Source organism: Salmo salar, chromosome ssa06 (assembly GCF_905237065.1).
Source record: "Salmo salar chromosome ssa06, Ssal_v3.1, whole genome shotgun sequence".
NCBI lineage: Eukaryota > Metazoa > Chordata > Actinopteri > Salmoniformes > Salmonidae > Salmo > Salmo salar.
In genome coordinates, this window is record NC_059447.1 from 44,461,737 (window position 1) to 44,533,825 (window position 72,089).

Genomic DNA, 72,089 nt, shown 5'->3' on the forward strand with positions numbered 1-72,089 from the left:
GAGCAGCACCGATGTACCATGGAGGTTTCCTAGTGCCAGAGAGCAGTGCTGCCTAATTGCTTTAGAGGTCTGCCACCAGCAAGACAGCACGAGTGAAGTTACTGCCATGGCAGAGTGCCAGCCCTGTGTTTGATGGCAGAGAGCCCAGCAGTGCCCAGTGATGTCATGTACAATGCTGGCGGATGCCCTCTGCTGGGTAATGTGGGTACTACATCAGGTGACATGCTATTTGATTGTCTTTATTGTTTTAAGGAAATATTTGACCCAAATGCCTCGTCTGGCATCAGTAGTAGATTATAAAGAGAGACTATCACAGTTTTTCTTTGAGATGTCACATAGCTTTTTTGGGGGAGGTGGGGGGCGGGGGGGCAAGGTGATGGAATCCTTGCATGTCTCTTCTGTCATTGGGTGTATGTGCATTTCTAGTCTCTGTCCACAAGGAGGTGCTATTGTAAAAACCACTTCAACTCAATAAACAATTTATACCCACTGGCTGATTACTGGCAGACAACACCTAACAGCACAATACATGCATAACCAACAACATATCAAAATCAAAACACTACAGACACTCACACACACAAAACGACAAGAATGACATCTGGGTAAAGCACACACACAAAACGACAAGAATGACATCTGGGTAAAACACAGTGCATTTTGTATTGACATGCCTTTACAGTACGATGTGACAGTGACAGTTTCTCTAGTCGATTGGCAGGTAGATTATACTGTACGTAGAATCAGTTTGACAGGAAAGAATCTTCTATTTGTCTCGTGGCATGGGTTTCCTTTATCTGCGAGCCAGTTGTGATTGATGCCGGGACGTATTTGCTTATCTACGTCGCTACAGTTCTGTACGGGGTGTCTGCTTTGAATGAGCGTTTCATTGCGTGGGCACTTTACTATATTTTCACATAGATTTGATAATCCAGTCTCAGCAAACAGTCATGTCAAATTGCCATCGATGTAAAAGTAACATTACTGTTGATTACAAATGATATTTAATCAGATCTTCTCTCAAGTGAATGATGTTGTGTCTACTTTTTTGTTGCTATCCACCAAGTCAACCAAATCAATATAATTAACTATTCAACCTGGCTCTTCTCCTGACATCAGTCATTTCAGTCGTGGTACAGCCCCACTAAAAAATTAAATAAAAAGTAACACAATAAAAAGGCAATAGTGTGGCTATATACAGAGGTAATTTGTACATGTAGGTAGGGGGAAAGTGACTATGCAGAGATAATCATTCTTCTCATCTCTGCCCCTCTCTATCACATACGAACACACACATGGTCCCTTTGGCCCTTTCTCCTTCTCCACACCTATGTGTTTGAAGTACTGAAACACTCATTTGGGGTCAGAGGTCAGAAGGAACAGTATGTGTAGAACCATGTGAACTCTTGTGCAGTGCTGGTAAAAGACAGCGTTGTTGGGTGTTGGATGGTTTGTCCCTTCTCAATTGTGTTTGTTCTCCAGGCATCTGCCAGGCATCTGCCAATACACACTCATGCTGAGACACACATTCACGCCCAGCCTGTCCCAGGAAGGGGGGGGGGATAGAGAGAGATGAGATCAGACAAAGGGAGGGAGGGAGGGAAGGGTGCATGTTGCTGTGCTGATAAAAATGGTCTGAGCCTTTTAAATAAGGTTTATAAGCCGCCCTGAACTGTAATGCTTTTTCACTGTACTGTGCTGTCAAGCTTGCCCATAGGTCTCACTATACAGCAGTGGCTCTTATTCCAACTCAGAGCTCATCACCAGATCAAATCTCACATGACCGCTTCTGCCCAGAACACACAAACTGATATGAAGCTGAGATGTGCTTGAGATCTGAGGATGGCATTGTTGGAAGTTTTGCATGATGTGCCGTGGCAGAGATTGATAGGACAGGGGCGCTGCTCAGGCAATTTCCTCCCTCTTCAATCTGATCTTTTAAATGGCTCACAGCGCTATATAAAATGCATGTATTATTATCATTATTATAGAGTTAAGATAGTCATAACATGATATTAGGATATAGGACAATGGGTTCATATCTGTGTTAGCTCAAGTTGCAGCCAACACAATGTAGGTAGTCAGAAAAACGGTACGTGCCCACTGTCGCATGTTGCTTCAGGGAAAGTCACCGGCAGAACATGTGTATGAAACAACGCTTTCACCCAAAAGGCACGCCTTGATTGTGTTAATTGTCCGTATCGCCCTTCTAGAGACGCTTATCACATGCTCATAGGTTTATGGGCCTTAGCAAACAGACGGTTGACTACTTGGAGCTGGACACGAGGAACCACGCTATCTAGACTTGTGGGGACAGGACCAATCTACAGGGAGAGGTGAGCTAGGTTATATAGGCCTCTTTGGTTTTATGGCAGCCATTTTGGGTCTTAAGGATGTTTTCAACTGACACGTGATCGGTCAGTTTCAAGCCTTATCACAAGCTGTCTTGGAGATTTTTTTTTAATCGGGTAGTTGACGTTTGTGTCTGCGTAGGTTTCGCTTTCCCTGAACCTGGATATTGGCAGTGGGTTGAAGAGGGTTGTACGAGACTTCTGCTGTCTTACCCTTTGAATAAATATACGGAATATCTTTTTTTGCCCCGTCATTGTAGGTGTTTGTGTGTGTCTGAATCTGTGTTATTGTATATTCAGGAGTGTAATATTGGTACACGTGTGGTTTATGTATCCAAGAGCTTCTAAACGACACGCTGACACCCAACAATGATGTCAATTAAAACCGAAGCCACGGAGATGGACTTCCTTCATGCATCCCAGGGCTTAGCCGTTTGGTTACATACTAACCAACGTTCTACTTCTGAGGGAGCCATTCAAAACCATAACGCCAGGCATGATGAAAATCAACATGAATACAACATGATATCTAATGGCACGCAGATCTATAACCATAAAGTCATGTTCGTCCTCTCTGACCTCTACAAGGCTTTACATAGTTGGTATTAACAAGCCTCCTGTCTGACTGAACCAACAGTGCATTTGCATTGCAGACACGGCGAAAGTGTTGTCAGAGTGCTTTGGCAGAACATGTAATAAGTCGAGCGGATCTATTGAGCGTCGATCTACGCTCTTCCCTCATCTCGCTGTCGCCCTGGTTGTGTTTGCCCAAGTCCCAGTGGGCGGAGTCTGTAGTGTTCCACTCAGCTGAGTGTGTATCTGTGTGACAAGAGGAGGGACGAAGGTTGCACCTGTAGCTCTACACCTGACTGTCAGAGAGAGGGAGACAGAGAGAGAGAGAGAATAGACTGTACAGGGGAGGACGAAGAAGACGAAGGGAAGGATAGCAGTAAAAGGATAAGAGTGGAAGAAGATTTTGGAGTGGATATTGGAGTGGCAATGATCTGATATTTGAGTCGATAAATTTGGCTTTCCTAGCAGGGTTTCTCCCATAAACTATTAAACTTTGGGAGGAAGGCCGTCTCCAGATCTCGACATATATACAGGTGAGGTTATTGCATACACACACACACACACACACACACACACACACACTGTCTTGTGCAACTAACCTTGTGGGGACACACAATTCAGTCCCATTCAAAATCCTGTTTTCCCTAAGCCTTAACCTAACGCTAACCGTACCATTACCGTAACCCTAACCCTAAACCTAGCCCTAGCTCCTAACCCTAACCCTAAAACTAAACCTAGCTCCTAATCCTAATCCTAACCCTAAACCTAACTCTAACTTTAACCCAGCATTTAGGCTTGTGGGGACCAACACAATGTCCCCAGTTGGTCAAATTTTTGTTTGTTTACTATTCTTGTGGACACGGACACACACACACACACTCTCTCTCTCTCACACACACACACACACACACACACACACACACACCCTAAACTGTGCCTTGACAATGTACAATTAACAACATTTTGCCAGATAGCAAGATTGTAATGATGAAATATTGACGATCAAAATGTAAGAGCTAGTTGTATCTTTCTCCACAACATGAAATATCGTGCTTACTACCCTCTTCCCGTAACATACCTAATTCAGATGAATACCTCTTAAACTGCCCGAAAGTGGACTTCAGACAGAACGGGCTTCCTTGGGCCCCTCGTACCAGTTAGCAATAAGGACCTTTGAACACTGAGCCTTTTGACCACACACACACACTGGGTAAACACTAAGCTGTTAGTACACACTGCACCTAACTGATTGCACTGTGCCTTGGTGACCGTGTGTCAATGTGTCTACATTTGTATGGATTCAATTCAATGCTCTCGCTAGCTACGTCAGCTGTAAAATACCAACGTGACGCCATCATTTGTGTAACTCGCCTTGACATCCTACTCTTCGCTAACAATTATCAGCTGTATGATCTTATAGTCACGGCACCAATTTAACGTATACCGAAACACGTATAGTATATCCTTCGAGGGAATGACCACAGCCCTAATGGCCAGCATATTGGCCACTATTGAGTCAAAGTCTGCTTAACGCAATAAGTTTGACAGATGCATGAGAAGTTAGGTCGTAATTTGAAGGGACTTTCTACCTCATATTTGACCGGGCTCCACATTTCGTAAAAATATTTGATGTGTGAATTCCCAGAGAAGAGTCTGAGAATGGAGCCATCGGCTTTAATGCAGGCAGTTATCACCGAAGGTGACTCGCCCGTCAGTGGCGTTAACCCTAGTCTGCACGCACAGGTGGATGTTTACCGTAGCGTAGACTTTCCACATGACTGGAAGGGTTGCTACAGAGTGCACGGTGATATGGTCTCACTAGACATCTGGGCTCTAAGCGCAAGTTGACTACCTGTGACTTACCGGTGATATAGTTTCTTTCAGAAAGAATAATAACGTGGTGATTTTGTTTGTTTGATTGTTTTTCTGGATGAGCAACATGGAAGGGATTGCCTTTTGGCCGTTCCAAATAGTCACGCAACACAGCCCCAGCCATAAAATGAATGATTCTCTAAAATTGAGATTTCATGTTTCCTTATGGAATTCCTCATGACATCATGGAAACTAACTCAGCACTTGGAGCTTTACTGTAAGTTACCTTGTCTGCTGACCTGGACAACTGGCTGTGCCAACGACTAGTCCAGGACATGGTCCAGCTACTTGACAGATGTTCTGCTCTGAAGGAGGGTGTGAAATGGTAAATCTAGGTTACTGATGGCTAAAGGACAAGAGGTGGACGGAATGACAGAGAGACAGACAGAGTTGATGACCTGAGAATGAGCTATGTTGAATGTCACTGACTGACTGGCATTCCAATGGGCAATAGAACGGGCAATAGAACTAATAAGTAAAACCGCGTTAGAAGGGTCATAAAATGGGTTGCACTTTGACTGCAAGATAACCAACCACAAATAGGGCAGTATTACAAAGTCAGGTGACTGACACATGTATTAGTAAACCCAGATAAACGATTTAGCATTACAAATATGTTAGGTTGAATAACAATTGACAGGTAAAAAAATCAACTGTAACCAAGAAATGATCACACATAAAGCCAGATATAAGACCAGGCATATCTTAGACAGACTATTATTATTATTATTATTTATTACCTTTACCTCCCTTATCTCACCTCATTTGCTCACATTGTATATAGACTCATTTTTCTACTGTATTATTGACTGTATGTTTGTTTTTACTCCATGTGTAACTCTGTGTTGTTGTATGTTGTCGAACTGCTTTGCTTTATCTTGGCCAGGTCGCAGTTGTAAATGAGAACTTGTTCTCAACTTGCCAACCTGGTTAAATAAAGGTGAAATAAATAAAATAATAATAATAATAATAATTATGCCTGAGGCAGATAAAAAGATGCCCAGACTAGCTTTGCCTCTGAAAGTTTCACCCTGGCAGCAAACCAGTTAAAGGAACTCAAACATGAACATGTTGGCCAAGTGTATCCGCTGTTTTGTCATGAGAGAAAGAAAAAAAGCAGTCTTGGCTTCTGTTCGCTCATCTACAAACCAAAACCCAACCCTCAGCTATCAGGCCAAAAGTCACCAGCACCCAAACAGATCACCAAAAGCACATTAGCATATTCTATGGAAATTTCCACAGCGTTGCTAGGCGACCGGTGGGTAATGGCCTATTCCCTTCTTCTGGGGGGAGAGTGGCACAAAGCCGAGGCTTTCTCTGTGTGCAGCGAGGGCAGAGCAGCGTGTGTGCGTGTTCGTGTGTCTATTTTTACATTTGCTACATGTGTTTGCTATATGTGTGTTCCCTCCGCCTGCATGCCTGTGTTCGCCTTTGTCTGCGCATGACATAGTTAGTCTGGTCTTTATGTTCTAGATGTCAATTTTGTATTGCTATAGTATGTGTGCTGGTAAATCAGTACATGTTTGCTTATGTGGGAAGATTTACTTGTGTAGAAACCCACAGGACAGACAATACAACCTGCTCTGCCTGTATTACACAATGAACAGCCAAACTCTCCCACGACTGTTACAGTCTGAGCAGGAGCACTTAACCTGCACCAACACACTACAGAACACATGATTTTTGGAAGTCCCTTTAATATTTGTTTGCAGAACGGTGTACCTGGAATTTAAAAAGCTTTTCACAAGGGTACTTCTCTCTCTAGTCCTGACAGGGAAACTGCCATTGAAGTGAAACACTAAACAGAAACTCCCGGTTGAATGAATTACTCTGACGGGTGGTTCGTTTTCAACCCAGGCCAGGGGAATTTCAGATGGAAAAATAAGTAAATGAATTCCCAGAAATGACTGCATCCGAATGGAACTAACCTCATACTCGGGTTTGCGTTAGCAGTAGTCGTTGTTGTAGTAGTGGTAGTCATATTTACTGTGATGGTGGTGGCAACAATGGTAGAGGGATTGGTAATGGCAGTAGTAGCGCCAGAAGTAGTGACAATTGTAGCACGGCACTTGCGATTCAAAGAGCAGCACCTCGGTACGAGAGATTGGGCAACCCGTGAGTGTTATCTCATCCTAGAAAGGGTTTGGCTGAAATATGAGGCGCTATTAGCAGCCAACACGTTTAGCTTGGCCAACACACACTAGGGGTAACCCAATCACCAGCGGTGCCCTGTCATCCCTCCACCATATGGTGCCTATTGAGTTCCCCTGAAATATTCAGGAGGGCTCAGTACGTTCCCCCTGACACATTATCTATCTGACACAGATCGATCTGAGCTGGGCAGTGGTTGGAGTCAGGTTACTGTGGTTAGGGCGTAGGGTAAGAGGTGTGGCAGGAGTTTGAATGGGGAATGGGAAGGGAGTAGTAGGGGGATTTACGTAACTCTCCCTCCCTCCCTCCCTCTCTCACTCTTCTCTCTGAGAGGTCATGACTCATGTCTGATCCATCTTCACTGTAAACATTGTGGAGCTATAAAGCTACAGTTATTAACTGACGTATTACTAAACTTCTCTCGCTCTTTCTCTCCCTACTTCAACCCAAGGGCCCTCCATTCTTCCATCCCGCTCTCCCTCCTCTCTGTGTGTGTGTGTGTGTGTGTGGTCATGGCTGACCCATCGCCTGGATGGTGGAAGCTGACCTTCCTACGTAAGAAGAAGTCGGAGCCCAAGGTTCTGTACGAGATCCCAGCGGAGTACGGCAGCAACACCACACCCCACGGTGGAGCCCCCGGGCCAGTGGAGGGCGCCACAGAGGACAGCCAATTGAACGCCCGTCTGGAGAGGATCGTAGATAAGACGGCCACCAAGGGACGCCATGTCAAAGTGTCCCACTCAGGACGTTTTAAAGAGAAGAAGAAGATCAGGGCCACGTTAGCAGAAACGCCCGATCTGTTCCCTGGTCACGAGCCTAGCGACAAGAACCTCTGAGCTGGGAAATGAGTTCACATACACACATGGAAACACACCAAAAATCCACGTCTTTCTCTATCAAACTAATTCGTGCACACTCAAACACAGAAGACTTTCTCTGCCTCTCCCTCAAACACATACGTTGGTCTCACCATTTCACACGGTCCCTCTATCACACTCAGTAACACGCACAGAGATGAAAGGCAGTGCACCCCATTGGGCCATGACATTTTGTGTCAATCCAGTCAGAGATCTCTGTTCTTTATTCCCCAGAGATCTGGGACTGGACTGAGAGTCTTTGTATGCATCTTAGTATCACACTCTCTCTGTCTCTCCCATCTATAATCAGTGGAGCAGTGGAAGAATGGGACACCTGATTCTCCCTGTCTGTCTGCTTCCTACCTAGGCCATGTATACCTAAACAGACTACCTTTAATAAGGTGCTATTAAGTATTCAACAGATCATAGGGACAGGGGAGTTTCAGGTCATGCATATTACACTGTACAGTCATTGTACTGTACAGAATGTGTACTTTACTTGTGCTGCTAAGTTTCGCGTCTGTTCAAAAGCAAATAGGTAACGTATGAAACAGACGTTGTTGTTTGCATAACAGCTTTATGACCTAGAGGGCATGGTTACTGACTGTTGGAGGTTGACTGGTTTCCATAGCAAAATACTATGTCACGTGTCATTCATAGACATGTCACCTCAAATATCAGTTGTTCTAAAATCAATTGTTCTAAAACTAACCTGAGTTTTAAAACCTGAGTATATTTTGTCCTGTTTTTTCTTTTAAATGTTAAGCTTTTTTAAAAATACCGGTAGGCCTCTATCTTTTCAGAATCTAACCTCAAACTAGACAAACTTTTCAGTTTTTCTTCTAGTTGCTTTTTCTAATGTAAAAGTGAAGGACTGCTTCATAAATAGACAGCCACGCTCCAACATCACTTCTATGCATTTCTCCAGTGTTGCTTTAGTGTTTGCAACAGTCTTTTGAAGATATTGGCAGACACTGAAGCCAAACTAAAACCAGAGATGGAAGAGGAAGCGAGGCACCCCACTTGCTGTTTTTTTTTTTCTGGTTTAATGAAAGTCAATGAAGTAAGTAGACCAGACCCAGCTGCTATTGCATTGGTGGCTATGGTAGACACACCCAGTTAAGCAGACTGGAACTGACTATTTATTTTCGATGGTAAATGGCCTGAGTGAACTATCTTCATTTATCCACCATCTTCGCTAAAACTACTCAGGAGATCCCTCCTCTACAAAGACTGAAAAAGTACAATTCATTTCATTTTCACCTTCTACACTTAATGACAGAAATCCCTTTCATTGAAATTATGCTGTACATTTGGAATCATTTTGTAAAATAAATACAGACTTGTTTTATAATTAAAACATATGTCAGATTTTATTGAAATGAAATGTTCTTTCTTGTGTTACTGTGGACTCATTCTATTGCCTCCTATAGGATGATGCCCTCTAGTGGGAACAAGCCCAATGATGATCGCAAAGTTGGCACATTCGATCTAGGCAGCAGGGTTGGGGTCAATTCCATTTGAATTCCAGTCAATTCAGAAAGTAAACCAAATTCCAATTCCAATTCGACATTTTCCTAATTGAAAAGCATTGAAGAGATTTGGAATTTGAATTTCAGTGTACTTCCTGAATTGACTGGAGTCGAAATGGAATTCATCCCAACCCTGCTAGGTCTATTATGGCAGTGGATCCCAAACGGTTTATTCCCATGACCCCTTCATGAACGTGAAACAATACACAAAGCGTATACTATATATTAGTTATAAAATAATAATACATGCCATTTTGATGCTCCTTTGGACCTGCATACCCGGGCTTATCAGGTGTGCAGATAGTCCTACTATGATCAAAATTGTATTTGTAAATTATATTAGGGATTATAAGGGATGAAATATCCCGTATATTAAAATAGCATGTCATAAATTGAATGCACTTACTTGGCTATGATCCAACATTTGACAAGTCTGCTATGGCAATCGACTACCACCAGAGGGCAGTGACAAGGCAGAGAAATCAAAGCCAGACGTAAAACTCCTTTGACATTGAGAGAAAGACAGAGACAGAGAGATAAAGAGAGAGAGAAGGAAAGAAAGAGAGAGAAACAGACAGAGATAAGGGCAGAAGTTCATTCGAGGAGCAACAAGGGATGAAAAAATAGACAGAATGACACTGAAGAGGCACATTGACAAGAAGGAAAACGAACGTGTACCTATGTGAAAGAGGCTATGATAGAGTAGCAGAGGCACACGAGGTCTTATCTGATGACGTGGAGTCTGAGCTTGATAAACATATCAAGAATCTTGTGCACAGTTTCATGGGCTTAGTAGCCTCAAATGCAGAGAACTTGCTTACCAATTGGCACATCGAAACAACAGTCAAGGAATGGAAGGGTAAAGTAATATTGAACAGAGATCTACAGTATACTGAACAAAAATATAAACGCAACATGCAACAATTTCAAAGATTTTACTGAGTTACAGTTCATATAAGGAAATCAGTCAATTTAAAAAAATTATTTAGGCCTTAAATCTATGGATTTCACATGAATGGGAATACAGATATGCATCTGTTGGTCACAGATACCTTAAAAAAAAGGTTGGGGCGTGGATCAGAAAACCAGTCAGTATCTGGTGTGACCACCACTTGCTTCATGCAGCGTGACACATCTCCTTCGCATAGAGTTGATCAGGCTGTCGATTGTGGCCTGTGGAATATTGTCCCACACCTCTTTAATGGCTGTACGAAGTTGCTGGATATTGGTGGGAACTGGAACACGCTGTCGTACACGTTGATCCAGGGCATCCCAAACATGCTCAATGGGTGAGTATGCAGGCCATGGAAAAACTGGGACATTTTCAGTTTCCAGGAATTGTGTTCAGATCCTTGTTGCATGGGGCCGTGCATTATCATGTTGAAACATTATGTGATGGCGGCGGATGAATGGCACGAGAATGGGCCTCAGGATTTCATCACGGTATCTCTGTGTATTCAAATTGCCATCGAGAAAACACAGTTGTGTTCGTTTTCCATAGCTTATGCCTGCCCATACCATAACCCCACCGCCACCATGGGGCAAACTGTTTACAAATCAGCAAATCGCTCGCCCAAACGCCCCTTGGACACGTAGTCTGTGGTTGTGAAGCCGGTTGGACATACCACCAAAATTCTCTAAAACAACACTGGCACGACAATGGGTTTCTTATGGTAGAGAAATTAACATTCAGGTCTCTGGCAACAGCTCTAGTGGACATTCATGCAGTCAGCATGACAATTGCACGCTCCCTCAAAACTGTGGCATTGTTTTTTTTACAAAACTGCACATTTTAGAGTGGCCTTTTATGGTCCCCAGCACAAGGTGCACCTGTGTAATGATCATGCTGTTTAATCAGCTTCTTGATATGCCACACCTGTCAGGTGGATGCATTATCTTGGCAAATCAGAAATGCTCAGTAACAGGGATGTAAACAAATTTGTGCACAAAATTTTAAAGAAATAAGCTTTCCTTGATTTAAACTTTGACCTACCATCATTATCACCCACTGTCACAGGACACCATCACCCACTTACCCAAAGGCTCAACTTACCCTGTCCCTAAGCTCAATTTACTCCATACCGGGGGAAGTTGTGCCAAGAGACCACTTTATTTGGACAAGCTATATTTTCAAAACTATTCTGTTTAAATGAATTCTGATTATTTCCAAGGATACACAACATCCTGAAATATATGTAGATATATGTGTTAGAAAGAATACTATATTTTCCTTGATGTAGTGATGCTGAATGTTAAAAAAGGCTGAACTTACCCAACTCTCCCCTATACAATCAGGCGGGTGGCACAGGTACACTCTGTTATCAAAAGGAAACTTCCACCCCAAAAAATATTTGACTTAAAACCTTTTGCTCTTTGGGGAGCATAGGTCCTTCACAAACTTCCTGCAAATATGGTACGTGGTAAATAGTCCCACTTTGCACCATTCACATTGTGCTGTTTAAAACATCAAGCTGTAGAGATACCACATTAATTGAGTCAGGACTACAGTTTACTGTAAGCAAACTCTTCCGGTGGACAATTTACATCAAATGACTGACCCAACTACCTGTTATTTTATCTTCAGTTGAGGTGTAGAAAAATGCTGTCAGTTGACAGAGATGTAAGACACGTTGACAGCTGAACTCTACAGACATGTGTATGAGGCGTTGTGCTTCTTCAGTAACTATAACTAACTAGCTATTCATCAGTGATCGGCCTTAAGGTGATACCAACACTTGTGAAGCATCTCACCTTCTCCTTCCACTAACAAGTTATGGTATGGAGGTTACCGAATGGATGTGTTGTCACGTTTATGTATAAAGTACTTGACGTGCGTGTGTGTGTATAAGTTGGACGTTCAAGAGTTTTTAGGTCAGGATATAGAACATGCATGCTGTAGGTCAAGTAGTTATCTGTAAGGCCACTTACTCATGGTCAGGTCACAGGTGAGTGGATGGGTTGACCCCTGTTACCTTATCGGTATGGGTTACCTTATCGGTATCCCACTGGTCACAGACGTCAATTCAATGTCTATTCCACGTTGTGCCTTTCTTGTGAAGCTGGAAACGGAAAATAACATGTTTTTGTTGCATCTTATCTTTGTCTTTTATTCCCATGCTCCACCCTTGATGTTTAAGAACCTGATTTGCCTTAGAATGGTTTAGTTGTATTTAGTTATTCACCAGAGGATCTCACGTCTTTACACCAGGTGTCCTTGTCTGGCTACAGGAATTCCACGTCGGTGGAAACAACGTTTATTCAACCAGTGTGTGCCCAGTGGGGTCTTAAAGACAGACTTCAACCGTCAGCAATAACAGATTTCTCTCACGACGAAACATTACTGTAAATACGTTTAATACATGTACACAACTTCTGATATCACCTATTCAGAAATGTTTAACTCAGGTGGACTTTTATCTCACCTGCATTGTTAGACTGGCTACTGTACTCACGCGTGGGAATTTCTGCGAACGTGCTCCGAGTGTTTGTTTCCGCATAATCGGTGTATGGCAAGTTGTACATCTGTGTGTATTTTTCACACGAGTGTGTAAAGCCTGTGTGTAGTCCCGTGTGGCGAGCATGGCGCAAGCGCCAGGGTTGTGGGTTTGTTTCTCACGGGGGACAAGTGTGAATGAAAATGCATCACTATTACAAGTCGCTCTGGATAAGAGTGTCTGCTCAATGACTCAAATGTAGCCAACACATGTGACCACATACTCAGCAGCATGACATACATGTTTGTGCCTGAGTTGAGATGCACATCCTCTAGATTTTCTCAAAGCAGCAGAGCCTGATCCTAAATGTCGATACTCCTGTCAACAGCCGAGAGAGAGAGAATACCTCACATTCTTTCACATTGGCAGGGCAACTCTCATTGGCCCATTCTAGGCCCTGCGCTTGGTGGCAGTGACATGGCCTATGATTGAGGTGTCGGTCATACCAATTTAGCAAGGCACAGGCATCCTATTAACAGTGCGTCTTGTGTGTAGCTATCACTAGATTTCTCCTGCCCACCACATAAGCTGGTTCACAACCCTGGAACACTTGGGGAGGTGAGAGAGAGAGAGGGAGGGAGGTGGCGGGTTATGTTGGTGAAGAGTCACTGCCTATCTTGCATGTAGATACGGATGTGATTGATGATGTAATGAAACGTCAATGATAATACCACATTGGAATGTCTTTTTGTTTATGAGGAAAAGTTAGGTGGTTTATTTTCCCCAAAAAACAACACCAAACAAATGCTAACTTCTTAGAAAAGTTTAAAAAAAATAACTGTGTGACTTCATTTTGTAAACATGTGGTTTATTAGGCCTATTCTGGTAAACAATTTTAATTTAAAACACATTACTAGTGAATATTTGTAATTTATTTTTATTTCGCCTTTATTTAACCAGTTAGGCCAGTTGAGAACAAGTTCCCATTTACAACTGCGACCTGGCCAAGATAAAGCAAAGCAGTGCGACAAAAACAACAACACAGAGTTACACATAAACAAACGTACAGTCAATAACACAATAGAAAAGAAAAATAGAAAAATCTCTATAACCTACAATAAAATCTAATATAACCTACAATGCATAAAATGAATAAGCCAAAAGCCTAATAATTTGCAAATCGTACTGACTAATCAATGCAAAGTCAATCAAATAATGTGTGCACAACATTGAGGTAAAAATGACCTATTCATTTCATGTTATCTTTCTCTGATGTGTCAGGAGTTTGAAGAGGTAAGGGTTGATAGCTGGTGCGTGTTCGGCAACTGGGAAGTCGGGAAAAAAACGAGTTCAAATCAAGACCAGGGTCGGAGCTATAGAAAAATGCCCGAGTTTCCGTTTTGGAATTCTGAGTTGGATGACCCTTCAAAATATTTTCCAAGTCGGAGCTCATTTTTTCCGAGTCTCAGTTGTCTTGAACGTACTGAAGTAGCACATTTCCGAGTTCACAGTTGTTTTGAACGCGGCATATGGATCGGGCACACCTTTCTCACCTGAGACACTCGGATTTCGACGATTGAGTGACGTAGTTCTACGATTTGACAAATGGGAGGAAGCAAATTTACTTGAGATTTCGGGATGTGAAAGTCAGTCTCCTTTCACGCTGGCCACCTACTCGGATTATCCACGGTTGTCAGGTGAGTTTTTCGTTCTTATTTTATTGACAATCGGGAATAAATGAACATGATGCAAGTAAATTCAATTGGTTGAAACGAATGTTTTTTTTGCTTCCATTGACATTGAGTTTGATATTGCGGTACGCAATGTTTGATCAATTACGGATCGAATTTCTAGTGTTTTTGTTTCCTTTGCTTTACATTGCTTAGGTCTATGTTTTAAAGTAAAACAAAACTCATATTTTGTGGGAGATTGGACACCTGGAACTTCAAATGTGCCACCATAGGATATTTATCTAATAGAAATGACTGCTGCCTGCTGCAATTAGCTATCACAGTCCCACATCAGAATTAGACGTTCATCCATGTTTCTTAAACATCCAATTTCGAAGTTGTTGCAAACGTCATGGTTAAGTTTAGGCACTAACTCCTAATGGTTAAGGTTTGGGATAGGCTTAAAACAAAAATCTCGAACAACTTTCCATTGCTCGGTTCGAACTTGCAACGTTTGGAATCAGAGGCAGATGCCCATCCGCCAACTCCATCCACAACGCTCACTGTTGCCCCTATTGGACGGTTTCCACGTCATCTCCCGACGTCCTCAGACATGGGTGGACGTCGAATACTGACTTGTATCACAGGTAATCTGGCTGGCCTTTCAGCTTTCTGAACATTTGGTGCCAAGCTTTTCCGAAGGCACAAAAGTCACAACAGTACTGTAATTGGCCTCCTGTTCGTGACATTATTAGCCATCCATGGCTTTGAAGTGTTTGTGTGTTGACACAAATGTGCTCAAATCCAGGGACCAAACTAGTTTTTAATTAACGAGTGGGAGACGGTGAGGATCTTGTTATAAAGTGTTTATTGTTCTTGCTATACGTTGTTGCTTATTCTCAGAGGTGGAAAAAGTAGTCAATTGTCATACTTGAGTAAAAGTACAAAGTTAAAGTTAATGCTAGACATAAAATTCCTTATTTAGCAAACCAGATGGCACAATTTTCCTTTTTTTTTGTATTCCTTTTTTTTATAGCCATGCGCACACCGCAACACTCAGACATCATTTACAAAGGAAGCATTTATGTTTAGTGAGTCCACCAGATCAGAGGCAGTAGGGATGACCAGGGACGTTCTCTTGATAAGTCTGAATTGGACCTTTTTCCTTTACTGCTAAGCATTCAAATTGTAACTACACTGTGTGCACAAATATTAGGCAAGTCAGTATTTTGACCATATCATCATTATGCATATTTCCCAACTCCAAGCTGTATAAACTGGAATGTTTATTGGATTTAAGCATATCAAGTGATGTGTATTTGTGTAATGAGGGAGGGTGTGGCCTAAGGAGATCAACACCCTATATTCAAGGTGTGTATAATTATTAGGAAGCTTCTTTTCCTCAGACAAAATGGGCCAAAAAAATAGATTTTAACTGACTCTGAAAAGTCAAAAATTGTAAAAAGTATTTCAGAGGAATGCAGCACTCTTGAAATTGCTAAGATATTGGGTCGCGTGATCACAGAGCCATCAAAGTTTTGTTGCAAATAGTCAACATGGTCGCAAGAACCGTGTTGAGAAAAAAAGACGCAAATGAACTGCCAAAGATTTGAGAAGAATCAAACGTGAAGCTACCAGGAACCCATTATCCTCCAGTGCTGTCATATTCCAGAACTGCAACCTACCTGGAGTGCCCAGAAGTACAAGGTGTTCAGTGCTCAGAGACATGGCCAAGGTAAGGAAGGCTGAAACCCGACCACCACTGAACAAGACACGTAAGTTGAAACGTCAAGACTGGGCCAAGAAATATCTGAAGACAGATTTTTTTCAAAGGTTTTATGGACGGATGAGATGAGAGTGACTCTTGACGGACCAGATGGATGGGCCCGTGGCTGGATCAGTAACGGGCACGGAGCTCCACTTCGACTCAGACGCCAGCAAGGTGGAGGTGGGGTACTGGTATGGGGTGGTATTATTAAAGATAAGCTAGTTGGACCTTTTCGGGTTGAAGATGGACTCAAACTCAACTCCCAAACCTACTGCCAGTTTTTAGAAGACACTTTCTTCAAGCAGTGGTACAGGAAAAAGTCTGCATCTTTCAAGAAGACCATGATTTTTATGCAGGACAATGCTCCATCGCATGCATCGAAGTACTCCACTGCGTGGCTAGCCAGTAAAGGCCTTAAAGATGAAAGAATAATGACATGGCCCCCTTCCTCACCTGACCTAAACCCTATTGAGAACTTGTGGTCCCTTCTTAAACGGACGATTTACGGTGAAGGAAAACAGTACACCTCTCCGACCAGTGTCTGGGAGGCTGTGGTTGCTGCTGCACAAAACGTTGATTGTCAACAGATCAAGAAACTGACAGACTCCATGGATGGAAGGCTTATGACTGTTATTGAAAAGAAGGGTGGCTATATTGGTCACTGATTTTTTATTTTTATTTTTTTCTTTAAATGTCAAATGTTTTTTTTTATACATTTTGAGTTGTTTGTTTATTATTCTCACTTTAACAGATTAAAATAAACAAGTGAGATGGGGAACTTTTAGTTTTTCATTCAGTTGCATAATAATTCTGCACACACAGTTGCCCAATAATTGTGCACACACAGATATTCTCCAAAGAAAGCCAACACCTCACCTTTACTTTCTTAATAATTCAGGTTTGAGGTTTATTAACATTTTGGATTGACCGAGAGCGCTGTAGTTGTTCAATAATAAAATGAGTCCTCAAACATACAACTTGCCTAATAATTGTGCACACAGTGTAGTACTTTAGGTTGTCAGGGAAAATGTATGGTGTAAAAAGTACATCATTTTCTTTAGGAATGTAGTGAAGTGAAAGACAAAAACATAAAGTACAGATACTCAAAAAAATGACTTTAGTACTTTAAAGTATATTTTACTTAAGTACTTTACATCACTGCTTATTCTCATGAAGACTTCTGAACATATGACTTCTGAACACACATCAGTACATATGATATGGGTGATGATCAGTGTCTAAGGTTTACATAATGGTTTACAGATGGCCAGCCAGGATGAGCATTTAGGAGTGTTGTATCCCAGCCTTACTGAAGTTTAAAAGCTTAGGCTGTGCCATGTGTCTACCCCTGATTCTGGTTATGATAAACCCAAGTTGTTGAAATGGGAGTGAATATGGTGTGCATATGGGCCCATAAAATGTTATTCAACCAATGCTACCAGTATGTCCCACAGCCATAGTCCTGCAGAATGTCAGCCATGATGGAATTATCTTGGATCAGGCTTGGAACTTGCAGTGCCAACATAGCTTACATTGGAAATCTCCCCTCCCCCAAACCATCCCTCACACCAGGACACTTTCATTGTATGCCTCATGGGGGATTTCTAAACCTTGAACTCAGTTGGCCTATATATCCATGGCACTGGAACTGCCTAGTCTAGAAGGTGGAACATCCCGGCTGTCCTAGTAGCAGTAGCAGTGTCATTATGGCCGTAAGGGGCCCTGCCTGGCACCTGTGTGGTGATGCAGCTCAGGCACATTCCTGTCAGAGCACAGGAACCTGTCCGTTCACCCTACGCCTCCGGCACCCGATGCGATCTTTCTCTCTCTTAATTTTCTTTACCTCTTCTGGCAGTTTCTCCTAGGTGTTCTAATAATTTCCTTCAGACATCATTCTAATATTAGGCCTTCGTCTTCCAACCAAGACTCTGATGTTGTGACTGCCACTCTGGCCTGCATCAGGAGTAAGCTACAGCGGCTGGATTGTGTTTGTAGTTGTTTTAGGCTTAGTGGTTAGGAGTTCCTCGGCAGTTACTATGGTTGTTATAGAGCACACAGAGCTGTTCAGAACATTTGATCCTAATCCAAATGAATCAAACATCCAGAACAAGCCCATGTTTTGTTGGTGTCGCATATGTGTCAGTAGCTACAAATTCTCTAAATCAAACCGTAATATTATGCAGATGTCACGAGATCTTTATCAATGTCGGCCGGAAGCTCCAGTTTTTCCAAACGTCACATTTTCAGTTCTACTATTTTTTGAAGGCCTGAGAAACATAGTTGACATCTTATTCAAAATAAGTAACTTTGTCTCCTTGTTTTCTGGTTGAACGACATATTCCACATGGTTATTGTATGTGTCAGTCCCTGTAACATTCTTCATCTTCCAGCCTAGTTATGACTTAGCATAAAGCTGACCAAGTCATTTGGTCTGAGAGATTCAGGAATGCCGTTGTTTTGATGGGTGTATTTCAGTATACTTTAAAATGATTTCAACGCCACCCAGGAGGGCGTGAGTGCAGTTTCAGTTGACTCACTGTAAACTACAGTATGTGCTACATTTTTCATGCTATAATTTGTAAATAGTATTGTAAATAATCAGCAACAGCAACTCTTATTACTCCCTATAGAATGACAAAATACAGTCAGTTACCTGGAATGTTGGTGTGCGCCACCAATTGATGGAGCTACTGTAATCACAATGGCCGCGTCAGCTAAATCTAATCTGAGGGATATTGGAGTTTTTCCGTTTTTTTGTACTCGATGACACCACCTCAGTCAATTTTTGTCAACAGTAACTACCATGAATGATACTCGTCAACAACCTATTTTTTTCCTGACAAACTATTGATGAGAATAAATTAAAAAATCACATTTTCATTTTAGTTGACAAATGTAACGAAATGAGAATTCCACATGGAATTAATGGACCTTCAATTTGACATGAAGCTCCTTTTCATCTGTTTTGCCCAAACATCAGCATGCATGGTTTATCAGAATATTTAATGCGATCCTCTCATTACCTCTTTGCCTGTAACGTCTTGCTGTTGCGTTGGCTGCTTGACAAAAGCTGGCTCTCCAACGCGCACAGTTCCTGGGAGGTCACCTCACTCCTCTCTCCTTTTGAACGGTTATTATGGGGAGAAAATCAGAGCTGTAAATTATTTAACCTTTAGCCAAGGCTTTATAGCATATATGGTAATTGTAACCAATGCAAGTCATCTGCCACAATGGCAATGTTGCCAGCTAAGGTATAAGAGGGGACAATAGGCCTAGTCGGGCAAGGCATTCTGAATGTGCACATGATGGAAGTTAGAGGTAAATATACATTTTTGTTGAATTTTTTTTTTTATTTTTAAAGATGCCCTGACTGTGACCTAAAATGAATGACAAAAAATGTCTAGTTTTTTGACTGATAACTAAAACTAACTAGGGATTAAATTACTAATGTGACTAAGACTAAAATGTATTTTAAGAATAAAACTAATACTAAATCTAATATAGCTGCCAAAATGAAGTCAGTGACTAACAGGATCTTATCCTAGGTTCTATTGATAGGACAATCTACATTATCACCAGGCTAGGCAATAAAGGATATTTTGCCTGTAGGCCTACTGTAACTAGGATGAGGTCCCAGCCAGGTGTTGTTGAATACAAAGCATTCAGGGAATGTCTTCAATTGTTTGTCATCTGAACTTCAGAGGACTACTCCTAAACAAGGAAATCCTTTCTAAGAACTGATCTGTTTATTGGAGGTATGGCTTCAATGTTAGTCATTTTACTTTCATGTGAAAATTGTCCTTAAACATGCTGTCATCATCTGCATTACCCAAACAGCTTGAAGCGATCACTTGTTACAGTTGACAGTTTCATTATTGATGTCCAGCCTGAATCTAGGCATCTCATTTGGTTGTCACTCAAAATAACAGCAACATCACAATGACGCATGGTTGCTGGGGCTGTCCTGTATGTATGGTATTGGGGTGTGTAACCTACTTTCCGTCTTGGCTCCACCCAATCACCCTTCCCTCTTTGATATGCAACATAACCCTGCTTGGTAACCAGTTAATAGTTCCTTCATACCATCCAACACAAGTATCCAAGAGAACAGTAACGGACCTATTTAGCGATATATTATATAATTTAAGTTTTTAATTGATTAAATACGTAAGCGAGAAAATATGTATGTAGACAAAGAGGAGAAACTCCGACCCCTAATATAATTTGGTATGCTTTTAAGGCATACATTAGGGGAATGATAATCTCATACTCAGAAATAGTTAAATCTGAGTTAGAAATTCAAATTAAAGAAAAATAAATCACTATCTTAGAAAAAGCCCATAAATCTTTACAAGGTAAAGAAGAAAATATAATTTCCGAATTTAACAGGAATATGATATTTAACTTTTGAAGAGAGCCATCAACTACAGATTAAACTCAAATAAAGCCTACTATTAATGGTAAATAAACCTGGTAAACACCTCGCAGCTCTCACAAAATGAATACACGCCAAACCAGTTATAATTTTAAAAGCGAAGGATACAAATGCTTTAATTGGTAACAAAGCTGTACATAACCATTTTGAAAGCTACTATGAAATTCTATATCGATCAGAATTAAATAAGTTGGACTGATTCTACAGCCTTCTTGGACTCAATAACCCTGAAGCAACTATCAGCAGATAAAAAATAAATAAAAAAACACAAAAAATTGAAAGTTTTACTCAAATGACAACACCAGTCACTCGATTCAGTGCTTCCGAGTTCCGTGTATCAAACCAGTTATTTCAGTTATATTAAAACCAGGAAAATCTGACGAGTCCCTTGCAGACTACAGACCCATACACTTCATATATTGCAACAAAATAATAATAAAACCCATAAGCAACAGAATGGCACAAGTCTTACCAGACCTGAAACATTTATATTTATTATGGATCCCCATTATCTGCTGCCAAGGCCGCAGCTACTCTTCCCGGGGTCCAGCAAAATTAAGGCAGTTATATACAATTAATAACAAGACATTTCAAAACACATTAAGTGTGCACCCACAGGCCACTACTCTACTACCACATATCTACAACACAAAGTGTGTGTGTGTGGTGCAGGGTTTCCCAATCTCTGTCCTCAGGAGCCCAAGTTGTTCATGTTTTTTTATTTTTTTTGCCCTACAGCTGATTTTTAAAATAATAAACTAATCATCAAGCTGCGATCATTTGAATCAGCTGTGTAGTGTTGGGGCGAAAACCAATACGGGCACCCCTAGGGGTCCCGAGGACCGAGTTTGGGAATTGCTGGTATAGTACGTATGTTATCGTGTGCATGTGTCTGTGCCTCTTCAGTCCCTGCTGTTCCGTAAGGAGGATTTTTATGGGTTTTTTGCAAATCTGATTTTACTGCTTGCACGAGTTACTTGATGTGGAATAGAGTTCAGTGTAGTCCTGTGCACCTCCCATAGTCTGTCCTGTATTGAGGGACTGTGATGAGACCTCTGTTAGGCATGTCTTATGGTGTATGCATGGGTGTCTGAACTGTGTGCTAGTAGTTTAAACTGACAGCTCGGTGCATTCAACATGTCAATACTTCTCACAAATGCAACTTTGAGCCAGGAGAGATTTGACATGCGTATTATACATTTTTGCTCTCCGTGGGCCAGCCGTGCTGCCCTGTTCTGGGCCAAGTGTAAGTTCTTAAGTCCCTCTTTGTGGCACCTGACCACAAGACTGGACAGTAGTCCAGGTGCAAAAAAACGAGGTGTTGTAAGACCTGCCTTGTTGATAGCATTGTTAAGGAGGCAGAGCTAGGCTTTATTATGAACAGAACCTTTGCTTTGACCATTTATATTTTAGAATCCAGGGTTACTCCAAGCAGTTTAGTGTCCTCAACTTGCTAAATTTCCACATTATTCATTACAAGATTTAGTTGAGGTTTAGTGAACAATTTGTCCCAAATACAATGCTTTTAGTTTTCAAAATATGTAGGACTAACTTATTTCTTTCCACCCATTTTGAAACTGATGACAGCTCTTTAAGTGTTGCAGTGATTTCACTTGTTGTGGTAGCTGATGTGTATAGTATTGAGTCATTAGCATACATAGACACGCCGAGCCAGTCACAAGTCATTAGTAAAGATTGAAAAAAGTAAGGGACCTAGACAGCTGCCCTGGGGAATGCCTGACTCTACCTGAAGTATTTTGGAGAGGCTTCCATTGTGTTCATTAGTGATATCAAAAGCTGCACAAAAGTCTAACAAAACAGCTCCTACAATCTTTATATACATTTCTCTCAGCCAATCAGTCATTTGTGTAAGTGCCATACATGTTGAATGCCCTTCCCTATAAGCGTTCTGAAAATCTGTTAATTTGTTTACTGTGAAACAGCATTGTATCTATCTGGTCAAACAACATTTTTTCCAAAAGTTTATTTAGGGTTGGTAACAGGCTGGTTGGTTGGCTATTTGATGGAAGGACTTTTGCTTCCCTCCAAAGGCCTGAGGGCGTATGCTTTCCTGTAGGCTTAGATTGCAGAAATAGGAGTGGCAATATCATCCGCTATCATCCTCGGTCATTTTCCATCCAAGTTGTCAGACTTGGGTTGCTTGTCATTGTTGATAGACAACAATAATTATTTCTCATCTTGCGCACTCACTTTACAGAATAAAAAATGACAATACTTTTCTTTCATATTTTGGTCGGTTATGCATGGATGTGTAGATTCAAAATCTCATGCCTGCATTTGCTGACATATTAATCTAACAACAGGGTTTATTAAAAATAGACACAAACAAATACAATAACATGTTTCGGTATAATACACAAAAAAAACAAGATGTAAACTTATCAATAATGGCTGATGCCAAAGGCTTTCTGTCTTGAGTGGCCTTTTCTGTTCAAAACATTGGAAGCATTCAACTTTCCAGCTGAAATAATACATTTCATAAAAATATTATGTAAATATCCTAAAGCAAAAATATACACACTATCTGAATAAATTGCTTTAGAAAGAGGCATGAGACATGGATGTCCTCTCTTTCCCCCATCCTGTTTGCACTGGCAATTGAACCACTTGCAGAAAGAATTAGGGAGGACCCAAACGGGTATTGGTAAACATGAATATAAACTAAACTTATTTGCTGACGATCTCCTGATATACCTGACTAATATTGATAGTTCAATACTTCGGAATACTCTAAAATCTCAGGATATAAAATGCACGTGGAAAAAAGGAAATGGAAAAAAATAACTAATCTACTGCAATCTTTTTAAGTGGACCACAAAAATATTAAATACTTAGGATGCTTAAGTGACAACAAGTATATAAAGATAACTTTATCCCATTACTCGACAACATGAAAGCAGATCTAATTATTAAATGGAACAATCTCCCCATAAATCTTACAGGTAGAATCTATTTTAGAATGGCATGGCTTTTTTTATATTTATTTTTGTTAATACCAATTACCCCACCGAAGACTTTCTTTAAAAAAAGTATGCTCTGCTATAAGACTTCATATGGACAAATAAAACTTCTAGAATAAATACAAAAAAAATTGTGTCCCTAAATCTGAAGGTGGTTTTAACCTTCCAGATTTGAAATTGTATCAACTCGCCAGCCAAGGCTTTTACTTGTAACATGTTGTGAAATTCACCAAAGACGAACAATGGGTAACTATTGAAGATGCACATGCTCACCCTCAATCTTTACACATGTCTATTTTTCCAAGGATAGAGCTAAGAACATGAAAAACTTCATAGTTAAGAAGACTAACATCATGGAAAAAATGAAACGGATTGTACAATATCACTCCCTAAAAGCACAACCCTATGGAACAATCCTTGGATGCCTGTTCAGAATTCACCAATAAATTGGGCACACATGGAAGACTAAAGGCATATGAGGTGTTAATAGGAAATAATTATTTAACGGTCGAATTAAAGAGCAATTTTAGACTGACCAACGTAGACATTTTCAAATACACTGTATGCAACTTAAAACTTTTGTCCAAAAGCTTTCAGATTGAAATTGTGCGATATCAGAGCAATGTTTGGGGAATCCTATTTGAGTCAGGAAAAAGTCAATCATATATGATGGGTAAGATGTACACAACCGTGCAGAGAGCCTATCCAACTGACAATCTCTTTAGAAAAAAATATAAAGTATTGGAACCAAGTCTTAAAAATAACTGATATTAGCACACGATAGTGTTGGAACATTAACACAATTCTAGGTAACAAATGTATGCAATATCCAGTAAACTAATGTATAGAATTGTTTATACAAGCGACAGAATTCACATTCTACAGCACAACGGCAGAGCCATGTCTTAAGTGTAAAACTAACAATGACTCAATAATTCATGCCTTCTGGGAGGGCTGTAAAGTCACTTATGGGCGGCGTTAGAATACTGTCTGTCAGAAGTTTTCCATTGTAAGTTTATATGCCATGTCGTGCATATTTCAAGACATGGCATATGAGTGTGCGGTGATATTCTCAATGGGTTAGACACAAATAAATCACTTTTATTGAGGAATCTATTACTTAAATACAGGAAGTCAAATGATACCCCAACGTTAAGAGAATGGAGGCATCAAGTGCTTTATTTAAATACTGGGAAAAAATCTGGCTACAGACAAACACAATTTGAAGTCACATGGGGCAGATTCATACAAGCATTACAAACATTGGGTGTGGATACGGTGGGAACATATGGGTCTGAGCAAGTGTGATGTTGTTCATGTTTGTCAAAGTATTCACACCCATTTACTTTTTCTACATACTGTTGCAGCCTGAATTTACATTGTATTACATTTAGATTTTTCACTTGCTGACACACGTAACGTTAAAGTGGAATTATGTTTTTAGACATTTTTACAAATCTGTTAAAAATGAAGACAATTCAGCTTTTGAGACTAAGTATTCAACCAGTTTGTCATTATGGGGTATTGTGTGTAGATGCGTGAGAGAAATGTATTTAATCCGTTTCGAGTTTATGGAATAAGTCAAGTGTATGAATATTTTCTGAAGGCACTATGTAAATGTTGTCTGTCTTGTCGATGTATGTTTTTGTTTATTGTAGTGTGTGTGTGCCGAACAAATATAAACGCAACAATTTCAAAGGTTTTACTGCATTACAGTTCATATGAGGACATCGGTCAATAAATTCATTAGGCCCTGATCTATGGATTTCACATGACAGGAAATACAGATATGCTTCTGTTGGTCACAAAGACCATCAAAATGGGCCTCAGGATCTCATCACTATATTTTTGTGCATTCAAATTGCTAATCGATAAAAGGCAAAAGTTCCTTGTCCATAGCTTATGCCTGCCCATACCATAATCCCACTGCCACCATGGGGCACTCTGTTCACAACATTGACATCAGCAGACCGCTCACCCACGCAACGCCATACACATGGTCGGTTAGACGTACTGCCAAATTCTCTTAAGCAACATTGGAGGAGGATTATGGTAGAGAAATGACCATTCAATCTCTGGCAACAGCTCTGGTGGACATTCCTGCAGTCAGCATGTCAATTGCACACTCCCTAAAAACTTGAGGCATCTGTGGCATTGTGTTGTGTAACAAAACTGCACATTTTAGTGGCCTTTTATTGTCCCCAGCACAAGGTGCACCTTTATAATGATCATGCCGTTGAATCAGCTTCTTGATATGCCACACCTGTCAGGTGGATGGATTATCTTGACAAAGGAGAAATGCTCACTAGCAGGGATGTAAACTAATTTGTGCACAATTTGAGAGAAATTATATTTTTGTGCGTATGGAATATTTCAGCAATCTTTTTTTGCAGCTCATGAAACATGGGACCAACACTTTACATGTTGCGTTTTATATTTTATGTATGTGCACTACCAGTCAGAAGTTTTAGAACACCTACTCATTCAAGGGTTTTTGCTTTATTTTGTACTATTTTCTACATTGTAGAATAATTGTGACAACATCAAAACTAAGAAATAACACATATGGAATCATGTAGTATCAAAATATATTTTATATTTGAGATTCTTCAAAAAGCCACCCTTTTCCTTGATGACAACTTGGCACATTATTGGCATTCTCTCAACCAGCTTCATGAGCTAGGCACCTGGAATGTATTTCAATTAACAGGTGTGCCTTATATTAATTTGTGGAATTTCTTTCCTTAATGCGTTTGAGCCAATCCGTTGTGACAAGGTAGGGGGTATACAGAAGATTGGCCTATTTGGTAAAAGACCAAGTCCATATTATGTCAAGAACAGCTCAAATAAGCAAAGAGAAATGGCAGTGCATCATTACTTTAAGATATGAAGGTCAGTCAATATGGAACATTTCAAGAACCTTGAAAGATTTTTCAAGTGCTGTCGCAAAAACCACCAAGCGCTATGATGAAACTGGCTCTCATGAGGACCGCCACAGGAAAGGAAGACCCAGAGTTACCTCTGCTGCAGAGGATAAGTTCATTAGAGTTACCATCCTCAGAAATTGCAGCCCAAATAAATGCTTCACATAGTTCAAGTAACAGACACATCTCAACATCAACTGTTCAGAGGAGACTGCGTGAATCAGGCATTCGTGGTTGAATTGTTGCAAAGAAACCACTACTAAAGGACACCAATAAGAAGAGACTTGCTTGAGCCAAGAAACACAAGCAATGGACATCAGACTGGTGGAAATTTGTCCGCAGAGTGAAGGAAAAACAGCCAAACAAGTGCTCGGCATATGTGGGGAATCCTTCAATACATTTTTCGTTACTCTATGATTCCATGTGTTATTTCATAGTTTTGATGTCTTCACTATTATTCTACAATGTAGAAAATAGTAAAAATAAAAACTTTTGACAGTAGTGTTTACATTTTCTTAATGAATTTTTTTTTTTTTTTTTTTATGTATTTTTTTTTTACTGTATCTTCTGTTTGATACTTTTGATAATCCCACCTGCTGCAGGTTCGGTCTCTAAATGAAACTTTTTCAGGAAAATATTGTTTTACTGAAATTTAAAAAATTAGCGTGTTTTTGAAAAAACTGACAATTAAAATTGCTAGTAGATTCAAAGATGCATTGTTGATGTTGCGCTGTCATATTCTTTGGTCAGTATTCCTGGACCTTGTCTACTACCAGTTTGTCCACCATGGACTTTTATAAGGCCAAGCCAACCATAAAGTTGAGGGGTGGATGATGTGAAGGTTGTCTTTCTCATTGATCCAAGGGACAACTGCAGCAGGGGCAGCACGTGTGTGTTCCTGACACTTGAATTGAAGACTGATTTCTCATGGTTGAAAAATGTTTCTTTTTTTGTTGACGTCTTCTCACATTACTGTAACTTTGTCTCCACAGAGCTGCGTTTCCTCCTCAGAGGGAACCTTTCCGAAAAGCAGACTTACTTTTAGCGACGTTGTTCCTCCAATCGTCAATCGTGATGATGGACCCTCGGGTGTGCCCACCCTCACTCAACAGCAGCCAATCAGTGATGAGCAGTCTGGACAAGTCTCCCGCTGGAGTATCCAAGGTCGGCCACTCGCGGAACGGCAGCGCTGGGTCATCACGCAACTCCCGCCAGGTAGTTTCTGAGTCGTTCCTTTTGATGGAAATTATCTTAGTGTGTTCGGGGTGTGCATGTCTTTGTATATGATGGGGCTCTTCTCTACACCATAATGCAACCAATGATATGTATATAACCATCATGAATATGTCTATGGATGCAACCCACTTTGAGTATGAAGTTATTGATGGACCATGCAACATATGAAAACTTATCTAACCCCCCCCCAACCCCCCCCCCCATAGCACTCCACTCACTGGGAAGTGTTGGAAGACAATATGGACATGAGTTCGGTGATCGGGTCAGGGCTGGACATGAGCGTCCCTGGTATCTGTGAGGGCTTTCTGTTGAAGAGGAGGAAGTACCCTATGAAGGGCTGGCACAAGGTAATGTGAAGGCTATACTTGGCAAGCCAACTGAAGTGCAGTTGGCAAGCCAATTAGTTGTGTTTCACCATCACTTCTGACTTCCTGTGGTGTATTCACTAGTAACCAAACGGAAGGAAATGGCAGATATTCAGCAAGAAGGGACTAATCCAGGGTTTCCCCAAACTAAACTTGTTTCCATTGCAAAGTGTTTTTTTTTTTTTTTTTACGGTGCACAATGTTTTGCGACTGGTGTGCACATATGAATACACCCCTGTCTGATGTGGTTCGGTCTCTTCTTTCAGAGGTACTTCCTGTTGGAAAAAGGAATCCTCAAGTACTCAAAGACCCAGCAGGATGTATGTATCCACAATACACTACTAAAAACACAAATTCAAGTAATGAGCGCAATCTTTCTGAAATCGGTCGGCGCCATATTGTAAACATCACAGGCTACGGAGTTCTTGTGTTATATACATATTGCACAATAAAGTGAGGGGTTTTCATCCATTGTGATGTTCCACTCATCAGATCCAAAGAGGAAAGCTCCACGGCTCTCTGGATGTTAGCCTCGCTGTCATGTCCATCAACAAGAAGTCCAAGCGCATCGATCTGGACAGTGGAGACTATTTATACCACCTCAAGGTACACTGACTATACAAAACATTAAGAGCACCTGCTCTTTCCATGACAGACTGTCCAGGTGATGCTATGATCCCTTATTGATGTAAATTGTTAAATCCACTTCAATCAGTGTAGAAGAAGGGTAGGAGACAGGTTAAATAAGGATTTTTAAGTCTTGAGATAATTGAGACATGGATGTGTATGTGTGCCATTTAGAGGTTGAATGGGCAAGACAAAATATTTAAGTACCTTTGAACGGGGTATGGTAGTCGGTGCGGTTTGTGTCAAGAACTGCGCATGTTTCCTTTTCACATCTGTTTGTTATCCATCTATATCCCCATTAATGTAACATTTCCTCTCCTGTTAGACCAAGAGCAATGACTTGTTCTACATATGGCTGACCAAGCTGTGTGCCCATCGTGTCTTCAAGAAGAACGAGGCCCTGGGTGTCCACCACGGAGTCCTCCATGCCCTCTCCATGGGCAACAGCACGTTGTTGCCAGCCATGGCCAGTCTAGCCCAGAGAAACCAAGCTGCAATGCCAGGCATGGTGAGTGAACAGAGAAACGGGCATGACGCAGTGTGGTCTGCTACTCGCAGTGTGGTCTGCTACTCGCAGTGTGGTCTGCTACTCGCAGTGCGGTTTGCTACTCGCAGTGCTACAACCAAATACATTCTGGTCACACCAAAATAGGTGAAGTTATATTCTGAATAGAACTAGAGGACTTTATAAAAATTGGCTCTGACACTTGACTTCTCTCTTTCCCTCTGTCCCCAAATCATGTGGTTTCCAGTACCCTCACTATGCCAGCTCTGCCTCGGTCTACCAGGCGGAGATGGAGGTTTCGCCCACAGCAGCCCCAGGGGTCAACGGCAAGGTGGCAGCATGGCTCCAGCAGACCCACCAGTCCGATACCTGCTCCCAAGGTAAGGTACTGTCATGGTGAAGCTAGGGAATCAAGGCTATCACTTTACAATTCAGCATTAAATGAATATCCAATTACTTTCAGAGCTAAGCCTCCGCTCCAAAGCTTTCTTAATAACCTTCTCTGACCCTTGACCCCCACAGAGCTAGCCCGTTCTCAGGCGGACTTGACTGAGTTGGCCCAGCTCATTCAGAGGCTCAATTGGCTGGAGAGTGGCCAGAAACCCATCTCCAACAGTGACCTAGAGCGACGAATCAACTTGCAGGTAAGGTCACCACCCTAACCACTACTCCACAACCATATATGATCAGTTCTCTCTAAAAAAAAATAAAAAAATTGCACACTTGTATTTCTGAGGTGAGCGCGCGACCCCTCTTTTACGCTGCTGCTACTCTGTTTATTATCTATGCATAGTCCCTTTAACTCTACATACATTAAGTAATCCTTCTAACCCTCCCCCCCCTACCCTCCCCCCAAAAAGATATAGATGTACTATTGTAAAGTGGTTGTTCCACTGGATATCATAAGGTGAATGCACCAATTTGTAAGTCGCTCTGGATAAGAGCGTCTGCTAAATGACGTAAATGTAAATGTACATGCATGTACATACTACATCGACTAACCGGTGCCCCGCACAATGACTCTGTACCGGTACCCCCTGTATATAGCCTCACTATTGTTATTTTACTGCTGCTGTTTAATTATGTAACTTTTTATTTTCTATTTTTTACTGAACTTTAAAAAAAGTAACCAACAATGCTTTAAGTTATTTGAGGGCTTGTAAGTAAGCATTTCACTGTACGGTCTACCTGTTGTATTCGGCGCATGTGACCAAATAAAATTGTCATTTATTTGACATTGGAATATTAATTTAGTGGTTGGCTAGTCTTTATTCTGAGCATATCCATTCTACTTGTCTTTCAGAATCTGACACTTAATATCCCCAAGGCCAAGAAGGAGAGGAAGACTACGAACAAGATATTTGGTCACTCTCGCACCCATTCTGGAGTCGAAACCTGTGGCATGGTAGGTTCTCATGTCCTATACAGTTGGTGTATGTTGTTAAAGTGGGATGTAATAGATTTAACACATTTTTAGATTTTTTTTTTTTATTGTACACAAAATATTCTGTCAGATAAAATGATATAACAAAAATGTCATGGCTAAAATATATAGTTGTTGCATAAGTATTCACCTGCAAGCCTAAATTAGTTCAGGAGTAAAATGTAGTTTTGACAATTTAACCTTTATTTAACTAGGCAAGTCAGTTAAGAACAAATTCTTATTTACAATGATGGCCTAGGAACAGTGGGTTAACTGCCTTGTTCAGGGGCAGAACGGCTGATTTTTAACTTGTCAGCTTGGGGATTCGATCTATCAACCTTTCGGTTACTGGCTCAATGCTCTAACCACTAGGCTACCTGCCATGGTCATCCTTCTTAACTGAGCTGTAGGACGGCAAGGAAACTGCTCAGGGATGTCATTATGAGGCCATTGGTGGTTTTTAAAATGACTATGGAGTTCTATGGCTGTGACGGGAGAGAACTGAGGATGAATCAACATTGTAGTGACTATACCATGATGACCTGAATGACATTGAAAATAATACCAATAAATATACAGAATAAATTTATTCCAAAACACTAAAGTAATCCTGGGGTAAAAAAAACACTGCAAAGGAACATACTTGTTGGCCTAAATGCAAAGCCTTATGTTTGGGTCAAACAACACATGACTAACTGCCTCTTTATTTTCAAGCATGGTGGCGGCTGCATCATGGTATGGGTATGCTTGTCATCAACATACTGGGGAGTTTTTCAGGATAAAAATAAATGGGATGGAGCTAAACACGGGAAACAACTTGGAGGAAAACCTGCTTCAGTCTGCTTTATGCCAGACAGTGGGAGAGGAATTCACCTTTCAGCAGGACATCCCATAGGGCGGCGCACAGTTGGCCCAGCGTCGTCCGGGTTTGACCGGGGTAGGCCGTCATTGTAAATAAGAATTTGTTCTTAACTGACTAGCCTAGTTAAATGAATAAAATAATAATAACATACAACCCAAGGCCAAATCTACACTGGAGTTGCTTACCAAGAAGGCCGAAGTTAGTTTTAACTAAAATCTGCTTGAAAATCTATGGCAAGACTTGGCAATTGCTGTCGAGCTATGATCCCCAAAAATAATTTTGAAAAGAATAATGGGCAAAATTAACAATCCATGTGTTCAAAGCTCTTATAGACTTACTCAAGAAGACTCACCGTTGTAAATTCTGCCAAAAGTGTGTCAAACATGCAATGACTTGGGGGTGAATACCTATCTAATCAAGGTACAGTGAGGGGGAAAAAAGTATTTGATCCCCTGCTGATTTTTGTACGTCTTCCCACTGACCAAGAAATGATCAGTCTATAATTTTAATGGTAGATTTATTTGAACAGTGAGAGACAGAATAACAACAAAAAAATCCAGAAAACTCATGTCAAAAATGTTATAAATTGATTTGCATTTTAATGAGGGAAATAAATAAGAAATAAGTATTCAGAATCCTCTAACTCTCTTCCACTTTCACCCACTGTTCCTGCCTGACCCCTCATTTTTCATTTATGATTTAGGGACCAGTACAAACACATTGACACATTGTTTACTCAATCTTATGGTTGCACTATAGTATATTTATCGCTGACGAGATGGGGTTTTCTAGGGACTAGAATAAAAAAAGTTAAAAGCGCAGCAATAGAGATTGCAGAGATTAGTAACATACAATATATCAACTCATTTCCTGCGTCATGAAAAGTTGCGTGCGCAGTTAGGCGTCAAAGTGTCTGGTTTTAAATTGAAGTGAAGGACAACTTCCAGCTTGAGGCAGCTCATGCAAGTGAACAAACATGTAACTAGATGGTTGTTTACAACATGGCAGATGTCATCGGAGGACTGATTTACGAAACGATCTAGCAACAGGCAAGGTAAAATACCACAAATAGAGCTAGATAAAGCCAAGAGAATAATGTACTCGTTGAGCATAATTATAGCCATCGTTCTTGTGTTCATGGTCATCACTCACTATTACGTTGGTCAAGGTCCCAACATCAATGATGCTAGCGTGCATCACTCGAACGTGATGGACGGACGGACGGACGGACGGACGGGGGGGGTGAATGGCTCTCTACACACATCCTTTCCCTTCTCCCTCAGTTTACCTCCAGCCACCTGAGCACATCGTCCAACCACCTGAGTGTGGGAGCCTCTTCAGTGCCGTCCATCCCAGATTATGTGTACTCCCAGCTCTCCAATCCTCTCATAACCTCCCCTGAAGCCAAGAAGATCCAGCAAGACATTTGTGCTGTGTCCCATAAGGGTAAGAGAGGGGTGTTACAAGGGTTTTGGGGTTCATTCGATTTGGGTGTTAATAAAGTTCCACATAGGAAATGCCATGTGCAGAGCTGGTATAGTGAAGCTGGTTCTGCAACATAATAAAAGGACCTATGTAGACCACTGCAATCCAGTGATGAGTTAGTTAGTTAGGAATGTATGGATGAATGCAACAGGAAATCAAATGAAAATGACATTTGTCTGCCCTAATCTTCTCAGTTCATGCGTCTCTCAAATCCATCCACGAGGTTCTCGCGCTGGAGCGTGAGCGGGTCCGACAGGCTTGGACCGGCCCAGACCTACGCTCATCCACCTCCAATCAACTGGCCACCCTGTGTAGCACACTGTCTGAGGTAAGAAGCCCGCCCTGGACACTCACATGTACAGCACACACGCTGAAACTGACATACACTGACAACACGAACCATTGTTAATGGCTCCAAAGGAGAGACCTACATTTCTTGAGTTTTTCTGGAAGTAACAAGAAGAACAGGAAGAGACCTTAGCGACCAATAGAAAGGCCTGATTCACATTAAGTCAATAACGCCTGTGGTCTCTGTTTAAAACACACAGCAGAGGTTTCTATGGGCCACACCTATTCTCTCGCTTTCACTTGCTTTCTCCTTCCAAAATATGCTTCAGTCTCAGCCTGCTGTTGTTCAAGTATGTGAAACCAGACAGAACTGGTTTGGGCTGTTTGGGGTTGGGACATCTAGGTACTGCCCATCAGGGGTAGAATCGTTCCTCCCAGTTCCCCTGTTTTGAGCCTGCCTGGATGCAACAACAAAATACTTTTCAAATGTGAAGACACTTGGTCACACAGAGGGGAAATTGCTAGATTTATCTTGGTGACACAAATAAAACCTCCCACAAACGAATCTATTTGATCCGAGTTACCAGATGTCGTTGAACTTCACTAATTACTATGAAAACAGAACTAAGATAGTTTGTTTTGGTTGAACGCGGCATCAATTGTTTTGTCCTGGACGAATCTGACAAAGCTGAAAGAGTGCTGAGGAAATCAGAGAGGGAAAACTTCCACCAAATGTTCATACTGTGCATGTGGGCCAAGGTTGATAAATAACGTGACAATGGGAGATTTCAAAAATGGGAAATGAGCTTAATATTGTGCTTGCTTTTCATACATTTTCTCTACAGTATACTAATAAGTCACTGTTTGTGTGTATCCAGCTGGAGGTGCAGTCTTGCCAAACCAAAGTTCATTCCCTGTCCCTTTCCTCTGGATCCACGGGGTGCTCCAAGGAGTCCTACAGCACTGTGCGTCAGGACCAGGTGTGTATTCAGCCGCCAAACCCCACTCAGGAAGAGGCAGGCTGCCACTTGTTTCTGAATGCATGTGCGTGTCTAGCTGTGTACTGTGTCTCTGCATCTGTTTGTGCCTGTAAGGGATTCTCTATCAAATGAGCACTGTTTTCTTCCTTAACTCTCTTTTGTAAGACATTATTGACATCACTTATCCATCTGAAAGCGTTCTTCATTTTGTACGCTTCCTGTTAACTATAATCTTACTCTACCTTCTTCGGTCACTCTTATCCTCCCTTCCTCTCCCCCCTCTCCTCAGAATGCTGAGAAGATGCCCTCTAAGGGTTGCTCTGTGCAGCGCACCCCCTCGCTGGCCGACTCCATGGCCGAGTACTATGACGCCAGAGATGTCATTGTCTGTGAGAACTCAGAAAACGGCGAAGAGGAGTCTGATGAATCCGGGCTAAGTGACATCACCACCACCAGTAACTCTGAGCCAGACGAGGTCCATGGTGAGCGGCCACCATATATTACTATTCAGCTGTGGTCATAGACGTAGAATGACTAGAACGGAAACTCTAAAGATGTTCTATAATATTGTGTTTGAGCAGTCCCATTATACCTTGAGTGCAGTTCGGTCCATTTGAGTTTTCGTCTTGAAAAATAAATAACAATATGCATTTGTTTTGTTTTAAATTCAGCAGTATCTAGTAAAGCTGGGACGATAAACCGAAAATGATTGATACCGACCATTTATCGAGGACGTTTTACTGATATCGATTATAACGATAAGTAGACTTTACTAGAGGAGTGTGTAGTTTGAAATGAAGTAAGTCTGTTAAATGTGGGCTATTTAACCTGTTGGGGCTACAGGTTAGCAATGAACCCCGAGTCGGGATTGCTAACAAGGCTGGAAATTCAAAACATCAAAAATCTAATAATTTCAATTTCTCAAACAATCAACTATTTTACACAATTTAAAAGATAAACATCTCCTTAATCTAACCACATTGTTCGATTTTCAAAGAGGCTTTACGGCAAAAGCATAAAGTTAGATTATGTTAGGACAGTACATAGCCACAAAAGTACAAACATCCATTTTCAATTCAAGGTCAGGCGTCACCAAAAGCAGAAACCAGCTAGAATTATGCACTAACCTTTGTCAATCTCCATCAGATGACACTCCTAGGACATTATGTTATACAATACATGCATTTTTTGTTCCATCAAGTTCATATTTATATCCAAAAACAGCATTTTACAGTAGCGTGAAATTCAGATTTTTTCTTCTCTGAAATGCTTCCGGTGAACATAACAAAATTACTATTCGAAAACATTGGTAAATTATAATATTGTCATTCAAAGAATAATATATTATCATCTTGTAATTGCTACCGAATGGCCAGATCTCAAAATAACTTTACTGGGAAATCACATTTTGCAATAAACGGGGTGCTATGCTAAGAACAATAAGCTATGCTATACAGTTAGCATCATCTAATATCGATAATAACATTGTAAATATCCCCTTACCTTTGATTATCTCCATCAGAAGGCACTGCCAGGAATCCCAGGTCCGGAACAAATGTGGTTTCTTTTGACAAAGTTCATAATTTATGTCCAAATAACACCAAGTACTTAGCGTTCATTATGCTCCCACAAAACGTGGTGGGGGGGGTGTAAAATCACGCCGAAAAGCTAAAAAACCTAGTAAATAATCTATTTACGTTCGTTCAAACATGTCAAATGTTGTTTAGCATTAATCTTTTGGTCCATTTTTAACGTTAAACATCAGTAATATTTTCACACAACCTATCCTATGTCTAGATAAACAATGATGACAAACTCACGCTTCTCAGATTTATGCGCAGGCGCAAAAAAATGAAGTGATGACATGTCAACTTCCTTGCATTCTAATTTGCTCTCTGTTTATCATAGACGCTTCAAACAACTTTATAAAGATCGTTGACATCTAGTGGAAGCCGTAGGTGTTGCGAAATGAATCCTTTCTCACTATGGTATCTATAAAACAATGACACTAAATAGTACAGTCACAAAATAAATAAAAAATTGATCTATTTTTCACAGGTTTTTGCCTGCAATATGAGTTTTGTTATACTTACAGACACCATTCAAACTGTTTTAGAAAATTCAGTGTTTTCTATCCGAATGTGTTAATAATATGCATATCCTAGCTTCTGAGTTGGTGTAGGAGGCAGTTAAAAATGGGCACATATTTTTTTCAAAATGTCTCAATACTGCCCCCGAGCCCCAACAGGTTTAACAGGACAATTGATGGCCCCACATTCAAAGTAGTAGTTTTAAGGGTAATATAAAAAAGAAACTGGTACACATTAATGTTAACTTGACTTTCAATTTATAGTTATCGTGATAATTCAGTAATTTTTATCGTGATATGGATTTTTGTCCATATTGTCCATATTGACCAGCTCTATCTAGGTAGTTATACTCATAAACTCGGCTGACACCAACGTTGGGTATGTGTATATATATGTAATCTGTGTACAAATGTAATTTTATTACGTTTTCTGAATATAGCTTCTACTTTGCCTGCAGAGGCAGTATCACCGGACCAACTGCAAACAAAAGGTATTTTGGGAATGGTCAAACTGAAGTATCAGTGGTGAATTGCGGCCATATTGGAAGTCCCATATGGATCGTTTTAATTCATTGATACACATAATTTATTTGAAAACGGTACATTTTCAATGTTGTATATGCAAGCATACTGATTGGACCCTGAAAACGTCCCAGTAGTCTACTCATTCTATTACCATGATTTTTATCATCACTCTCCTCCTTCCTCTTTGTCTTCCTGAGGTGTCTCTTTGGTTTTGTGGGACTGGTGACAATTTAACAAATGCATTGTTGTCTAATCTGTATAGACATTTCATTATTTAAACTTCATACCTTCCACCTCGATCCAACGTCCAACTGTGATTTGGAAGATGGTGAAATCGAGACTCAATTTTGCCTCTCACCATCCTCCTTTCCTTGACAGCTTTGGGCCTTCAGACTTTTTAAAGGGATGGTTCAGCGTTTTGGCAAAGAAGCCGTGATTTCACTATTTAAAATTCATAAAGAAACCACACTAGGCAACAAATGAATGTACCAAAAATTGCTGAGGATTATATGCACAAAGTCTAAAGATTTGTTTCCATTGTGGTCCTGTTAGCCAAGTGTCTGCTAGGCAAAACAAGAGACATTGGCACTCTGGCATTCCATCAATCATAAAGATGTCTATTTACTGTTTATCTATCCACGATAAACTCACGGATACTGTTTGTATGTCTCTGCGTCCAGTATGAAGTTAACTGCCAAAGTAAAGGAAACGCCAACATAGGTCTCAACAGGGCGCTGGGTCACCATGAGCCGGCAGAACTGCTTCAATGCACCTTGGCATAGATTCTACAAGCGTCTGGAACTCTCTTGAGGGTTGCGACACTATTTTTCCACAAGAAATTCCGTAATTTGGTGTTTGGTTGATTGTGGTAGAAAATGCTAGCTCAAGTGCTGCTCCAGAATCTACCATAAGTGTTCAATTCAACCTGGTCTCAGAGCATTTCATATTATTCTGTATGTAAATCCAAGACACTCCATTTTGTATTCTTTGTATTTGTGGACTCCATCACCCATTCCGTATGGTATGTTACAAATTACAAAATATGTTACGAATTTGCAAAATAGATGTTACAAATTCTAGCTAGGCGGCTAACGTTAGCTGGGTTAAGGTTAGTTATGATTAGGGGTTAGGGGAAGTGTTAGCTAAAATGCTCAAGTTGTCTGAGATTCGAACTCACAACCTTTGAGTTGCTAAACATTTGCATTAAACGCCCACCAATCCTACCCCACCCACCACCCTACTTCTTGTTTTTGCCTTATTAAGTAACCATTGGTCTTATGTAACCATATCATACTAATTTGAGTGGCCTGGATTTACTTTTACTATGTTATGTCTAGTCTGAGACCAGGCTGTTCAATTAGATTGAGATCTGGTGACTGAGATGGCCAGATTTTAATGCTTATCTAACCATATAGTGACCACTCGTACCTTGTGGGTGGGGGCTTTGTCATCTTGGAAGAGGCCACTCCCCTCAGCATATAAATGCTTCACCGTAGGTTGAAGGTGATCACTCAGAATGGCTGTGTATTTACTGGCTGTTACCTTGCCCTTTAAGGGGTTGAATGGCCCCAAACCATGCCAGGGAAATGCACCCCACACCATAAGAGCCCTCCAGGTACCTGTAGTTTCGCAAGCCAATGCTAACTAGCTTTAGCGCAATGACAAAGTCTACATGAACAGCTAGCATGCTAGCTATTCCCATAGACTTCCAAGAATTGCGCTAACGCCATTTGGCAACTTCCTTCAAACTGAACGCGGAGACATAAAGTGTATCCACAAGTTCATCTGACCCAGGAGAAAAATCCTGAACTCTCCCTTTAAGGGCTGAATCTTATGAACCATGTACATTTTTTATTTTTATATTCAAGCTTTCAAGCCCTAAGTGCTGGGTGTAATCATAAAAAAACATGAGATTCAATAGAAAATGTATAGAATTCCATCTAACCTTTTGTCATATGCCCTCTCCCCCTGGCAGCCTCTGCCACCCTGAACTACCGCACCAGTGTATCCAGAGCCCCGGACATGGTCAGCACCGTGCCCACCAACACAGGCCGCCGCACTGTCCTGCCCGCCAACTGTGTCGACAACAGCCACATTGGCATCATGACCATCCTGTACAACAACATTGGCAAGGACCTGTCACGTGTGTCCATGCCCTGTGGCCTCAACGAACCTCTGAATCTGCTGCAGAGAGTGAGCGAAGAGCTGGAGTACTCTGAGCTTCTGGACATCGCCAACCGCACAGAGGACCCCTTCGAACGGATGGTAAGGTGGCCCGACACATGCCTGACCTTAAAACGAAGCAGCTCAATTATAGGTTTGTGCTGCAATCCCAGCGTTGGTGCTGATTCAAGTGAATTGATCGACCTGTAGATTTGCTTAGTTGAAATCTGAAAGAATGGTGTTGGTCTCAAGGTCTACGCTTTCTCAAATCAAATGGTATTGGTCACGTGCCGAATACAACCAGTTTACCACGAAATGCTTACGAGCCCATTCCCAACAATGCAGAGTTAAAAAGACTCCAGAAATATATATATATATATATATATATATATATATATATATATATATATATATATATATATATATATATATATATATATATATATATATATATATATATATATATATATATATATATATATATATATATATATATATATATATATATATATATATATATATATATATATATATATATATATATATATATATATATATATATATATATATATATATATATATACACACACACACACACACACACACACACACACACACACACACACACACACACACACACACACACACACAAAAAATAAAAAAAGGAAATGGTAACACAAAATAACAACGAGGCTATATACAAGGAGTACCAGTACCGAGTCAATGAGTATGAGGTAGAGGTAATACAGTATGTACATGTAGGTAGGGGTAAAAGTGACTAGGCAATCAGGATAGATAATAAACAGTAGTAGTAGTAGCAGCATATGTGAAAGTCTGCTGTGTGTGTGTGTAGAGTCTGTGCATTAGAGAATCGGTAAAAACTACAAACAATGAATGGGGTCAATGTGAATTGCAGATTTGGCATGTAAAACTGTATATTGTGGTTCTTACGTATATTAAGTATTTGAGGGTAGCAGTTTGCTTCAGGTGCCATTTTGATATTGTTGATGGGTGTGATTTCACTCATCCGTTTTCCCATATCTTATTTTTCATGAAGCTATACATTGGCGTTTTCTCTATCTCTGGCTATGCCTGGGCTACCTGGCGGAACCGCTACAAGCCCTTCAACCCCGTCCTGGGAGAGACTTACGAGATCCACCGCAAGGAGCGTGGCTTCCGCTACGTCGCTGAGCAGGTAGGAGTTGAATAATCCTGACCGTGAATGATCTTGACCCAGAATCATCCTAGATACCATCTGCAAGGCAAGTAACCTCTAAAACTGATCCAGAGTGTCTTCCACTGAAGATTCAGTTATTTAACGTTTCCTTTCTGTTCCCAGGTCAGCCACCACCCGCCCTGCTCCGCTGTGCACGCAGAGTCTGAGAACTTCACCTTCTGGCAAGACCAGCAATGGAAGAACAAGTTCTGGGGAAAGTCTTTGGAGATCATCTCCTCTGGTCCAGTGAATGTCAAGTTGCCAAAGTGAGTGTTTATGCAAATTCCACCCTACTTTCACATCGTCGTTTTGAATGTATTGATCCATTGTTCAAAGTACAAGCTCAGATTTGAAAAGGCATTCGCCAAATGCTCTACTTGTTAGCTGTAACGTGCTTGAAAGGATAATTTACTATGTTATTCAATGAAAGGTTCATAGTATTGAAGCCGGCTCAGGTGTCCATGAATTTCAAGAGTGCGTGTCTCAATCTAGTTGTGCTAAACCCATGGCTCTCGCTCTCCCTCCACCCTCTAGATATGGGGATCACTATGAGTGGAACAAGGCGGTGACCTGCGTCCACAATGTCCTGAGTCAGCAGAGGTGGCTGGAGCACTACGGAGAGGTGACCATCAGAAACACCAAGAGTGACATCTGCACCTGCAAGATCTCCTTCGTCAAGGTGAGACCCCTGCCCGGTGCCCATAGAACATAACGCTCAATTGAAGAATAACCCCATAATGGGACCTGTAATGAATAAAATAAATAGTCAACAGTTGAAATGGGGTCTAGACATTCAAAATTTGCAAAGCTTTACATGGGGAACTACCTACTAAGTTTCCATTGACATTGCTCTCTCCCCTCAGTCCCGCTACTGGACCTCAGAGACAAGTAAGAACGAGGTGCAGGGCCAGGTTCTGAACCAAGCGGGAGAGGTGGTCCACCGGTTTGGTGGGCTGTGGCACGAGGGCATCTTCTGTGACACCCTGCCTAACCCAAAGTGCATCTGGAAGCCCAGTGAGTACTGCTATTATCTGAATAATCCCTTATCTGCTATGTACGATAATCCTAATCTCTAATCCAATGTTGATATTATAGTTTATCCTATAAAAGTGTGTAATCCACACCATTGTGCCTATTATATTTTCCCTAATCCCATACTATTTCTGTGAATTCTGTCTTCTATCTTGATCCTCTTTGCAAGACTATGGATGTTTTCCTCAATCCGTGAGTCCGTAATCCACTCTATAGTACCAGCACTATGTATTGCCTCACACAGTACCCTGTTTCTCCCATCTCCAGACCCTCAGCCTGATGACCACTTCCAGTACTATGGCTTCAGTCGCTACGCCAGGGAGCTCAATGAGCTGACTCCTGAACTGAAGAAGGTCCTGCCTCCCTCAGACACCCGCTATCGGCCAGACCAGAGGTGAGACCACCGTCCAGCCTGCTCAGTAATGCATACATAGATGTTTAGCCATGTGCACATAATTAGATTTGTCAAATGCGTTGCAAGTAGGGCTAGGAATACTTCTTGAACGCGATATCACCAGGAAGAACTCTGGGTCCTGTTCAGTAGGTCATGTAGGGGGTATCGTTCAGTGACCTTTACTTCCTCAAATGCCAGGGAGCTGTGTTGTGCATTGATGTGATGCCACATCTGATGTGGCTGCGTGCGATGGTACTGTACACACAATTGCCCTGTTAACGCCTTAGATTCTTTCATGCAGCTGAAGCTCTTTTTCGCTCCACTATTCTTTCCCCGTAGGATCCTGGAGGAGGGAGATGTTGCTGGGGCTGACAGTAAGAAGGAGGAAGTAGAGCAGAAACAGAGGGACCGACGAAAGGAGCTGGCCAAGAAGGGAGAGGAGCACGTGCCTCGTTTCTTCAGGTGAGTCTCGCCAACCGTCCCTTCCTGCCCTACGCAATCAAAGAGCATTTATTGTAGAAATGGCAAGGCAATGGTAACCAACACAGCTATTCAGGGTCTTTATGATTAGCTGAATCAGGAGTTAGGGCAGGGTTGGAATAAAAGCCTGCACCTGTAGCTTTTCCAGGACTTGAGTTGGTGACCATTGACGTGACATTGTGTATTCATGCACAGTGTTTAATTCCTTGGAGGCCTCTATTGATGCCCCTTTTAAAGGTTACCTCACACTAGAAAGTAAATATACTCTTCCCTCCTTCAGGAAAGAGCTGGATGCGGCAGGGAACGAGAGCTGGCTGAGCAACGGAACCTACTGGAAGATCCGCGATCAGCCAGGCTTCGCCAACACCAAGAACTTGGATCTGTGGTGTTGAGTAGACCTGGCAGAGCCTCCTGTCATTTTGGCTTCATCATAGACTATTACAGCCCAATGAGACTACTGAACGCAGATACTAAAGTTTCACTAAGCGAGAAGGAAGAGGAGTGGTGAAGGGAGTTTTGGTTGCATGGATGAATCATTCCAGGGTGACTGTCTGCCATGGAGAGAGGAAATGTCAACATGGAGTAGATGAGGACTACTTTGGATCTTTTCCTTCAAGTCTGATGTTCCCACGTTGATGCCGATCCTCCACACCCCTAGTAACCGCTCTGGTGTCCGCAAATGTAAACTGCCTTGAAAATAACCAGATTGAAATTGGTTCATGCATTTTTAACTGCCAAGTTTACCGCATAAGTGGTCGGAGATCCAACATAGCGTTTTGAATAATGTTACCGTGCATGTTATAGAGATGCATGATGCTTTTGTCAATGTAAGATGTCTATATATTTAAGCACTTATCGACGTATATATGCCGATTTTTATTTTTTATTTAAATCAGTTTGTGATATCAAATGCTCACTCTTATAAAGGGGGAAATAACCAGGGCAGGGGATTGTTTTTAAGACTGCTGTGGATTAATGGGGTTTTATGGGTAAGAAGAGCTACCTCTTGCACTCTCGATGGTCTTGCTGTGTTTTTGTATATTTAGACAATCATGTCGAGTTGTACTTTACATCTTTGGACTTGTTTTAAATGACACGTTGGTATGAGTCACTGAATGCCTCCCATCCGTCTCCTTCCTGAACCGTTTTAAAGAGAACAGGGATCGTTTTAGCACTAGCCTTCTCACCGCTTCCCTTTTTTAATTTTTTCCCCCCTTACATTTCTTTATCTAGAGTGAGTTTTATAGATGTTTTTAATGCTTTTGAGGGTAATCTTTTCGACCTTGTTTTAGGTTGATTCTATGAAGTATTTTTATGGATGTTTCAACAGTGGGTTTTGCGGAAAAGAGAACCGTTGTTACATTTCAGTGTAAAAACAATTGGAGGGCTATAGCGGGAATTGTCCAAAATGAATTGTTTTCTAATCTATTATCAAATAAATACTAAACTAAAAAAATGTTTTTCTTTGAAACTGAGTATCACAGCTATTGTAAGCAGTTGTTTAACTGGAAAAATCTTTTTTACTATCGCCCAATGCAGGGAATGTACCAATGCAGGGAATGTAAAATGCCTATAGATATACAACATATTCCCTTATGAGTGTACGTCTATAATGAATTGAATGTGGAACCCAGTCCAACCAGTTGCTGTTTAACAGACTAGTCATTGACGACTGAGTTAAGGTAAGGTTCAACCAGGTATACCATTTTGAAATTCAGTTTATTATTTGCGTTACAGAAAACTGAAAGATGACTATAAAGAGTAAACTAAGCCTCCATGATTCTACAGAAGGGAAAAAAAGATGCAGAAAAGGAATACTGCAGTGTCTTGGAATGCAATGTGAGCACATGGGTCCATGTCCATTTTCAAATGTCATTCCTTCATCTCTGATTCCACTCCTGTATCTCGGTACTGTTCCGTCTCATTGGCAGAGTCTCTTGGTCTTCCTCTAGAAGCGATCCAGCAGTTTTATTGTGGTTGATTGCAGTGTTACCTTCTATGGTATCTATACTAATGGCATTGTCTTCCGACGGGTGTCGTCACTCCTGCGCGATGCTTGTCCCTCAACTGACTGAGTACCGGAAGATCTGAGGTAAGACAATGTACGGATGGTATATCCCCATCCAGTTTCTTTGGATCATATTGATTGCTGTGCAAATTTCAGAATTGGCTGAGTTGAGAAATCAGCTGATGTTCTGGTAATGTGTTGTGTGTCTGTCAAATTCCTGTCCGGTGGGTTTTAAATGTGTTGCTGTGAATTGTGTTGACAACCTGTAGGCAAGTACCAGAGATGACTGCGTATAAAGCTTCAGTATTCCGAGCTTCACAAATCATCCACGGAGAACAACAGCTTGGAATCACTGTACAGCTCCTACAAACCAGAGCATCTTCGGCCTGTTATTACCCTAGTTTTAATCACTGTGGTACAACATCATAAATTCCTCAATGTCAACATACAAAGGAGTTTCTTATGAGGTACCTATAGTGGTCCATCCTATCACTGTTTTAGGGTCCTCGCCACACTGCCATAGCTCAACTATTATTAGCTATTATCACTGACCCCTCTGTCATCCTTGACTTCATGTTATTTCATTACATTTTACAGAGACACGTGAGATGTTTTAAAGATTTGTCGTTGAATCTCGGTGATAACTATTCAAATTCCATTAGAACTAAATTCTAAAAAAGTGCTGCGTACCTCCTGTTATGAATATGCCCTTAAAGTCTGGGTGAAGAGTTCATTCTGGTTTGACAGAGTGTAAACTTTATGATTTAAAAGCATGTAGTTGGGGTGTGACCCATTTTTATTGATGGTTTTAAAAACAGTGCGAGGTAACCATGTCAAAGACCATACCTGATAACATGGGAGAGAGAGGGCGCATTCAGAAACAACACTGGCCCTTGTTATAGCCCTAAACTAACATTGTCAAATACAGAGGTAAGGAAACGTTCCAGTTTACAAAACGACAAGTATCACATCTAAATTTAGATGGATGATTCAGTGGATGCAGTCTGCCCTAGTGTCATATTGCAAAGGGGATCCGCAATGGGTTTCCTGATAATGGTTTAGGTTAGAATTTGACAGGGTAAGTTGATCTGTGTCTTGGGGGCAGGGGGGACGGGGGATGGTTAGATCTTGCTGTTCTCCAGGTGCGTGTCGATGTGTTTGATGAGGGCGTCGTCGGGGTAACCCGTGGGGAAGGTCAGCTGACACAGCGGGCAGCTCCGGGCGTCGTTCTCCTCCGTCTCCATCCACAACTGCAGGCAGCCAATCACAAAACGGCGTAAACGCTCAACTCGGAAGGTAAACACTGTAAATTTACTCATTGTAATGACTAAAAGAACCCGTTTTCTATTTGCATGTCACGTAAGGAAGCTCTGATTACTGCTATTGGGATACACTACTGAGCTCTGAACTCGAGCAGCAACAACTCACATTGATGGAGGGCCAGGACTGGGCGTGGTCTGCATTCAGGTACCCTGGCAGGTGGCAGGCGAGGGTAGCCGGGTCCTTTAGGGCCAAGAAGGAAGGGCAGGGAGGGGGTTCCCGTGAGCTTACCCCCATGGCCCCCAGTGTCCTGGGAGGACTGGAGACCGGGGATGTGCACCTCCACTCCTCATCGTCAGACGACTGGGGCGGGGTGACCTGTGGGGTGGGGGCCGGGGGATCCTCCAGATGACAGAAGTGGCGGCCCTGGATGGATAATACATGTTATATTAATGTTTTAAAATTTTATTCCCTAATAAAACTGTCATTAAAACAGGCGGTGGTGGTGCGGTTAAAACCTTATTTTATACATTTATCTTAAAATAAATACACTACTGTTCAAAAGTTCAGGGTCACTTAGACATTTCCTTGTTTTTGAAAGAAAAGCAAAAAAAAATTGTCCATTAAAATAACATCAAATTGATCAGAAACACAGTGTAGACGTAAATGGCTATTGTAGCTGGAAACGGCAGATTTGTAATGGAATATCTACATCGGTCAATTATCAGCAATCCTCACTCCTGTGTTCCTATGGCACATTGTTAGCTAATCCAAGTTTATCATTTTAAAAGGCTAATTGATCATTAGAAAACCCTTTTGCAATTATGTTAGCAAAGCTGAAAACTGTTCTGATTTAAAGAAGCAATAAAACTGGCCTTTAGACTAGTTGAGTATCTGGAGCGTCAGCATTTGTGGATTTGATTACAGGTTCAAAATGGCCAGAAACAAAGACATTTTCTTCTAAAACTTGTCAGTCTATTCTTGTTCTGAGAAATGAAGGCTATTCCAAAGAAATTGTCAAGAAACTGAAGATCTCGTACAACGCTGTGTACTACTCCCTTCACAGAACAGCGCAAACTGGATCTAACCAGAATAGAAAGAGGAGTGGGAAGCCCCGGAGGACAACTGAGCAGGAGGACAAGTACATTAGAGTGTCTAGTTTGAGAAACAGACGCCTCACAAATCCTCAACTGGCAGCTTCATTAAATAGTACCCGCAAAACACCAGCCTCAATGTCAACAGTGCAGAGGCGACTCTGGGATGCTAGCCTTCTAGGCAGAGTTGCAAAGAAAAAGCCATATCTCACACTGGACAACAAAAAGAAAAGATTAAGATGGGCAAAAGAACAGACACTGGACAGAGGAACTCTGCCTAGAAGGCTAGCATTCCGGAATCGCCTCTTCACTGTTGATGTTGAGACTGGCGTTTTGTGGGTACTATAAGGACACTAGTTTCTGAAACTAGACACTCTAATGTACTTGTCCTCTTGCTCAGTTGTGCACCATGGGACTCCCACTCTTTATATTCTGGTTAGAGCCAGTTTGCGCTGTTCTGTGAAGGGAGTTGTACACAGCGTTGTACAATATCTTCAGTTTCTTGACAATTTCTTTGGAATAGCCTTCATTTCTCAGAACAAGAATAGACTGACGAGTTTCAGAAGAAAGTTCTTTGTTTCTGGCCATTATGAGCTTGTAATCAAACAAATGCTGATGCTCCAGATACTCAACTAGTCTAAAGAAGGCCAGTTTTATTGCTTCTTTAATCAGAACAAGTTTTCAGCTGTGCTAACATAATTGCCAAAGGGTTTTCTAATGATCAATTTGCTAATCCAAGTTTATCATTTTAAGAGACTAACACAACGTGACATTGGAACACAGGAGTGATGGTTGCTGATAATGGGCTTCTGTACGCCTACATAGGTATTCCATAAAAAATCAGCTGTTTCCAGCTACAATAGTCATTTACAACATTGACTCTGTATTTTTGATATATTTGATATTTTAATGGACAAAAAATGTGCTTTTCTTTCAAAAACAAGGACATTTCTAAGTGACCCCAAACCTTTGAATGGTAGTGTATATACAAATGTGGTGTGTACCTCTGCAGCTAGAGGGAAGCCAAGCTCCAGGGCATGGTGGTGGGGACTACTGCTCAGGCTGCTGCCACCACCTCCTCCCCCTCCACCACCACCTACAGCTCCACGGGCCGAGGCCGGCCGGGGAAGCCCCACCAGGGAAACCCTGGGCGGGCGGGAATAAGCCCCAGACTCCCCCATGTTCTTGGGCTTGGGCAGGGTGGAGACTGGGTCACGGAGCAGCCTGGGCGGGAGCCTCTGGTGGGCAGATGAGTCGGCCACCTCTGAGTAGCTGCGGCGCCCCTGGAAGCGGGCACGCAGCCGTTGGCTGGTTGGCCGGCAGGAGTAGGAGGCTGGGCCGGTGGGTGAGTAAGCGAGGCCAGTTGGGGAGTAGGATGCGGGGCCAGAAGGGGGTGAGGAAGGTGAGAGGGGAGAAGAGGGAGAGGGGAGAGGGTGGAGGCGGTCTGGGGAGGGGCGTTGGGTGGCAGGGGAGCGACGCTGGGGGGCTGGGGAGTGTCTCAGGACTGGAGGAGAGAGAATGGGATGGTTATTATAGTCCATTGCTACCTCTGTAGCCCAACTGATAGAGTATGGCGCTTGCAACGCCAGGATAGTGGGTTCAATTCCCGGGACCACCAGTACATAAAACGTATGCACACATGACTAAGTCACTTTGGGTAAACGCATCATTACATTAGTGTCCTTATTGGCACCCTCATCGGGCATTTTCGCTATTATACTCCATTCAACATCAATATGGAGAACAATTGTTCTGTTTTCTACTGACCCATCTGCTCATGGGATGCCTTCCTGAGGATCTCAGTCTGTTTGACAGCCAGACCTCTCACACGCACCAGCTCCTCTGTCAGCTCAGTGTAGGCCAACGCCAGGTTCACCCTGCAAAGGAGGGACAATAGTTGATCACCTTCCGATGTTAGGACTGTGTCCAAAATGGCACCCTATTCCATAAATAGGCCACCCCACCCTATGGGGCCCTGGTCAAAAGTAGTGCACTAAGTAGGGAATAGTGTTCCGTTTTGGGTCATCGACTTGGTTATTCTGCTGACAATAGCTACATGGCAGGAGTATTAGATGGGGCAGCTGTCGCTCACTGTTCATCTCCTGCCTTCTTTATCCATTCCACGTCACAGTGCTCACAGGGTGTGGTCACCTCCTGCTGGACAGAGACAGACGTGTGTGTCAGTGGAGGCTGCAGAGGGGAGGACGGTTCATAATAATGGGCTGAAACGGAGCGAATGGAATGGCATCAAATACATTGAAACCATGTGTTTGATGTATTTGATTCCATTCCACTGACTCCGTTCCAGCCATTACCATGAACCCGTCCTCCCCAATTAAGGTCCCACCAACCTCCTGTGTGTCACTATCTGACCTGTCTCTGTACATCCTGCTGCAGCTGTCTGATCTCTGCCTGCAGCCTCTGTAGCTCCTCCTTCATCTCCTTCTCTCTCTGACAGGCCCCCTGGGCCTGCTGCCGCGCCCCTTCTAGCTCCGCCTCCAACCGCTGCAGCTTCAGGTCGGACACGGCGTCCAGACTACGAGAGCTCTGCAGGGTCGGACCCCGCCCGTTCCGCTCTGTAGCACACATCCAGGTACAGTGAGAAACATATACACACACACACACACACACACACACACACACACACACGTCCGCACTCACTCAAACATACACACACACACACTCACCGCGAGGCACGTCCAGACTGGTGTGTAGCTGTAGGTAATTAATGTTCTTGCTGTGCAGCTGAGCATTGAGTTTCTGCAGAGACCCCTCCCTCTGCCTCAGAGCTGACTCCAGACCACAGATACGCTCCATGTGCTGCTCTGCTAGTGTCGTCTGATGGAGAGCACACACACGTGAATGCACAGTTGATACACACACACACGCACACACGGATGTAGGGTGTATATATACACACACACGGATGTAGGGTGTGTATATACACACACACGGATGTAGGGTGTATGCAGGTAGCGGTACAATCTCTCTCACACACACACCTCTGAGGCACATTGCTGATAGAAAACTGATGGTCAAAATAGTGTTTGCTTTAATTTGTATGTAACGGATTCTATTTCATTACAATGCCTTAGCCCATAATACTGTCCCCTCCCTCATCACTCTACCAGTACAACTCATGGTGTCCAGATGGGGGCACTGTTTCCTACTGTTTCTCACCATTTTGTCCAGGTCTCTCTGAACGTTACTCTTCTCCATGTGGATCTTCTCATAGGCCTGAATCACATCCTCCAGCCTCTCCTCTCGCTCTTTACTCTTCTGGAGCTGAGGGAAAGGTGTACATTTACAAAGGGAAAAGTGTAGGAGAAAGAAAAATGTGTTCGATGTGCAGTTCCTCCTACCCTTCCCCCTCATTTCTCCTCTCCTCCCTCTTTTCCTACCTCCCCCTCTATTCTCTCTTACCACCCTCCCTCCTCTCATCTCCTCCCTCTCCCCTCTCTTCTTCTCTCCTCTCTCATCTCCCTCTTCACACTCCTCTCTCTTCTGTCTCCTCCCTCTCCCCTCTCTTCTTATCTCCCTCTTCACACTCCTCTCTCTCTCCTGTCTCCTTCCTCTCCCCTCCTCTCTCTTCCTCCATGTCTTACCTCCTGTGTGAGGGAGTTGACTCTCTGTTGCAGGTTGGTGGTCTCTGACTGCAGTAGACTGGTCTCCTTGGGTTCACAGGAGCAACACTGTAGGGTCCTCTCCTCCTCAAACTCACTGATCATAGGGAACTGAGGGAGGGGAGAGGTACAAGAGAAGGACAGTGGGGGAAAATGAGATGAGTAGGTGAGAAAGAAAGGAGATCAAAGGAAGACTGAGAATAGTACAAGGAGTGTCACAGCCCAAAACATAGGAGATGGAAAAAGCAAAAGTAGATGGGGAAAAAAAGTACACCAGTGCAAGTCGAGGCCAGTTTATTATTAGAGGTTAGAAAATAACCTTCCTCTACCATAACCTTTTCCACTGAGTTTCAACTGAATAATGGTCTCATTCAGGTATGCCTAATGGTTTCAGTACTTTGAAAATCAATCCTTCCTTCCACCTCTCCTGGAAGTAACCACTGATCTAAAAAGCACAGGTTCCATAGAATAGCTTTTACCAATTCAGTCATGTAAAATCAGTGATAGCTTTTAAAGGGATATTTTGACAATGAAGCTCCATCTACTTCGCCAGTGTTGGATGCACTCGTGGATAGCATTTTTATGTATCTGCATGCAGTTTGAAGGAAGTTGCCATCTAGCATTATCACACTTATTAACTAGCATTAGCGCAATGACTGGAAGTCTATGGGAATAACTAGCCTTTGTGCTAGGCTAGTTATTATTTTCTTTGAGAAACTACCTCCAACTTCTTTCATACTGGACTCTGGATACCATTTTGATGTGTCTGAGTTAATCGGACTCTGGGGAAGTAGATAAAGGGCCAAAATCCAGAACTATCCCTTTAAGGGGGGACGCCTTTTTGACCAGGCCCCATAGGGTCATTGGACTTCTCTTTAAAGTTGAGCAGTATAAATGGAATAGGGTGCAATTTGGGACGTAGCCTCTGTGATGAACGGATCAGTCAACCTACCTTGACCTCATAGTTCTTCAGCTTCCTCTTGATGCTGCTGTTCTCTCGCTCCAGGCTGGCCAATCGCGTCTTGATGTCATGGTAGGCGGCGGCCAGGGCGAAGTGGGAGGGGTACATGTCGTCTTGGATGGGTGAGGCCGACCAGTTGACCCCCGACCCCAAGCCGCAGCCGTCATCCCTCAGCCCCTCGCCCCCGCCCAGGAGGCCCAGCTCGCCCCCGAAGAGAGACTCCATCCCTTAGGCAGGTCAGTGGCTACCTGAGGGGGGACACAGGAAGGAGGGTACGTCATTAGAGCCAGTCATTCTGTAATACTGATGTTATGAACTGCAATACCCACAGTCAAAGCAGAACAGTCTGTCTGTTTCCTAAATGGGTGTCATTGGAAACTATTTTGGATTTTTTTTTATCAGAAAATGCTCTCTTCTTTCCCATTTATGTGGGACTGAGATATTTAGGTGGATCTACACAAACACAACAGATTGCGTTGACACATTTCAAGTCTCAAAGTATCTTATAAAACTGGGATTTTGGAGTGAAGAACAATCACTTCAACAACGTCAAACAACACTGTAACTAATGTTGGTTGACTTGTAAACAGACCACAGGGCCCTCTAGCATAGAAGGCTAGGATAACAGGAAGGATATCACTTCATAGCAGCATGGAGGCAACAGGGCAGCTGCGCCACCCATAAGGCCTCTTCCAGTTCAGTGAACACACACTACTGTCCCCAGGCCTTCCGAGGGAACAGAAGGCCCTGGTCGTTCCGGCGCTAGCCTCTCTCTGCCAGCCGCTCGCCTTCTCGCAGCAGGTGGCGCTAACGAGGCTCAAATGGCAGAGCGACGGGCCCTGGCGCAGCTCTGGTGTGAGTGAGAGCCACGGTCGACGGGCATATAGAGGGGTCTTGCGCCAACCCTGCCCAGCAGAGTCTGTCCGCAGTCTAGGCTACACATTGCCCGCTCCATCTGCCACCGTTTAAATCTGATTGGCTGTTGCCATGAACGTTATACCATCCCACATCCTGAAACATAAAAACCACCCTTTGTTTCTTCTAGTGCTCCCCCTCCCCACTCAGTTGGGAAATCTGGAATACTCAACTAAAGAGATATATAGATGCGTCATTGGGCGCTGTAGCCTAGATCTAGGCCAAGCCAACTGTCACACGTACAGACAGCCATGGCTTGTGTATGTGGAAGGTTTCCCAGTCCAGAACACATTTAGGTGGTCAACGCTGCAGCGCTAATATATTCAATATCAAAGTATCCATACCACTCCATATAGAAAATGTATGTATATTCCCCTGAACTATTTTCCCCTTCCCCTCTCCAGAAACAAATACAAAAAATATACATTATGCATACATATACATAAAATCATGCTGAAATCCCCTGGCCTGCAAAGGCTGCAGGGCTGAATCATAGTCTGTTAAGCTCAGCTTGGCTCATATATTTACAATTACAGGAGACCCGAGAGAGTGGTGTTCTTTTGATGTTGTTTGTTCTGCCAGCTGCATCTCTCATTTCTGATTCAACATCATTCAACATCTCCATAGCAGAGGCATGAATAGATATGGAAACAGCCCAATGAAAGAAAGGCACTCCAGTCTAGACTTCACACAGGTACCATAGTGAACCATGTGTTTCAAAGTGCCCTAAAGTCACTTTCTGATTACCCACATGGTCAACATCCCTCCTATAACATCAATATACCCCCCCCAAAAAAGAGACCACTATAAACCAATCTGGGATCTTATTTTTTACAAAGTCTTACCCAGCACAATTGCCCCTTCTGGGATGAATAATAATAAACGTTGTATTGGATTGGATTGAAACCATGTTAACAGACATAAACCAGTTGTTTCCCCACCGAACCACCCTTGTCCCTGGAGCTCGGGAACTGCAGCTGCCACAATGCTCCAGGTGGGTGGTGCGGTTGCATCCTGTAATGCCCACGAGATTCACCCGTTGGAGACAAGCCACTTTTCCAGTTAAAGGAGCAATCTGCAGTTTGCAACATGAATTTTTTAACGTAGAACTCAACGATATACACTCAGTGTACAAAACATTAGGAACACTGGCTCTTACCATGACAGACTGACCAGGTGAATCCAGGTGGGATCCCTTATTGATGTCACTTTTAAACCCACTTCGATCAGTGTAGATGAAGGGGAGGAGATGGGTTAAAGAAGGATTTATAAGCCTTGAGACCATTGAGACATGGATTGTGTATGTGTGCCATTCAGAGGGTGAATGGGCAAGACAAAAAATTGAAGTGCCTTTGAACGGGGTATGGTAGTAGGTGCCAGGCACACCGGTTTGAGTGTGTAAAGAACAGCAACGCTGCTGGGTTTTTCACACTCAACAGTTTCCCGTGTGTATCAATAATGGTTTACCACCGAAAGGACATCCAGCCAACTTGACATAACTGTCATTGGAGTCCACATGGGCCAGCATCCCTGTTGAACAATTTCGACACCTTGTAGAGTCCATGCCCCAATGAATTGAAGCTGTTATGAGGGCAAAAGGGGGTGCAACTCAAAATTAGAAAGGTGTTCCTAATGTTCTGTACACTCAGCGTAGACCCCTTGATTCTTGAAGAATAGAACTAATAAAGGCCTCATGAGCTTAGTTCAACTGTCGTACCCCATTAGAACAGTAATTATACGTTTATTTCACTCCAATGTTTTTAAACAATGTAAATGTAAACAAACACTATAGCCCCAAAACATGGTTAAAACTTTACATTTGATATATTGGATGTTCAGTTTTGAGTAGTTAAGTTTCACCAGACCCATCTTTCAGCCTTTTACCAAAACAGAGGCGGGGTTCCCGCTTTCTTGTTTCAATGGCGGATTGGCCCCTATAGCACAAGGTATATGCAACCAAGCAGCAAATGCTCCCTGCCAACCTGCCGCTGTTTGAGTCTCTATCACGTATTCATCGCCCGAGGGAGGAAACAGCTGGATGGGTGCAAGACTGATGACAACTGGATTAATGAGTTGGTTAGATCTACTGTTCACCAGATCTACTGTACACCAGATCTACTGTTCACCAGATCTACTGTTCACCAGATCTACTGTTCACCAGATCTACTGTTCACCAGATCTACTGTACACCAGATCTACTGTACACCAGATCTACTGTTCACCAGATCTACTGTACACCAGATCTACTGTACACCAGATCTACTGTACACCAGATCATTCCAATAAAGTCTGTTATGAATGGGGTTTTGTTAGTTCAAGGTTTTTGATCTGAGGCAGGAGTAAAGAGTCGTTTATAATACAGAATATCAAAACACTTGACAGTGTGCAAGTTGCAAAGTTTTAAGTCGGGGATATCCAAACTTTTCTGTGGACCCATCCCTCATGTACGTGCTTACATGTGGTTTGTGCCTCTATGCATGTGAATCCATTGGAATATGCACCTCTGCCAATTTCCCTCTTTTCCAAGTCTCCTTTGGTTGCAAGTGGTTTGCATTTCTACCTAGACTGTAGCCTAGCCTGGAGACAGTTATACTTCTGCCGAGAAGGGTCGAGCATCTTTCCTTTACTAACACCTACACACACACCCACACATGCATCAACTAACTGACACACACACAGTACACACGCACGCACACACATGCATTTACTAACACCTACACACAAACCCACACATGCATCAACTCCCTGACTCACACTGCACACACACACATCCTCTCTCTATTCAGAAAGCAGAGGACAAAGTAGCAACAGTGAAACACGAGCTGCTAGCGAGCCCATTCACCCCAGGGCCAATCAGAACAAGCCCATATGTCAATGTCACATGGCTAATTCATATTTTAATATTCCGGATATCAGCCAGAATGGATGCCCCGAGCTAACACTAGCTTAGCTCAATGTACTGTAGAGATTCAATATGCTTCTACGCTTTGGTTCAGTTTTAGTTTAGAACAATGCTTCTGTATACTAGCTACGGCAATGGTTTAGCGTCATAGTACGCTTCAGCACTGCATTTGTTTGTTATATTTAATTAAGTAGCCTTGCACGAGTGAGCTGGAATGGCTCATAGGAGCAGGAGCCTATTTCCAGTTTCTGTAGCGTGATGCAGCTTGATGTACACCCACCGGACAGGATGCTAGACTATGGCAGGACCTTACCCTCAATCTCCTTAATGCTGAGTGCCAAGCAGACGCAGAGATCGGCTCCATTTTTTTTTACCTTCTTTCAATCTCAGGGTGGACACTCTGACCACAATGCCAGTGAGTTGTTCTTCAGGCAGGCCTACATGTAATCCCTCAGATGAACGTTGAACTCTGCTCTAGTGAATTGGTTATATCCTTACTGCTTATAATCTTGTACTCCGGTCAAATACTTGTGAGATGGATGGCTGCATCTATCATAATGGCCACTGCAGAATGACACCAAAGGTTGACACTTAAAAGGTATAGGACTGACACTGGATACTTTAAAGCTAGAATCCTTAATTTAAACGATTGGTAAAAAGCCGATGGATGGGCCTGAAGAAATGTAACCACTCTCAAATTCATACACAGAGCTAAGGATGCAAGTTTTGAGGATATAGAGTGTTTGTTTACATTTACATTGTTTATAAACATTGTTGTAAAACAAGCTTATATTTTGGGTTCTGATGGGGTACGACAGTTGAACTAAGCTCATGCGACAAGTTATATTCTTCAAGAATCAATGGGTATATAAAATGAATTTATAAGTAAAAGACAAAAATGGATGCATCAACTAGCTTTAAAGACAATTTCCGATTGAGCTAACATCTGCAGCATTTACCATCAATGCAGTCTCCGCGAACGCAGAAACATTGCCTTTCAATTTCTATCGCGCTGTTGCGCACGTTTTCAGCACTACGGATTGAATCGAGCCCTTAGAATGTGCATGGTCCTTGCAAAGACAAACAAATGGAAGGAAAACAATATGTCTTAAGGAATGTATTGCCTTATTTGAATGTAATTTGAGGGAGGGAGCGATGAGAGGACAAACCCAGGGAAAGAGATGGAGCAAAAAAAAGGAAAGGGGGGAGAGCGAGGAAGAGGATGGCGGGAGAGAGGGTGTCCTTGAGGATTGGCACCATCCTATATGTGAGGGGAGAACTGAGGCCAGTACTCGGGGGAGGGGTCAACAGCTTGAATAGATGTTGCCTATGCACTTTGCGCGGGGGAGATGTGAGGGAGCGAGAGGGAGAGAGAGGCGCACACACACTGACGTACCGAAAGCCACCAATGGGAAAGGGACAACCATTTTACTTGAGTTCTAATCTTTCCCATCAACTTTCATATTACACCAAGCCCCAATTGAATGCTGTGCTCCAAACAAAAGAAACCCAATACAATCATACAGCCAAAAGCCCAACAAATAATGTAGCATTAGGGCATTGCTGCACATGGCTAGCTGTTGATAACAGGGTGTAATTGGTGGTGGGTGAGGCGTCTCACCTCCACATAACATAGGATTGTAATTCCAAATGGCACCATTTTCACTATACTGCACTATTTTTGACCAGAGCCCTAGTCAAAAGTAGTGCACTAAGAAGGGAATAGGGTGCTATTTGGAACGCACAACCTTAACCTCTCTTACAGTAGACCTGGTGGAACATGTTACATAATAGACTACATCATCATCATCATCATCATTATCACTGTCAACGGCCCACGAGCATGCTTCATCATGCCTCAAGTGCTGTACAGGCCTATCTGTACTCTCTTCTCCAGTAATAGATTTGACTTACACACTGAAAAGCAATGGGTGACAATGCCTCTAGAAAGCTATAGGTTTGAAAGATCAATGAGGGAATGTTCAATATCGCTATGCGCACATGCTTAAATCATCATTGCGGCATTGTTGCTGCTGGAATGAAAGGGCTTAGTGGTCTGAGAACATAAGGTTCCAAATAGCCTACTTGATTTCAGGAGGGACATTAATTGATGTTAGACCTTAAGCAAGACACCAGACACTTAACCTTGAACGTTTCCATAAACAGCTGTATCAAAATAAATAATTGAAATCCATCGAATAAAAATCAAGACATGACTTTTAGGCAAACCTGATTTCTTAGTAAAATGGACTTAAGACGAGTAGCACAACCTTTACTAGTAACATAACTTAAACTGAGTAAAACTCTCATTTAAACACGTCACTCTCCAAAGTTCCACCAGATACAGTTGTTACCGGCTATGCCCCGAAGCCGAATGTCAAAACTATGGAGATGCTATTTGCTGCGGGTTCGGTTAGCTGTTCCTCTCGCTAACAGCCTCTGACTGGTTCGCTGGGTGGTTAATGGCCAGTCAATTACTCACGGTGGCCGGTGAGCCGCGCTTTAGCACCATGCACAGAAGGATCGATTCCTCTGATTTAATGGATTCTGTCTGTTTGTTTCCACAAATGCACGTCCAGCTGTATTTCTTCATGGCACATATACGATGGTCATGGTCTGTCATAGCAGGGACATTTCAACGTATAAACAGAAAAACTTAGGTCTTTGAAAGACCTACGCATGGTGTTTACATAATTGAACAAAAATGTCAAGCACCATGTTTGATCAAGGACATTTTCATTTGAATACACTTCCGTTGACCTACCTGTGTATAATGAATTTAGTGCCTGTTATCATATAGTGGTGGTTCATAGACATAGTTACCAAGGTAACTTCGTTTTTAGCACGTAGGCTACGTTTGTATTTCTAAAAGAAAATGATAAGTGAGACAACCATTTTGGTCTGAAGCGTTGTCAACATGAGCATTCAGCACCACTAGCCAGTGAACAGCGCAAGTTTGTCTACGCTGCTAAACCAGTCCGGAACTGTCCAGTGTACGATAGTGATGATCTCTCAAAGCCACATGCACCAACATTAGGACAATAAAATAGTTATGTCAAGACAGTTACCAAAACACAACAATCAAACACGTGCATGAATATCTCCTGTAAGCAACAACCACGTCGTATGCTACGTTGTTTCATGTGATTACTTACAATAGAGCTCCTATATCGTTTCTCTTCTTGCGGCAAGACACTAGTGCTCGTTGCCATTCTCACGTTGTAGTGCAATCAGTAGCTAACCTAGTCTACAACATGGCTGTATACAGCGACGCAGCTCTCTCCATCTCTCCCAACGAAAAAAAAAATGAGTTCGCGCTTTTCCCCTTCCTCCTCATATCGAGCTCTTTTTATATGTACAAAAAAACCGTTGCCGTGAGCGTTACTTAACACCTGTTTAATAAAAAAATACTCTACAAAGGCACAACAATAAACACTGTCAAACAAATACCACGATATACTTACGCTTCCTCGTGAGATACTGTGCAAAATTCATAGCGAGAAAGGGGTTTACATTCGTTCATTTGCGGTTTACATCGACAATGGTTGGATTGTGGACGCTTGTGACGCCCCCCCCCCAACCCCTCTTTACACTCCCATTCTGTGATGAGACCGTTTTTACCAATAGAAGACGGTGAAATAGGTTGGAGCAGGGTTCAGAAAAGACCAAGGAGTAGCACATCAGAAGATCACTGACATGTGAGAGTTTATGGCCAAGAATATAACAAGATGATAGGAAAAATAAGCATCACATCCCCATATCATATAGGTTAGATTGTGTTCAGTTGTCACATTCTTTGCCTCATGATCTCTTTGTGTCCCTGGTTGCATAACTGCCTGCATCAGAAGAAAGAGATATATATATATATATATATATTCTGACACAAAGTGCTGACGTTCGAAGCTTGATTAGATTGTTGTATTAATAGATTGATGATTCATTTTCTCAATTATGGAAATGTTTTATTTATTTATGCTGTCCCCATTGAGTGATGGAGATTGCTTATTTATATGACAAAAAATGATCTCTGATCCAGATATGCACAGGTCTTGAAATGAAAGGGGTTCTAGATCATCTTTGTGTGTAAACTGTGTGAAAAATAGATATGGGATTTTGTCGAAAATGTATTGCATGCCCTTAATGTACCTGCTCACACGGCATGAACCAATTGGAACTTCTAACAGAATGTAATCATTGCAGATGGTGGTTTTTGTTGACTGCACAGTGTCACCATGATCTGTCGTTATGTTTGGAGGGAAAAGGGGGAGGCTTGCATGCCGAAGAACACCATCCCAAGCTTGGGGGCGCTTTGCTGCAGGAGGGACTGGTGCACTTCACAAAATGGCATCATGAGGAGGGAAAATGATGTGGATATATTGAAGCAACATCTTAAGACACCAGTCAGGAAGTTAAAGCTTGTTCTTCCAAATGGACAATGACCCTAAGCATACTTCCAAAGTTGTGGCAAAATGGCTTAAGGACAACAAAGTCAAGGTTTTGGAGTGGCTATCACAAAGCCCTGACCTCAATCCTATAGAAAATGTGTGGGCAGAACTGAAAAAGTGTGTGCGAGCAAGGAGGCCTACAAACCTGACTCAGTTACACCAGCTCTGTTAGGAGAAATGGACCAAAATTCACGCACCTTATTATGGGAAGCTTGTGGAAGGCTACCCGAAACGTTTGACCCAAGATAAACAATTTAAAGGCAATGCTACCAAATACTAATTGAGTGTATGTAAACTTCTGACCCACTCGGAATGTGATGAAAGAAATAAAAACTGAAAGAAATAATTCTCTCTACTATTATTCTGCCATTTCACATTGTTAAAATAAAGTGGTGATCCTAACTGACCAAAGACAGGGAATTCTTACTATGATTAAATGTCAGGAATTGGAAAAAATGGAGTTTAAATGTATTTGGCTAAGGTGTATGTAAACTTCTCACTTCAACTGTGTGTGTGTGTGTGTGTGTGTGTGTGTGTGTGTGTGTGTGTGTGTGTGTATGTATGTATATATAGGAACAGCACGTCAGAAATCAGCTCAGTGTAATTGAAGATTCCATAGACTAACCACTTCTGGGAAAATTGTAAAACACTTATATATATGTATGTATGTATGTATGTATGTATGTATGTATGTATGTATGTATGTATGTATGTATGTATGTATGTATGTATGTATGTATGTATGTATGTATGTATGTATGTATGTGTATGTATGTATACATATGTGTGTATATATATGTATGTATATATATATGTGTGTGTATGTATATATATGTGTATATGTATGTATGTGTGTGTGTATGTGTGTGTGTGTGTGTGTGTGTGTGTGTGTGTGTGTATATATATATTAGTGTTTTACAATTTTCCCAGAAGTGGTTAGTCTATGGAATCTTCAATTACATTGAGCTGATTTCTGACGTGCTGTTCCTTCTTTTTCAGTAGTGTATTGTTTTAGTGGTTCACCATAGTGAAGGCGTAGACTCAGGTTTTCTGGGTCTCTATGTTTTTGGTTCTATGTTTTCTCTCTCTATCTCTCCCTCTCTGTCTCTCCCAGCTGCCAGCACTACAACGTTTCAGCCACTGAGGCATATGTCCTGCATGCAAAATTTAACATAGCCAGCAGATGGCGACCTTGTTTAATACAACATAAATAAAAACGCAACATTTAAAGTGTTGGTCCCATGTTTCATGAGCTGAAATAAAATATCCCAGAAATGTTCCATATGCACAAATGTATTTTCTCTCAAATTGTGTGCACAAATTTGTTTACATCTGTTAGTGAGCATTTATCCTTTTCCAAGATAATCCATCCACTTGTTTGACATATCAAGAAGCTGATTAAACAGCATGATCAGTACACAGGTGCACCTTGTGCTGGGGACAATAAAAGCCCACTCTAAAATGTGCAGTTTTGTCACACAACACAATGCCACAGATGTCTCAAGTTTTGAGGGAGCGTGCAATTGGCATGCTGACTGCAGGAGCAGCAATGTCCACCAGAGCTGTTGCCACATAATTGAATGTTAATTTCTACCATAAGTCGCCTCCAATGTTGTTTTAGAGAATTTGGCAGTACAACCAACCGGCCTCACAACCGCAGACCATATATATGTATGGTGTTGTGTGGGTGAGTGGTTTGCTGATGTTAAAGTTGTGGACAGAGTGCCCCATGGTGGCGGTGGGGTTATGGTACAGACACAATTATTGATAGCAATTTGAATGCACAAAAATAGCGCAATGAGATCTTGAGGCCCATTGTGAGGCCCATTTTTTGTTTTTTTTAAGGTATCTGTGACCGACAGATGCATATCTGTATTCCCAGTCATGTGAAATTCAGCGATTAGGGCCTAATGATTTTATTTCAATTGACTGATTTCCTCCTATGATCTGTAACTCAGTAAAATCTTAGAAATTGTTTCATGTTGTCACGTCCTGACCATAGAAAGCTTTTATTTTCTATGGTAGAGTAGGTTAGGGCGTGACTGGGGGTTTAATGTAGTTTATATTTTCTATGTGGGGTTTTAGTTTAGTTTTTCTACGTTTGGGTGATTTGTATGATTCCCAATTAGAGGCAGCTGGTAATTGTTGTCTCTAATTGGGGATCATACTTAACCCACAGGTGGAAAACATTCTACTTATGGGATATTGTGTTTATGTGTAGTTTCATTGTCGTCACGTTTCGTTTATTCTTTATTGTTTTTGTATGTTGCTTAGTTTCACTTTATATTAAAGATGTGGAACGCTACTCACGCTACTACGCCTTGGTCCGATTATTCCAACGAACGTGACAGAATATCCCATCCAACCAGGACCAAGCAGCGTGACCAGGAGGAGCAGGGATCCTGGGCACGGGAGAGAAGGGAGTGGAGGACATCCTGGACGTGGGAGGAGATCATGGCAGGAGACAAGAGCCTGCCATGGAAGCAGGCGGAGGCAGCGAAGGAGGATCAACGACGACTCCGGGGTTCGCAACCACAACGGAAGCCCGAGAGACAGCCTGAAAAAGTTTTTTTGGGGGGGGCACATGGAGTGGTTGGCGAGGCCGAGGGGCGAGTCGGACAGGGAAGAGGAATATTGGGAGAGACTGAGCGAGGATTATTGTGAGATAGTTGAGGGGAGTGATGAGTTAGAGTTGATGGTTTGGTGTCTGGAGCAAGACACTCGCCGTGAGGAGCGTGGGACTAGTCAGGCACCATGTTTGCAGAGATACGCAATGTGTCTCCAGTGCGCGTCCTGTGCCAGCGCCCCGCACTTGCCGGGCTAAAGTGAGCATCCAGCCAGGACGGGTTGTGCCAGCTCTAACTGTCACGTCCTGACCATAGAAAGATTTTATTTTCTATGGTGGAGTAGGTCAGGGTGTGACTGGGGGGGGGTTAATCTAGTTTATATTTTCTATGTGGGGTTCTAGTTTAGTTTTTCTATGTTTGGGTGATTTGTATGATTCCCAATTAGAGACAGCTGGTAATCGTTGCCTCTAATTGGGGATCATACTTAACCCACAGGTGGAAAACATGCTACTTATGGGATATTGTGTTTATGTGTAGTTTCGTTTATTCTTTATTGTTTTTGTATGTTGCTTAGTTTCACTTTATATTAAAGATGTGGAACACTACTCACGCTGCGCCTTGGTCCGATTATTCCAACAAACGTGACACATGTTGCGTTTATATTTTTGTTCTGTATAATTCACAAACCTGTCATCAATGATGTTGATAGTACCATTGCATTTATTGTACATCTGAATGCTGTACAGTCCAGTGTTAAGGTCATTGTATAGATGATAATGGTAAGGCTAGTACTAGAGAGATTGTCTCAAGCACAGACACTCAAAGCAGAGAACCTCAATAATGCCGGAACTTGAGTCTCAGGTGATCCGAAATCAGTTCTTATATACAGAAGGTCACTAGAGCAGAGTTCAACGTTCATCTCAGGTTAACAAGTAGGCCTACTAGAAGATCAACTTGGTGGCCTTACGATTAGAGTGTCCGCCCTTTGATTCGAAGGTTGGGCGTTCGATCTCCTGCCGAGCCATACCAAAGATCGTTAAATCAGGACCCGATGCGTCTCTGCTTTGCACTCAGCATCAAGGAGATTTGGGGGTAAGGCCCTGTGATAGACTAGTGTCCTGTCCAGGGGGTGTAATTGTACATCAAGCTGCCTCATGCTACAGAAACAGGAGATTGGCTCCTGCTCCTGTGAGATGTTCCAGCTTGCACGAGCCTGCTACTTACCCACTACTAGAAAATCAAACCTCCATGAAGATCAAAGCAAATGACACACATATAGAAATAGCATGTAAACAACATATGTTAACTTAATATACTGACTCTGGCTGGAGTCACCAGAATCTGTTAGATGTCATGTTCAAAACAAGAAACACATTTGATAGAGCAGACACTGGGTTCCTCCCCACATGATAGTGTGGTATTTACTCTATACATGCCAATTCTATGTTTGGCCAACTGTTAAAAATGCCACCTCGCCTCGATCAACCCTCTCCCACAGTTGAGCCTGTGCCACACACACAGACCTCCCCTTACGCTTTACAAGCTTGTCTCACACTATCTAATTCCATCGTAATCAAGGTCTCATCCCCTAATATGAAACTATAGCCTACCTCACAGTCAGACAATCTATTTACAGTATATGGGTATTTAGACTATCAGTGTCTAAATTAAGTGTCAACTTCCTCCATCCAGGACATACCACTGTGCTAATCAAATGCACTTCTCAAAGCACTTCTCCCAATCATTTCATGTTCGTGTAACAGTATAGCTTTCGTCCCTCTCCTCGCCCCTACCTGGGCTCAAACCAGGGACCCTCTACACACATCAACAACTGCCTCCCACGAAGCATCGTTACCCATCGCGCCACAAAAGCCACGGCCCTTGCAGAGCAAGGGGAACAGAGCGAGTGACGTCACCGATTTGAAACGCTATTAGCGCGCACCCTGCAAACTAGCTAGCCATTTCACATCGGTTACATTTGCTCAACTTCAATTAAACTGTTGAGTCGGATTGGACATACATGGAATATTATTAACGTGAGCTGTTGAGTCTCTGATCATTAGCTAGGCCTACAGTCACAGTGGAGGCAGGATATACACGACATGACCAAAGGTATGTAGACACCTGCTCCTCGAACATCTCATTCCAAGATCATGGGCATTAATATGGAGTTGGTCCCCCATGTGCTGCTATAAAAGCCTACACTCTTCTGGGAAGGCATTCACACTAGATGTTGGAATATTGCTGTGAGGTCGTGCACTAATGTTGGGTGATTAGAACTGGCTTGCAGTCGGCGTTCCAATTCATCCCAAAGGTGTTCGATGGAGTTGAGGTCAGGGTTCTGCACAGGCCAGTCAAGTTCTTCCACACCGATCTCGACATAGCATTTCTGTACGGACCTCGCTTTGTGCACAGGGGCATTTAAAAATATATATAAATATTTGAGCCTTTATTTAACTAGGTAAGCCAGTTAAGAACAAATTCTTACTTACAATGATGGCCTACCCCAGCTGACACTGGGCCAATTGTGTGCCGCCCTATGGCACTCCCAATCACGGACGGTTGTGATGGTAATTACACGGGATGGTAAAACGTGATTCATCACTCCAGCGACCGCGTTTCCACTGCTCCGGAGTCCAATGTTGGCGAGCTTTACACCACTCCAGCTGACGCTTTGCATAACGCGTGGTGATCTGCGGTGTGTGTGCGGCCATAGAAACCCATTTCATAAAACTCCCGACAAACAGTTATTGTGCTGACGTTGCTTCCAGAGGCAGTTTGGAAATTGGTAGTGAATGTTGCAACCAAGGACAGAAGATTTTTATGCGTTACGCACTTCAGCACTCAGCGGTCTCTTTCTGTGAGCTTGTGTGGCCTACCACTTCGCAGCTGAGCCATTGTTCGTTTCCACTTCACAATAACAGCACTTACATTTGACTGGGGAAGCTCTAGCGAGGCAGAAATTTGACGAACCGACTTGTTGGAAAGGTGGCATACTATGACAGTGCTACTTTGAAAGTCACTGAGCTATTCAGTAAGGCTATTCTACTGCCAATGTTTGTCTATGGAGATTGCATGGCTGTGTGCTCGATGTTATACACGTGTCAGCAACGTGAGTGGCTGAAATAGCTGAATCCGCTCATTTGAAGGGGTGTCCACATACTTTCGTATATATATATATATATATATATATAGTGTATATGTGATTTCAGATTGTCTAGACAGGTGTACTAATGACACACGTTGACCTTCCCAGGTGTGAATTGGGAAAGAATCACGCGCTAAAGAAAAATACCATACAATTCTAAAACATAAATAACACGTTGAGTACAGTCCTTATGGACTCTTCACCTCATTTTCCCAGTTTCCACAGTGTTGACTTTGAGTCTGCAATTCTAAAGATGTTTTGGATTTTCTACAGAAATAAATCGATAGCGGTAAATAAATATTTAATGACTTTCCCATAAAAAAAACAGATGTTTACTAGGTAATAGGTAAACATACATTGATTGATGGTGTTTATTGTCCTTCAAGAGGAAATTCTTTCCACAGCTCACCACAAGCCTACATACACAACAAGAAAAAAACATCCCTGATAACTTACATGTAAACATATGTAATTGTGCCCTGTCACTTCTTGGGTTTTACTGGATGCTGAATGCTTGGCATCCCATTGTCTATTACCATGGCACTCCCAACTTGACCACAGCTAGTCTTTTCCATGTTTTTACTGGGTCGAGGGAGAGGGGCTTTCTAAGAGGAGAGATCGGGGTACTCGGCCAATCTTTCCCAAGCAAGATGTGATTAAGTGTTCGCCATTTACAATCTATTAATACACGGTTATTCATATTGTATTAATATATGAATGCCGGTTATTAATACTTGTTTCTGTTCGTCACCTAATTTGACGATTAAACGTGTTGAAATGTGTGCTCTAGAGTGCTGAGTGATGCACTGTGAGAAGGATCTTTCCAAGGAACAGACGTTTGGACAAATTGGGCAAGACCTGTCTCATTTGCTATTATTTCCTGTTAACCCTGGTCCAGTACAACACTGTTTCTATAGCAAGAGGAGCGTGAAGGACCAGGAAGATGACTCCCATGTGGTTCTTTAAAAAAAAAAAAAATGTTTTACATTCATGACTAATAAAGTGATCTAATCTAACGGGTCATCAGACCTCCCATAGTACTAGCTATTACTACTTAAAACAGTTAATATTTCTATATGTATTCTGCATTACTATGTGATGTCTTTAAAAAATGTATTTCGATACTGTATATAGCATAGAATGTCTGATGTCAATGCACGTAACCTTCTCCTGAATGCTGTGTGGTCTGTGGTGAAACGCATAGTGATCTAATCAGCCCAATGCTAGCGAAAAGCTATTTAATACGCTCGACTTTGTTTATCCAATCGACTGTTCACTCAGACCTAATGTTTTTGTCATTTCCCCCGCAGGCCACGGGTAAAGCAACAGGTCAGTGAATTGCTTGTTGGCCTGGAAAAGCGAGTATTCATTGACTGGCAGTGGGCCGTTGTGCTATGCGCTTACACAGCATTTCAGTCTGAGGGCATTAGGCAGCTAGCACTCTCCGTACTGACATGTACTGTATTACGTAATAAACATATTCCTATCTCTCTCTCTTGTTTGGGCCCACAACAATTTAACCTAATTGAGCAACATTGTGTATATTGCACTGTATATTTCCCTTTAATTTGGCCTCCTTTAGTGTGTATATGACACCACTGGTGAACTTTAGATGGTAAGGACACTGTTGTAGGCCAGGCTATACGGTTTGCACGCTAGTAGGCTATACAGGTAACACTGTCAAAGCAGCAGGGCAGTATGCTATTCCCTGCACAGGGTGCACTGACTCCACCAATACCAAGATGGAATCCAACCGATCGTTATATAATCCTGTACTTTGAGCACGGTCCCTCATGTCTACTGGTCCGAGTAACTGGACCACTGCCCTGTGTTTATAGTACACTACCACAACAACTAATCATTCTAAATTACACATGCCCCTTTAACTCAGACTCTTCCTCTCCTTGTCTCTCCGTCTCGTCACGTCCCTTCACAAGCTAGTCAATGAGTAAACATGGGTATGTAGCTACATCAAAAAGACAGGTGCTGGTCACCTGGATTAACGGTGCCCTCTTGTCTACATGCTGTATTAGGATGAATCATCACCATCTCTCTACTAGGGTCATACATTTGGCAGGAGGTTAGGAAGTACAGCTGTTTCCACCTCATTTTGTGGGCAGTGTGCTCTCTCTCTCTCTGTCTATCTCTTGCTCTCTCTCTCACACACACACACACACACACACACACACACTATAGAGGAATTTCGCTGGTGATAATTATAATTTATTACATTTCTATAGTGCTTTCAATAGAATCTCAAAGTGCTTTAAGAACAAAAAAACAAACAAGCAATATATCATGACGGGCCAACCAATAAAGGCCAAGTCTTTGAAAGCTGCATCCTCCGAAGACAGAGAGGGCCAGTTCATGGCTTGAGCGGAGGGAGCTGGACAGAGGATGGTGACGGAGTCTGCTGATGATCTTGTGGGAGGGCAAGTCTGGGAACCAGCCTGAGTCATATAGCCACTTATAGCCTCTTCCAGTCTGTGTAACACCACTTGGCTGATGCCTCAGCAGCTCTGGACGCCAGAAAGCTCGCCACACAAAGTTCAGAATAGTAGCCAGTCGTCCTCACTACGAACCCTCTGCCTCGGGTATAAGCAGCCCACTCTAACCATTTGATTCCTGTCCCTCACTGCTGCTGTTGTCATTGACCATCGACCCAAGCCATTTCTCTCTCTCTCTCTCGCTATCTCTCTCTCCATATCTATTCTCTCTATGTTCTGTACTGTACCTCACCGTGTTGATGGAAACACATAGTCTGTCATGTATATATTGTGTTCTTAACCTTGTTATGGAAACACAGTGGCATGCGCACTCCATAAACTCTCACCTTGTTGTGAATGAACACCATAAAAGGATTATGGTGGCGTGTTTACTACTACAGCATACAATGGCACCACTTGATTTTACAGTCCTGTTTTCGATGATATTTGCCTGGTATTGTCTAAGGGAATATATTTTCTAGATGGTAACAAGCAGGAAGAAATACAATAACTTTCCAGTTATGTACTTCATTATTTTTTGTTGTTGCAAAAGACTTGCATAGCCTAGTTCATCAGACATGTATGATTGTTGTGATGGTCTTGAGTTTTTTGGTTTTGTTTACCCCTCTCTGACCTGAATGGAGGTGTGAATAGAAGGTGTGTGAAGTTCCGTGCTCCTTGACCAAGTATTGATACCATTACTGTAAACATGTCAAGTATTTTTGTGTGTAATGTATTTTCGGTGTGTCGGACCCCATGAAAACTAGTTGTCTGTTAATGGGAATCCAAATCAAACAAGTTACCACGTTTTTTTGGTGGTTGATTGCCATGGTGACCATGGTTCCAAGTAAAATTAACACAGGAATGTGAAAATATTGAAATAAGCTATCAATTATAATGCAATAACCTATGCCCTGCATTCACAGTAACATTCAAATTGAGCCCTTGTTTTCTGGACAGCAGTAGGCTACCATCCCTGAACGTCACCTTGTTGAGGTTGTCAAAAGCATAAGAGAGATTATTTCCAGACAGGCGACAGACATAGGCTACAAGTAGGTTAATTGAGGTTATGTAAATTAGAGATGGCACACACAACCTGTCCAACACCATCATCATGCCCCTGTTGGGTTGTTGACCATATCTTGTGGGATGGGTTTCCAAGCGCTGCGCACTGACCGCACACTCTCATTGGCCAGCCCTGCGCATAAAGCAACGCTATTGGCTAGAGAAGTCTACTTCAAGACAACTCCAACTATCGCAATCTTCAGAAAATCAACATTGAACGTAAACACTCGAGACAGACCTAAACTGATAGGAGCTATACATCTTGTATTCTGAACGGACTTTACTATTTTTCTTTACTATTTTTCTTTAGGATTTTTATTTTCCTTGCATAATGAAGTTTGTCAGATTCCTGATGAAGAACGCTGCTTTGGCCAACGTGCCAAAGCATATTGACCATTTCTCAAAATTCTCACCATCACCTTTGTCTATGAAGCAATTCTTGGATTTCGGTGAGTAGAATACAAACTCAACAGCATCATTTTGAATACCAATGCCATAACGTTGCTCAGCAAATAATTCGAGCGCACAATGTTTCAATATTAATTTCAATGTCGTGCACACTGATAGAGGGATGTCATTGTATGTTTTGCAGGCTTGCAGAATAACACATGGTAGGAAATGTAAAGAAAATGGTAATTAAACCATACAAGACATAGGGGTATAATCTAAATCTAAACTACAACACTGAATATGGTAATTAGATATCATTTTTCAATATGTTTACACTGACTAGTCTCATGTGCAAACAATATTACCTACGGATGTTGGCTGGTTCAAATTTGACAACAAGCAGCAGTCACATGTACTGAACATGTTTACGTAAGGAAACGTGGTTGTTCCAGCTAGCCAATCATAATGTTTACATGTAGACTACAACGTTACCATGGTTTTCAGGAACGATATGAGATACTGAAGGAATAGGCTGTCTGCATAGGCCATAGTGTGGCATGTACAGGTGATGTTGATGATGATGATGAAGATAAATAATAGCTATTATTATTATTATTACACGATTGCTTTGATATATCCTCAAACACTTTTGCTCTAGCTTATCTAACTTTGACACCCACCATCTCCAGGTTCTACAAATGCCTGCGAGAAGACATCCTTCGCCTTCCTTAGACAAGAACTCCCCGTCCGGTTGTCCAACATCATGAAAGAGCTCAACCTCTTGCCGGACCGGTTGTTGACCACACCATCGGTGCAGCTAGTACAACGCTGGTAAGAGACAGCTAGAGCAATCAGGAACCTATCCGAAAACGTAAACTTTTAACGGGACAGTAGCATATAATGTCGCCCTATATATACTATAATCGGGATATATTGTGCCACAGTGTCGGCACAAAAGTGTTTATTGTTTGCAGCATAGCGTACATACCCGGGGTTTGATTTAAGCAACGTTGTTGTTATGGTCATTTGGCCAATGCATAGCTCTAGTGTCCCAGCTGTGCGCCACTCACTCGCGTTGTGAACTTTGTCCCAGTTCCCTCCCTCCCTCCCCTCGTTGTTTTTGACAAAGGGTTGTCTTGGCAGGAACAGTTGAAACGGGGGGGGGGAAGTACAGTAGCCTACTCTCTGACCGCTCCGCTCACTCTCGAGTGCGAAAGGGGAACTTCAAGTGCAAACTGTACCATTGCACTTATGTAATAGCCAATGGAAGTATATTGCACTTTGGGTTTTGATGAAGGAAGTCACAAAATACATTTACAGAAAAAAAAGAAACGGCAGAAATCTGATGTTTTCGAATGTGCATTGGAATGCCATAACTCAATTTGATCATGTTATTGCACTTCTATGGTATAACATGATTGGAATCCGTATGGTATTCTTTGGTGTATTTTCTTGGTATGACTGAGTTTTATGTCCAGAAGTGTCATCTGATAACCCATCGAGCACATCGGGCGTGTACGTAGCTCTGTAGGATGTTTATGATAATGGACTGAATGATGAAATGTGTCTTCAGTTTGCGCGCCCCGCCTATAAACGGGAAGATGTTTTTCTTGCACATGGCTGCTGGAGCACACGTTCCAAAAGTAGCTGTGTACTGCTGTAATTGTAACGATCTGCCTCTGGAGGAGTCGGAAGACTTAAAATTAACTTTGTTGTAAATAGGGTATATCACACTGAAACCTGAGAAAGACTTTCAAACAAAGAAAAACATTCCAAGCATACTTCCCTTATTCCTGATGTGAACAATTTGATTTAGTGGCCATAGTTAGATCACTATTACAATTCACATGTACACATAGCTGTAATTACACATCTAGTCAATGGGATTGATCATCTAATAATCTAGCTGTAGTAAACAGGTATTATAATGTGTAATGTCAATTTGAACTGCCATCATCAATATGATAACTGGCACATGATAGATAGTAGGTTCCCATCATATAAAGAAGACACAGTGCACTGCCCTGATATGTAACCTTGTTTTCCCTTGTATACAGGTAAAGGGAGTTAGAGCTGGGGGTGGAATGTTCTTGTCATACTGCCCTCTGATTGGTGGAGGAGAGGGGCTGGGACTGCTGAGTTCCCATCTCTTGTTGTGTGGAGGTCAGATAGGGGTAGCTAGAATTTTCCCCTGGACACACAAACAGGAGTGAGCCACACCCAAAGTGAGAATAACATGTTCAAAATGTATGATTGACAACAGGCCTTCATAGGAATCAATACAAATGGAGTATAGATGAAACAAAGCACTACATTGTTGTTTTCTCTTATTCATGGATGCTTGTAGCAGTTTCACATCAAGTAAAATGTAAACATGCATCTTAAGGTTATCCTAGGTTCCTGATTTAAAACCAAATAAGGCTCATGTGCTTCCTTGCAGATGACTATTGGCTTGTTCTTGTTGAATGATAACAAGTTTTGCCGTCTTATGGATTAGCATGCAGCTCCGATCCTAATGTGGACTGGCAGGCTGGAAGGAAAGCCTTGTGCAGAGCTTTTGCAGAAATGAAGGCTCACGTTGACTTGATTTAGTTGGACAGAAGAGGCTCGCTGGTCTGTCCTAAGCAGCATATGAGAATGTCTGTGGAGTAGGTTCTGTGTATAGGAATCACATGGACATATTGAGACACACGCACACAATGTGCCTAGCAATGCGAGATGGATGAGGGGTGTCCTGGTATCAGAGCGATGCAGGGACAGGGATGCAGGAATGACACCTAGCTGGTCCGAAAGCCAACTGGAAAATTACCAGTGCAAAAGTACCTTCCCTATCTACTAACAGTCTCTATTGACAGATCCTGAGACGCAATAGCCTTTTGCTTTACTATTGAGAATCAATGTTTGTTTTTTTTCATCTCAGTATTTAAACAAATGTTGACGATGCCTGTTTGATTGTAACGTGGCAATACTAAGGTCACCTAATTAACTCTTCCATCTCTCTCTTCTA

The 72,089-nt window shown here is 42.1% G+C and overlaps 4 protein-coding genes across 11 annotated transcripts in view; 3 read left to right on the plus strand and 1 right to left on the minus strand.

The window, feature by feature from the left end:
• Window positions 1-3,159: 3,159 nt before the first annotated feature.
• Window positions 3,160-9,180, plus strand: LOC106607480 (proline-rich protein 15-like protein A). Its single transcript, XM_014204471.2, has 2 exons — window positions 3,160-3,457; window positions 7,399-9,180. The coding sequence occupies exon 2, from the start codon at window positions 7,460-7,462 to the stop codon at window positions 7,781-7,783; it is 324 nt and encodes a 107-aa protein (XP_014059946.1). The 5' UTR covers window positions 3,160-3,457; window positions 7,399-7,459; the 3' UTR covers window positions 7,784-9,180.
• A 5,078-nt stretch (window positions 9,181-14,258) lies between these two features.
• Window positions 14,259-43,002, plus strand: LOC106607479 (oxysterol-binding protein-related protein 7). Of its 5 annotated transcripts, none has more exons than XM_014204465.2 (22): window positions 14,259-14,467; window positions 27,541-27,766; window positions 27,991-28,131; window positions 28,416-28,469; window positions 28,642-28,755; window positions 29,102-29,284; window positions 29,529-29,661; window positions 29,804-29,925; window positions 30,585-30,686; window positions 32,850-33,012; window positions 33,246-33,379; window positions 34,218-34,319; window positions 34,609-34,801; window positions 36,849-36,899; window positions 38,909-39,198; window positions 40,154-40,291; window positions 40,436-40,578; window positions 40,847-40,991; window positions 41,176-41,326; window positions 41,612-41,738; window positions 42,078-42,200; window positions 42,499-43,002. In XM_014204465.2, the coding sequence occupies exons 2-22, from the start codon at window positions 27,623-27,625 to the stop codon at window positions 42,608-42,610; spliced, it is 2,865 nt and encodes a 954-aa protein (XP_014059940.2). In that variant the 5' UTR covers window positions 14,259-14,467; window positions 27,541-27,622; the 3' UTR covers window positions 42,611-43,002. The 5 variants fall into 5 exon arrangements, with proteins under 5 accessions (XP_014059940.2, XP_014059941.2, XP_014059942.2 ...); XM_014204466.2 differs by having other exon boundaries at window positions 27,541-27,763; XM_014204467.2 differs by having other exon boundaries at window positions 14,261-14,467; window positions 36,867-36,899.
• A 916-nt stretch (window positions 43,003-43,918) lies between these two features.
• On the minus strand, window positions 43,919-58,542 carry LOC106607478 (TANK-binding kinase 1-binding protein 1). 2 transcript variants are annotated; one of them, XM_014204462.2, is made up of 11 exons: window positions 58,446-58,542; window positions 51,156-51,412; window positions 50,186-50,314; window positions 49,761-49,865; window positions 49,268-49,418; window positions 48,954-49,156; window positions 48,673-48,734; window positions 48,348-48,457; window positions 47,585-48,084; window positions 45,655-45,912; window positions 43,919-45,476 (listed from the first exon to the last, which is right to left on the minus strand). In XM_014204462.2, the coding sequence occupies exons 2-11, from the start codon at window positions 51,387-51,389 to the stop codon at window positions 45,348-45,350; spliced, it is 1,881 nt and encodes a 626-aa protein (XP_014059937.2). In that variant the 5' UTR covers window positions 51,390-51,412; window positions 58,446-58,542; the 3' UTR covers window positions 43,919-45,347. The 2 variants fall into 2 exon arrangements, with proteins under 2 accessions (XP_014059937.2, XP_014059938.2); XM_014204463.2 differs by having other exon boundaries at window positions 58,137-58,542.
• A 10,299-nt stretch (window positions 58,543-68,841) lies between these two features.
• Window positions 68,842-72,089, plus strand: part of LOC106607477 (pyruvate dehydrogenase (acetyl-transferring) kinase isozyme 2, mitochondrial) — an 8,541-nt gene continuing 5,293 nt past the window's right edge. For 2 of the 3 annotated variants that reach the window (XM_014204459.2, XM_045720630.1), the window contains exons 1-2: window positions 68,842-69,141; window positions 69,772-69,913. In XM_014204459.2, coding sequence (XP_014059934.1) covers window positions 69,024-69,141; window positions 69,772-69,913 — 260 coding nt within the window. In that variant the 5' untranslated portion in view covers window positions 68,842-69,023. Of the gene's footprint in view, window positions 69,142-69,525; window positions 69,648-69,771; window positions 69,914-72,089 lie in introns of those variants that run through there. The other variant, XM_014204461.2, reaches the window with a different exon arrangement.

Coding starts and splice junctions, on each gene's coding strand:
- LOC106607478 (XM_014204462.2), bottom strand. CDS start 51,389: ATGGAGTCTCTCTTCGGGGGCGAGCTGGGCCTCCTGGGCGGGGGCGAG. Junction 49,866..50,185: donor TCAACTCCCTCACACAGGAG/GTAAGACATGGA, acceptor CCTTTCCCTCAG/CTCCAGAAGAGTAAAGAGCG. Junction 45,477..45,654: donor AGTCCTGGCCCTCCATCAAT/GTGAGTTGTTGC, acceptor GGCTGCCTGCAG/TTGTGGATGGAGACGGAGGA.
- LOC106607480 (XM_014204471.2), top strand. CDS start 7,460: ATGGCTGACCCATCGCCTGGATGGTGGAAGCTGACCTTCCTACGTAAG.
- LOC106607479 (XM_014204465.2), top strand. CDS start 27,623: ATGATGGACCCTCGGGTGTGCCCACCCTCACTCAACAGCAGCCAATCA. Junction 28,756..29,101: donor ACTATTTATACCACCTCAAG/GTACACTGACTA, acceptor CTCTCCTGTTAG/ACCAAGAGCAATGACTTGTT. Junction 29,285..29,528: donor AAGCTGCAATGCCAGGCATG/GTGAGTGAACAG, acceptor TGTGGTTTCCAG/TACCCTCACTATGCCAGCTC.